Source organism: Neltuma alba, unplaced genomic scaffold (assembly GCF_004799145.2).
Source record: "Neltuma alba isolate B1F8T4 unplaced genomic scaffold, ASM479914v2 tig00012754_pilon, whole genome shotgun sequence".
NCBI classification, from domain to species: Eukaryota; Viridiplantae; Streptophyta; class Magnoliopsida; order Fabales; family Fabaceae; genus Neltuma; species Neltuma alba.
In genome coordinates this window covers 3,741-64,816 of record NW_021637168.1, presented here as the reverse complement: position 1 = coordinate 64,816, position 61,076 = coordinate 3,741, and the positions used below count along the sequence as shown (strand labels likewise).

General features: G+C 33.9%; 4 protein-coding genes and 1 pseudogene across 5 annotated transcripts in view; 2 read left to right on the top strand and 3 right to left on the bottom strand.

The window, feature by feature from the left end:
- The first annotated feature begins 520 nt into the window (after window positions 1-520).
- On the top strand, window positions 521-11,332 carry LOC114730666 (endoplasmic reticulum metallopeptidase 1). 2 transcript variants are annotated; one of them, XM_028917773.1, is made up of 14 exons: window positions 521-568; window positions 1,168-1,531; window positions 2,655-2,893; window positions 3,706-3,862; window positions 4,323-4,400; window positions 4,898-4,972; window positions 5,101-5,220; window positions 6,225-6,389; window positions 6,548-7,070; window positions 7,156-7,312; window positions 7,632-7,741; window positions 8,754-8,866; window positions 9,982-10,339; window positions 10,779-11,332. In XM_028917773.1, exons 2-14 carry the CDS (start codon window positions 1,196-1,198, stop codon window positions 11,111-11,113), a joined length of 2,766 nt encoding a protein of 921 aa, XP_028773606.1. In that variant the 5' UTR covers window positions 521-568; window positions 1,168-1,195; the 3' UTR covers window positions 11,114-11,332. The 2 variants fall into 2 exon arrangements, with proteins under 2 accessions (XP_028773606.1, XP_028773607.1); XM_028917774.1 differs by lacking the exon at window positions 521-568 and adding an exon at window positions 843-929.
- Window positions 11,333-20,896: 9,564 nt separating this feature from the next.
- LOC114730662 (uncharacterized) lies at window positions 20,897-23,765 on the top strand. Its single transcript, XM_028917770.1, has 3 exons — window positions 20,897-21,232; window positions 21,784-22,180; window positions 23,059-23,765. The coding sequence occupies exons 1-3, from the start codon at window positions 21,067-21,069 to the stop codon at window positions 23,345-23,347; spliced, it is 852 nt and encodes a 283-aa protein (XP_028773603.1). The 5' UTR covers window positions 20,897-21,066; the 3' UTR covers window positions 23,348-23,765.
- A 4,700-nt stretch (window positions 23,766-28,465) lies between these two features.
- On the bottom strand, window positions 28,466-32,164 carry LOC114730664 (auxin response factor 18-like; annotated as a pseudogene).
- A 9,069-nt stretch (window positions 32,165-41,233) lies between these two features.
- On the bottom strand, window positions 41,234-43,455 carry LOC114730663 (GATA transcription factor 8). Its single transcript, XM_028917771.1, has 3 exons — window positions 43,292-43,455; window positions 42,634-42,907; window positions 41,234-42,472 (listed from the first exon to the last, which is right to left on the bottom strand). Exons 2-3 carry the CDS (start codon window positions 42,865-42,867, stop codon window positions 41,702-41,704), a joined length of 1,005 nt encoding a protein of 334 aa, XP_028773604.1. The 5' UTR covers window positions 42,868-42,907; window positions 43,292-43,455; the 3' UTR covers window positions 41,234-41,701.
- Window positions 43,456-59,606: 16,151 nt separating this feature from the next.
- The window catches only part of LOC114730665 (dolichyl-diphosphooligosaccharide--protein glycosyltransferase subunit 1B), a gene marked incomplete at its 5' end in the record, with an annotated part of 3,970 nt that continues 2,500 nt past the window's right edge, over window positions 59,607-61,076 (bottom strand). The window contains 3 exons of the mRNA XM_028917772.1: window positions 59,607-59,863; window positions 59,973-60,105; window positions 60,683-60,772. Of these exons, the coding sequence (XP_028773605.1) occupies window positions 59,983-60,105; window positions 60,683-60,772 (213 nt within the window). The remainder of the gene's footprint in view (window positions 59,864-59,972; window positions 60,106-60,682; window positions 60,773-61,076) is intronic.

Below are 61,076 nucleotides of genomic sequence, written 5' to 3'. Positions count from 1 at the left end.
ATGACACGTTTTTCCTAAAATACCATAACCATCTTTCTTAATACCCCCCTCTCCCTCTTCTACTTGATTATGGTTGATGGAGTATCCATAGAGGTAATTTAGAGAAAATTGATCAATATAAGAAATATATCTATATTTTTAGGATCAAAACTAACTCAACAATTGGGTCATATATTAAGGACCGGAGAGTATTAAGTAGTATTACTGGGGCGTGGGATATGATAATAACAAACTTTGGTGCATCTCTAAGTTCTCATTGTTTTTAAAAAGGGGTTAGAATCTAGTTAAAAAATAAACTGTATACCATTAAAAAAGTTATATCGGTTCAACGTAAATTTTTTTTAATCTTTAAACAAATTTCACGTATTTTTACAATTAATTTTTTAATCAGAAAATTTAAAAACAGCTATCTGGCGTTAGAGACTGGTAGAAGTCAAACTATCCTAGATGCGGGAGAAACAGTTCCGCCTCTGGGAAGCTTAGCAATTTACAGCAAACAGATCCGAACATAGTGACTCCCCGTTCTTTCTACTCCATATCATTCAATTTCGTTCCCTCCAATTTACTGGTGAGATGTAGAAACTTGTGTTCTGTATGTATCCTTTCAAGTTATGTAATCTTTTGTTCTTTTGCTGTATCACGCATCTTTTGACGTTTAACTTGTTCAGTAATCTGACCAAAAAAAAAAAAAACACTTGTTCAGTAATAAAAAACTCTCAATTTGCGAAGGAATGTTTCATATTTTTGTTCATGATTGTTTCTTTGTCCATGGTTCATTACTCTAAGCTTGGAATTAACCCAATTGAGTAAAGTCTCCGTTTTTGCCGTACGTTTTGCATAGAGCATACTGGGTTCTCCAAAGCTTACTTTTCATTCTGCAATTTTCATTACTTGTAAACCACATTTGAAAATTGTCATTCCATTAATTGGTGAGTTAATATTCTACATCATAGTCTTCTTTGGTTGTGGCTTTATTGATAATTCATAATTGTAGGATTCAATTCCCCCCCCCCTCTTTTTAAGCTGCTTGTTTAATCGATTTTGGATGCCTGATTAACGAAAGCTTACTACTCCTGCTGCGTTTTGGCTTAATTTTTTTTATCTCCATCAGAAAATATTTTGCTGTGGTCGATGAACTAATATTTTCTGTCGTTGATTTCTCTATAGGCTGCTTGCTCAGTTGAATTTGCATAAAATGCAAAGGAGGCATAAAACTCCTTCAACAGCTTTTCAAACAGCGACTAGTAATGAAGGAAGTAGCACGTCTACTGATGATGAAGATTCCCAAATCAATTTTCATCTTGGAAACCCAAGGAGGTCTTCTTATATGTGGCTAACATTGTTCGTGGTGATCACGTATTGCTGTTCAGCAATATATAGATACCAATTTGAAAACATGCCTGTGCCTCTCACTGCAGAACAGGCAGGCAAGAGGGGTTTCTCAGAGATTGAAGCCTTGAAGCATGTCAAGGCCTTGACTGAGTTGGGCCCACATCCCGTTGCTTCTGAGGCTCTGGATTCTGCCCTGCAGGTTGGATTCTCAACCCAGATAATTTTGCCATATATTGATACCTTCTTTCTCAGTTCATCTCACTATTCAGTGGAGCTTGGACGAGTTAAATGCACAGTTTTGTTATTGATATCTTCTTTTTCATTTCATCTTTCTATTTCGCCATGTGCAGATTCTTGCTATTAAATATTTTAACATGTTGATTAAAATGTAGTGTAGTACATGCCTACATGGAATTAGAAAATAACTCATAGATTTCATGATTGTTATCTTTCTTATTTTAGAAACATATGGGTTGAAAATCTTCTCAAACTTGGTAACGGAGATTTCTTTTCCCCCCCGGATGGTGACAAACCATTTAGTATTTGATAACACTGATTAATCTGGATTTGAACCGGGTTGGACCCCAAATAAGGAGGAGGGTTTACTTTTTTTTTTTTGTTTTTGGTTTCCAAAACTTGTACTCAAAACTTCGCTTAAGGGGTGTTGAGTATCTTCCTTCTGCTGCCTTCTTTCATTGTACAGGCCAAGTGCTTCTTGTAAGACGGATTGAGAATTGAAAAGTTATCAGATAGCATGCCTTTCAGCATCTTTTTGATGATTATGAAGTCACTAATGTTAGTTTCTCAATGTTTCAAATCAAGCTGGGCCTGAAACTTAAATTCAAGCACCAAAGCCTTAAATGATAGAGTTAGAACTTGCCTGCTGGTTTGTATTACCCCTCAGCTATCAAAAGCTATCTTATAGTTAGTTTGAAGTAAATCGACTTATAAGGTGTAAAGCATTGCAGCCTAGAACCTACTATGAAACGAAAGCGCAAATTAGTTACTATTTTATTGTTATTTGGGTTGACCATATGAGATCTCAAAATTTAAGAACTGACTTTTATTTTTTAAAATTTAATTTAAATATATTATTTCTCACTGAAACTGGCTCACTCTGAATGCATAGACTTATGCTTGCTCTTTTCTTATCTGTCCTTCATTTCCATGTCTCCTTCTTTTGCGTATGATAAATTTGATTGCTCCCTTCATTCCACATTGTGGACTGAGGTATCAGCATCAAACTATTAAACAAATTGCAGTAATTTATTTGTCCATGCTTTGTTAACTTTACATTTTTATTAACATTCTTCCAACTTCAGTATGTTTTGGCAGTATGCCAAACCATTAAGAAAACGGCTCACTGGGAAGTGGATGTTGAAGTGGACTTTTTCCATGCAAAGTCTGGTGCAAATCGTTTGGACAGTGGTTTATTTATGGGGAGAACACTTGTTTATTCAGACCTGAAACATGTTGTAGTGAGGATCTCGCCAAAATATGTATCTGAAGCAAGAGAGCAATCTATTCTAGTTTCTTCTCATATTGATACTGTTTTCTCAACGTATGTTTTCTTTGTCCATTTGATCTTATATTTATGCTGTTAAATGCGATATTATAATTTTAAAATTTCCTATTATTGAAACATGTTAGAGATTATGATAGAATTTATTCATGGGACTTCATTTAATTGCTTTAAGCTTGAGCTGGAATGGTCCTTGACAAATTTTCAAACCTTGTCAGGAATTTGATCCTTGTGGCCACCCATTCTCTTAATTAATGTTTCAGAACCATGTATGGTCGGTGTTGCATTGTCTATAATTAAAGGTTCAAGCGCAGAAGGCATTTGCCTGAGGGGATGTCTTCAAGATTATAATAAAATTATCACTGGGTTGCTGCCCAACAACTTCGGCTTTTGAGTTGAAATGATCTTTAACAAAATAAATTTTGTGATCCCACATAATGGTATGAATACATTATGCATCTCAGCAAGTATAGATTTGTATGTATGCCTATCTAAAAAAGCACTTATGTAGCCCAACTAAGTAATTTTTAACTTTTTCTTTCCCGCACAAGAGATGGGAGATGGAATCATGCTTAGGGATGCTGTTAAAATTCTGTATTTCAAGGAGAAAGATAGAAGATCATATTACCTCATTTAAAGTATGAAGGTTTTGAGGTTTTTGACTTTAAGAACGAGTGCCTCTGGGACAAATAAGGGCCCTATATAAAAATTGTCACTATTTGCGTGACGCTTCATAAGTTTGTGGATAAAGTAAAATGAATTATTCTTAAGGCTTTTGCATCTACATTTAGGCTTTAGCAAGATAATGATATGTTAAGACACTGTATTAAGGTTTGGCATGGTTGTAACAGAGAAGGCGCTGGAGATTGCAGTTCCTGCATAGCTGTTATGATGGAACTTGCACGTGGGATTTCTCAATGGGCTCATGGATTGAAGAAAGCTATAATATTTTTATTTAATACCGGGGAGGAGGAGGGTCTGAGTGGTGCTCACAGCTTTATAACCCAGGTTTGGAATTATTTGTTGTTGCAACCTTAACTTTTGTTTCTGTATCTGCTTCTCCGTTGGTTTGGACTTTTGACAGTCTTCTACATAAAATTGTGACGGTGGCAATAATAATAATAATAATAATAATAATAAACCATATAGATCTATTGAACGTACAAAATCAAGGAATAAAATGGGAAGCTAAGTTGACTTAGTCCCATGGAATCAGGCCATAAGGACAAATCCCTGAGGATAACGGGCCTAACAGCTACAATGACTAATACTACTCCTCAAAACGGGGAGCAGATGTTCATTATCCCCAACTGAATTTCAACTTCTTCATTTTCCTTTTCTGTTTCGATCTTAGGAGTTGCTCTTCCATTATTTTTAGTATATTGGTTTTCTGGTATTTTAATTTTGAATCACATCTTTTTGAGGAGTAATCATTATCTTGCCAGTAAGAATAAATTTATGAATGCAGCATCCTTGGAGTAAAACTGTTCATATGGCTATTGATCTGGAGGCCATGGGCATTGGAGGGAAATCTGGTATATTTCAGGTCTGTTGATTAGTAATTACTGGTCACAATTTACTGGTAGCATTCATATTGCACTATCGTACTGTTTGGCTATGTATGGTTGATTCCAACTGATGAAATATCAACAGAACAAGAAATATCTTTTCTACTTTAATTGCTTTGTCTGGGTTAATCATCTTCCTCAGTGGATTTGAATTGTGTCTATAGTTGTACTTCTTCAATGGATTTTACTAGTAAAATAATGTGAGGGACACGTTTTTTGGTTGCATCAACAATTTATTTATTTATTTGTGATTCAGAATTATGAAATACTTGTATTTTAAATCACCTAACCAGTCCAAAATAAAGTATTTTACAGAAATAAATTTTGCTTCTTCTTTATTCATAGAATCTGAAAATTTAAGTTTTTCAATACTTTGACATCAATATCTCATTCTTTCTGCTACTTGTTTTTTTCTTCTGAGTCCAATAATAATTTCAAGTTCATTATTTATCACTATTGACTTTGCATTTAGTAGGCTGGTCCTCATCCATGGGCTATTGAGAGGTTTGCTTCAGTAGCAAAATACCCATCTGGGCAGACTATAGCGCAGGTTTTTATGTTTATTTCCTAATTCCTATTAATTTGTATTATGTTACTCTTTTTTTTATCATTGATTGATTTACTTCTTCTACATGCTTTCAGAATTCTTTTTGATTATCTTCAACATTAATACTGCAGGACCTTTTTTCCTCAGGAGCCATAAAATCTGCAACAGACTTCCAGGTGTACAAAGAAGTTGCTGGCCTTTCTGGCCTTGATTTTGCATATGTAGATAACACTGCAGTTTATCATACGAAGGTTTCTTTCTATCCTTCCTTTTTAACAAGATTCCTGGACGAGTGTCTGTTTTGTATTTTATTACCTAGCACCTTCATGGAAAATCGTAATGTGCCAGCTGAAAAATTACTAAAGCAACTGTTGGATATTGGTGTTAATTTATTGAGTTATTTATGGGAACTTTGTTTTTTTTAATTAAGGCCTATTTTTTTAGTTATTTTTTTTATAATGTTTCAATACTTTTAGGATTATATTGTGTTCTATCTAATTAGGATAAGATTATTGTATTGTTTGCGAGCTACATCTTTTAGTTAGAGAGGAAGTCTTTTCTTCCTTTCATTGTCTCTAAATGTAATGTTACTTCATTTAATAAATCAGGTGTCTATTCTAGTGCTAGATTGCAAAACATATTCGTATTTCGGCCCATTGGAAGGTGGAAGCAGAAGAGAAGTCCTTTCATTTGCAACTAGGCAGATGCAATTTGAATAATTGTGACAGCAAGGCAATATGCATGTTTATTTTTATATGCAGCTTTCTGTTCTAAATAATCCTGCAATAGTGCATATCTGTCTTTCTCTGGTAAAATATGCATGGAATATGGATGATGGTTACTGTAGATGGTGCTATCTGTTACATTTCTTTTGTGATCTTAATTAATGATTACTTCTATGTGATCAATCACCTAATCGGAAGAAAACTGAGCCGGTGCTAAAGCAAGTCACCAGCAAAACATCCCAACATTTAATTTGTTACGAGATAGGAGAGAAGTAAAAGGAAAAACTTTTAAATGAGTAAAGATGTATAGTTTCCTGCTGTTGAAACTTCCGAATAATTTATTAAAAATAGAGTTTGATTAATTTCTTGTCAAAGCTGGCCCATTTTAAACTTCACATTTAAATAATTGCTTAAAATATATTGATTTTGGTTTATGATATTGAAACAAAGCAGGTGGGGTTGGAGAGATGTCTAGGAGGCATTAATATGGGGTTCTAATGCTTAGAGTATAATTTGTTTTCCTTTTGCAGAATGACAAACTGGCGCTCTTAAAGAAAGGATCTCTTCAACATTTAGGGGAAAATATGCTTGCTTTCCTGCTTCATATTGCTGCATCTCCTCAGTTTCCCAGAAGCAATACAACAGAAGCAGAAGAAGAAATAAGTCAAAACAATGCCATATATTTTGACATCCTGGTACTTCATTGCTGCGAAGGCTTTGTCGATCTTCTTCATTATTCCAATTACATCTCCACTATTGGCTTTATTATTTATAAATCGTTTCTTCTGAGGTAGCTGTAGTAGCGTGCTGCTTCTCTTGATATCATAACTCAGTAATTGTATGATTCTTTCAGGGAACATACATGGTCGTTTACCATCAAAAATTTGCAAATATCCTTCATAATTCAGTAATAATGCAATCACTGCTAATTTGGACTACATCATTGCTTATGGGCGGTTTTCCGGCTGTTGCTTCATTGGCCTTGTCATGTTTGAGTGTTCTCCTGATGTGGGTGTTTGGCCTAGGTTTCAGTTTCCTGGCAGCCTTTTTTCTATCCTTGATATCGTGGTCACCAGTGCCATATGTTTCAACCCCATGGTTGGTGGTTGGATTATTTGCTGCACCAGCTTTTCTTGGATCATTGACAGGTCAACATTTGGGTTATCTTCTAGTTCAAAAATATCTCTTGGGCGCACAATCAAGGAGAAAACAACTGTCCCGGGCTATTCAAGTTGAAATTGTCAAGGTAGAGGCTGAAAGGTGGCTCTACAAAGCCGGGTCTTTTCAGTGGCTTATTCTTCTCATTTTGGGGAGCTATTATAAAATAGGGTCGTCTTACTTGGCTCTTGTTTGGTTAATCTCACCAGCATTTGCATGTAACCATCTCTGCTTCCTTGTTGTCCTTGTTTGAGTTGAAACATAATTTTTGTTCCTTTTACTCAATCTTGGTTTAAATTCCAGATGGCTTTTTTGAAGCAACTCTAACCCCAGCAAGGTTGCCAAAGCCACTCAAATTGGCAACCTTGCTTCTAGGGTTAGCTGCTCCAGTTTTAATTTCTGCTGGCACATTTATCCGGCTGGCTGGTATCGTCATAGGCAGTATGGTCCGTCTTGATAGGTAAACCTCAATCTCTTTCCTGATCAATGTAGAAATTTGATCTGCGTGAAAGATTTGTCTATTGCTTAGAACTGCTGCTGGCACTTCATTTTGTTTTTAGATTAGTTTTTAATAGTCTGCCTGTCACAGCTAATTTGTGGTAAATATTAGAACATCAGAGCCACATTTTTAATGGAAATTTCATGCGCATCACGTTTTGATTTTGGAGTAGCCTTATGGCTACCACAACCATCAATTTGCTGTGGACCCTGCTGCATGTTCCCATTTCATTAATAATCACCAATTATATTTTCACCATCCATTATGTAACTTGATGCAGGAATCCTGGTGGTACACCTGAATGGCTGGGGAATTTTGTGATTGCCGGATTTATTGCTGCTCTCTTGTCCTTGACCCTAGTGTATCTCCTAGCCTATGTTCATATTTCAGGTTTTATTTACTGCATAAATATTTTGCAATCAGCGTTCATGTCTTACTTTCCATGATAATGAGTTAGATAATTTATTGGTTGAACCGAATGTTATAATTTTGAAGGATTGCTTGTAAGGCATACTGTTTGAGCTTATAGATCTCTTGAAGTGCCCCCCGGGGGGGGGGAGTGAAGAAAGAGGAGGAGTTGATGTTTACAACATGTGAAATGATTAAATTGAGATGATCTTACGATGAAGATTACTTTGATTTGGACTCTTGACATGTAAAATATCTGTTAAAAACTTAGTGCCCACGAAGATACATTTCCTTTCAATAGCTTTATGTGGCCTTCTAGAATTTTCAAGTGATCCAAACTAATGAATGGATACCTAGTTTGTAAAACAACCATGCTGTAAAATTACCTGTAATCCAGGGGGGAAATTCCATTACCCTTAGGCTCTGAAATGCTTGGTCAAAAGTTGTCAAAAAAGGCATCGATAAATGGCACATTAGAATCTGCATTCATTGCTATTAGATTAACCACGTTTGAGTCTATTATTTAGATGTGCTAAGAAGCGAAGACTTTAATAAGCAATATTCAGGGATCCTGAGGTTCTCAACTTTGAAATATCATTATTTTAATGTTCCAAAACCTTCTGCCCCTTATTTTGTAAAGGAAGAGTTGTAGAATAAAATGCCTTTCCTTGAAAAGGAAGATGTTGATATGACAAGGTTGGGGGAGAAAAAGGATATGACAAGAATAGGTCGTTAATCACTGTTCGCAGGAGGAGTCTATAAATACTAAGAGTATGACTATTATAATTCAGTTTTGACTGTTAATGACAGATTAGCACTATTCAATCTCTCTCTCACATCCATCGCTCTGTTTCTCTTGTACATCTCTTTCCTCTCTCTCTTTCTCACTTTCTTCCTCTTACCTACTACATTCATGTACCAGTAGATATTTAAAAGAAAAATCTTTGTTTAGCGATGCTTGTTATTACATACCTTACTATCTATTCGCATGCAGGTGCTAAAAGGCCAATCATCCTAGGAAGTATGATGCTGTTCAGCGTATCTTTAGCACTTGTATTATCTGGTGCTGTCCCGCCATTTACTGAAGACACTGCAAGAGCTGTAAATGTAAATGCCCATTCTCACCTGTATTCTTCAATGTTTTTTGGTACTAAATTTACAAGTAGTTACCTGAATTCTGTTTTTTGCGGAACTGTCCTGGCTTGCATTATTCATGATGCCTATATACTATCACTAATTTTGAATGACATGTATAACGCTGGATCTGTCTACAGTTGGTCTTCTTCCGTGTGTATGAGTATGTGCTGCTTGATTTCGTTCATTAACTTTCCATATCTTGTACTGAAAATATGACAAACGTATTAACCTTTTTTTTTAATCTGTTTCAACTACTGCTAAAAGACATAGTAAAAGATAAAATTGGAAAACATTTTTTCTGCATTTACCGAATTTCATGACACTAAACAAACATTTGCATGTGAAAATCTGTAGTTTCTCAATACCTGTCACATGGTTATCAAACTATTTCATCACTCTCTTTTTGGACCATCAGTTAAAAGATATTGCTGCACTAATTTTGGAAGCTTGTTGACTACTGTTACTATTTCTCAAAGGTCCAAGCTTTTACTGGTTCCCTAGTTATCACTATGCTGAAAACATTAGCAGGAGTAATTAGATCCTAAATTGTTTCTGTTCTAAGGGCGTTGAAGAATCTTAATTTACTTCTCAAGTCTCAACTGTGTAATTCCATCCCTAATTGATGATTAAGTATGTAGTTTACCCGTCTATGGTGTGAGCTTCAATCACTTTGTACCTGAACAGTTTAAAGTGTCTTATTCAACTCTCGTTGTTTGTTCAGTTACCATTAACCTTCATGATCTATGGTTGTTTGTTGGTCCTATTGTCAAAAAAATACAATTATGTGAAAACTAAAATGATGAGCAATTTTATGTCGTCTATATTTAGATATACTTTCTTTTCTAGGTCTATTATTGGAATTAAGCTGACATTTTGAAATTGAAATTATCAACTTAATCCTAACATTAGCCTTGGAATGTTATGAAAGTATTCAAGATATTAGTGAAGCAGACATTTAACGCACGCTATTCATCGTTTTAACAATCAGTTGATTGCTTTAGTTAATATTTGAATGTAAAACACAACATATTCTCTCATATGTTATGCTTGTCACATTGTACATTTGTTTTGGGGATATATTTCAGGTTGTACATGTTGTAGATGCAACAGGAAACTTTGCTGAAGGGAAACAGAATATATCATATGTGTCATTATTTTCTACTACTCCTGGAAAGTTGATGAAGGAGGTAGAACAGATTCAAGAAGGTTTTGTGTGTGGGAGAGACAAACAAGTTGATTTTGTGACTTTCTCTGTCAAATATGGTTGCTGGACGTACAACGACACTGAAGGTGGCTGGAGTGAGTCAGAAATTCCTAAACTCCATGTCGATAGTGATGCTAAAGGCGATCAAAGGGCTACCCGAGTTTCAATCGATACCAAGGGTTCCGTCCGCTGGGTTCTTGCAATTAATACAGAAGAAATAGAAGATTTCAAGTTTACAGGTGCGTTGCCTTTTTGTTTTACAAGCCTACTGTTTTCTTAATCTGTCTATATTACCCTCACATTCATGCTTTTATGAGAAGTTGAGCCTTTCTACCCTTGAAGTTTTATCTTTATCTAGAGATTTTCAGTCGTTAGATAAAATCAGTATCCATCTTAGGTGAAAAGAAATGGATTTTGAATCTCTACTGCAACTTTCTCTACATCGTCTCAAACGCTGCACTTTACCAAATAAAGAAAAAAAAAAAAGAAAATCATTATGGAAATTCCATCATTAGAGTGTATAAGGATGCAGGGAAAGTGCCAAGGTTTGAAAAGCTCAGCTCTCAATGAGTCAAAGATACATGTTTGTAGCCTTAAGTCCTTTTAGTTTTTTTTCATATTCCTGGATTGGTGTCTTTATTTAATGTCAATCTCTGTGTCCCCCACTTCTATACTCAGATACTGAGAACTCGGAAGAATTAATCCGAGCGGGCAAAAAGGGCGGCGTGGATGGTTGGCATATCATCCAGTTTTCAGGAGGAAAGAATTCACCAACATTGTTTGATCTGGATCTGCACTGGAGAAGAACATGTTCAACTCAGACATCTAAGGATGTTTTTGATGGGGTTAGGAAAGAACAAAGGCCTCTTCTGAAACTAAGGACAGATGTGGACAAAACGACAGACATAACCGAAAGAATATTGATGAAGCTTCCTCGTTGGTGTTCCTTGTTTGGGAAATCTACTTCTCCCCGTACCTTTGCCTTCTTCAGAGACCTTCCTGTTAACTTTTAGCTTACTCGAGATTGAAGAGAGAACTTTATTTGGTTGACATACTATAGTCATGGTCGTGAAATAAACACTAATAAAATCTTCATTTTAGTGGTCATGGGAATTTAATCTATAGTGTCAACTTTTCTTCTGGGTTGTGTAAAAAGCAATTAAGTTTTAATGTTGAAACAACTGATGTACTTAAAGCTCACGTTTTAACCAATTCAACTGTTAAAAATAGAACCTGTTGGTGCTCAACTTACAGAGTCTCTCCTAAATAAAAATCGTAAGGATTTTCATCATGTGCTAGAAAATTACTTGACAGTGGTGACGAGGTTTAGCACCATTCGGCTAAAGAGTCGAAAATCAGAGGAGCATGTACTGCCATGAACCATAGGCATGTGCTCTCAAGAGTCAGGTTGCAGGGCATAGATTTTCTTCTGTACAAATATTCTAATTGCTCTGGAGGTCTTTTTATATAAATTCCACTCACCCATTTTACGTCACTTAACAAAGATAGCTAAAATTAGCTGATTTTCGTAAAATATTTGTGAGAGAAATTTGCTTAATTAATTTAGGAAGTATGGAAAAAACACTACTAGAAAAAAGGTCATTTTCGTCTGTTCTACAGGTCTTTTCTTGTCTGTTTTGAGGGGGACGTAAATGAAGGAGACGTAGATAGAAACTGAATATTCGTCTGTTTACCAATAGACGAATATAATGTAATATATTCGTCTATTCAACTTAACAGACGAAAATAGTGTACCATATTCGTCTGTTCAAGATGAACAGACGAATATAGTGTACTATTTTGGGATAATTAATCTGCAAGTCCTTATAGTTTCAACCAATTTTGAATCAGGTCCCTATAATTTTTTTTTCTTTTTATCAGGTCCTTATACTTTCACCTGTTTTTAATTAGGTCCTTGCATTTATTTTTCTTCTTATCAAGTCCTTATAAGATCACCTTATTTTTAAGTAAGTCCCTGAATTTTTTATTCTTTATTTTATAAATTCTAATAGTACTATTCTATAAACATAAAATAGTATATATTATGTAATATTAGTTTATAAACAATAATATTCTAAACATAATGAATTATTATAATAATTTTATTTTTTTAGCAAAAAAAATTAATTGTTTAAAATTTTTTTCCTTAATTAATTAATTATATTACTTATCTTTTATTATATAATTATTAATATTTTATATTTCAGTATTAATTTATTTAATTAAGTTTATATTTAATTCATAAATAAAAATTAAAACTAGATGGACCTGATTAAAATTTTAGTGAAATTATAAGGACTTAATAAAAAGAAAAATAAATGCGAGGACCTAATTAAAAATAAATAAAAGTATAAGGACCTGATAAAAAGAAAAAAAACTATAAGGACCTAATTCAAAATTGGTTGAAACTATAAGGACTTGCGGATTAATTAACCCTACTATTTTTGTTTGTTCAAGATGAATAGACGAAAATTTTGCATAAAAAAAAGGTACAAATGTGAAATTTCCCGAATTTTTTTTACAGAAAATCCTGAAAATTTTTCAAAACATAAAGTACAGCCAAATTCTACACATTAAGATCTATTCCATAATCCACAATCCTAATAACATCATTACATAATAATTCAAGAGATTCAGATCCATTCCAAGAACATATACACAATCCTAGTAACATTCTAACATGTTTTAAAAATCATAATAATCCAAGAAACTTCAATACCATCTAAGCCGGTAACCTCATGTATCATTTTGAGTGTAAAACTCTTGAAGAAATTGCCCCGCCAAACGATCTCGGATAGCATCAATCTCTTCATTATTATAACAGTTTTTATCATCAAAGATCTGTAAGTTATATAAATAAGAAGATTGAATTCATCAAAATAAGAGAATTAAAAGAAAAATAATTCAATAGAAAAAAGCAAATAATCATAATCAAATGAATTATTACCATCTCAAAATTTTGAATACATTCAGACTCAATAATTTCATATATGAAACATATAATATAATATCCGCACTCTGCACTTCCTGACTGTCGATGACACTGTAAAATCAAAGTGAATATGAATATGTATATATATAGTTGATGATATTAAAGAATTGAAAATATGCTTACTTTTGGTTTGTGCCAAACAGTCTTGTCATTTTTCCCCTCGCGTTTCCCTCCCCGTATATAATACGTTTTAAAAGCCCTATGACAAAATAGAAATGACTAGGGATTAGAACAACTTAATGAAGTAGGAAAACAATATATTTGACCACAAAACTTACGTGTCGAAGATATGTTTCATTTCCTTGCTTGGGGGATGACCAATGAATCAAACCAGTAAATGACGTTATCTCTGGGACAAGGAATGCACAACGACCAATGTCCACTGAAATATAAAAAGAAGGAAAACCAATAAAGATTCTTTGAAAATTAAATAGATATAAATATGCAAATATAGATATAAGCTACTTACTTTTCGATAATTGGAGCAAAATAACAAGGTAAGAGAGTGTCTACAATGGTATTATCCACGTATCTCACCAGGCTATCAATATTATTCTTCAAAGGTTGCAAAGCGGCTGGACACATGAATCCATACAAATGTTCCTTTCCCGTAGAAGCGCAGAAGTTGTGAAAGTAGCTATCATAAATTTGATACAAAACAAAAATTAATTCATACATATAAGTAAAAATGAGCAATTAGAAAATATAAATCATAAAATAAAATCACATTATTGCCAGTTGAATCCATGCAATGTCTAGCTGATCCAGGGATAGAAAGTCCTTGAGATCTCTCTGGTCCAATCCAAAATGATATGTGATTTGCTCTCCCACAATCCTACTAGGCATTTGTATATTGACTTTGTTAACTGATTCATAAATATAATACAGTTGTGCCAAACAGGAAAATTTAGTAGCATCTTCAACGTCCTAATAGAAAAATACAATAAAAATAAGTGACATAAAAAGTATGTGAAAGAGAAATCAGAAAATGCTTGTGTTTTGTACCATTGGAGATATGACGTCAATGAGTCTTTTAGGCCATAAAATAAAATGCCCTTTTGCTTCACCTAGCTTGCCAACCTCGTCACTGGGAAACGGCAAATCTACATCTACCTCCTCCTCTCGAACAGCCGTAACCGTCATTTTGACCGAGTCCGCTGGGATTTTTTGATTATGAATTTTAGACCCCTTATATATCTAATGGCATTGGCAACAACATGCATATTTGGGTTATCTAAATAGAGAACACAAGGTTCTCCATTATTTAGTGGGGACTAGGGTCAAACGGAACTGATGGCACTTGTGGATTGAAACTCCCTTTTGTGCTGCCATAGGCTGGAGAATTCTGAGACCATGATACAAATGAAAGAATGGAATTAAATGGAAACAATGTTGACAAAATTCAAAACAAAATAATTATGTTGTGATTAATTATATACCTGAGGTGTACGTTCTTGTGGTTGAAATTGCCCAATTTGCATGCTTGAGACCAAAGACCTCATCTCCTCCTGAATGTCGAACATAAACTCATTTTTGAAGAATTGACAAACCTCATCACTTGTCATAATCTCTTCACGAACTTGTGCTCGAATTTTGTCCATCAGGTCAGCACTTGGGACACTTCTGTCTGTAGAGCTTTGTGAACCGGAACCAAAATATTGGGTTAAACCAACTGTCTTTGATAACCCTCTCACTTGATCAGGATGGTCTAACTTCCTAGTTGCAGCTGCCAGCAAAGTCTTAATTGCGCTTCCACTCCAGATAGATATCCTTTAATGTCTATGGCCTCTTCAGCTACATATCTTTCAACAATTGATGCCTCAGGTCGATAAGGATTCTTAAAATAACCCTTTAAGACTTTCATGAATATCTCAAATAGATACATCCATCTTAGATATACAAGACCACAGATCCTTACCTCTCTTACTAAATGCACTATCAAATGTACCATGATATCAAAAAATGCTGGAGGAAAATACATTTCTAGTTGACACAGAATAACATACCCCTCTTTTTCCAATTCATCTAACTTTTCAGTGTCAATAACTTTGCTGCAGATAGCATTGAAAAAAATACACAGTTTAGTTATTGTGTTTCTCACATCATCTTTCATAATACCTCGAATAGTCACTAGTAATAGTTGCTGCATCAATACATGATAATCATGAGATTTCATCCCAACTAACTTTAAATCGTCCATCGAGACAAGCTTTTTCATATTAGAAGAATAACCTTGTGGCACCTTAATGTTATGCAAACATCGATACAAGCTAGTTTTCTCTGCTTTCAACAATTTGTGTGCTGCTGGCTCCAAATAAACCCTCTTACCACCCTCTTTTAGTTGCGGATGTAACCGTTCTCTTATTCCCTTTTCAGCCAAGTCTAGTCTAGCATTGATTCCATTCTTAGTTTTTTCTGGTATGTGCAAAAGAGTACCAATAAGGCTATCACAAATGTTTTTCTTCATATGCATCATATCAAAACTGTGTCTAACATCAAGATTACACTAATATGGAAGATCAAAAATATGGACTTTTTTTTCCAAATGTTCTTCTCTCCTATAATCTTTTTATTCTTACCAAACACGACATCAATCCTTTCCACTTTACAATAAACTTCCTCTCCAGTTAATGGCTTTGGAGCCAATCCATGTTCTGGTGTACCATTAAAAACCTTTTTCAATCTACGTATGGGTGGAATCGATCGAGAAACCTCCTATGACCAAGATAAACTGTTTTCCTTCCATGCTTAAGTTGGTGGTAGTGTGTGTCCGCTTCATATATAGGACATGCTTTATGTCCATTTACACTGTATCCTGACAAGTTTCCATAGGCAGGAAAATCATTTATCATTGTGAAGATAATTGCATGCAGCTTAAAGGACTCTTGTTTATGTGCATCGAACACATCTACACCTTCCTCCGACAATTTCTTCAAGTCTTTAATCAAAGGTGCGAAGTAGACGTCGATATTGTTCCCCGGCTGTTTTGGTCCTGATATCATCATAGACAACATCATGTACTTGCACTTCATGCATAACCAGGGAGGTAAGTTGTAAATCACAAGCAAAACTGGCCGTGTACTATGTGTGCTATTGAGAGTACCGTAAGGATTAATTCCATCTGTACAAAGCCCAAGACGAAGATTTCTTGGCTCACTACCAAATTCTGGATACATTTCATCTATTTTCTTCTATTAGGGAGAATCAGCAGGGTGCCTAAGATATTTTCCATATGATATTTTCTCATCAACGTGTCATGTCATCTTTTTTGCCTCTGTTGCATTAGTAAACAACCCTTTGAATCGTGGTATTATTGGAAGATACCATAGTACCTTCAAAGGTTGCCCTTTAGTTGTCTCATTAGCATCGCCATCATCACTATCTTTGTGCTTTTTCACTTTATATCGTGAAGATCCGCATTTTGGACACTCACTAAGATCAACATACTCTTCCTTGTATAATATGCAATCATTAGGACAAGCGTGTATCTTTTCATAGCCCATTCCCATCTGAGACAAGATTTTCTTTGCCTCATAGACACTATTTGGAATAACATTATCAGCGAGAAGCATATCATCCAACAATTGAAGTAATTCCGTAAAACTTTTATTTGTCCATCCATTAGTTGCCTTTAAATTGAATAACTTCAATACAGCTGTCAACCGTGTATACGTAGAACACCCAGGGTATAAAGCTATTTCTGCATCACTTTGCAAGCTATCATTTATATGCGATTGTGCGGAGAACCCCTGGCCAACATCATGAATCATATCATGCATTCTATCATTGAATCCACCCACCACTTCCTCTTCTTCAACTAATGGCATTGTTCCTCTTTCGCCATGCCATATCCATCTTATATATCAAAAATTTATCCCCTCACAAAATAAGTGATCCCTTAAACCATCAATAGTCAAACGTCTCTCATTTAAACAATTAACACAGGGGCAAAAATACTTTCCACTTTTGTCATAAGCATTCTTTTTAGTAATTAATAAATTCTTCTACCCCGTCCTCATATTCCTTAGATGTTCTCAAAGCACTCATCCAATTACGATCCATTCTGTTAATATATAAGAAAATATTAGCTAAAATTTAACATAAGAAAATTTTATTAATTGGCACAAATAAAATACATCATCCAAAAATATTTTTTTCAATAAATAAAAGATATATTTTTCTATTTAAATGCACCAATTTATTTAATCTAATATCATTATTAATTGTTTCCTACACAAGTTCATATAATTCATACAGATAGCCATTTCATCAAACACCATAACTACTACAACAAAATATTTAAAACAACTCATTCTTTATAACTCATAGATATCATGAAAACAAAGATCTAAATAACAGAAAATCAAAAACTCATCAATTTCATTCTATTGATTATACATGCATCTGTCTTACCCACAGGTTACTTAAAAATCTAAATTACAATGCAATCACAAGCTAGACTCCTAATCCCAACAACAGTTCATCAAACAACAATAAGCAACATATATGATCAATTAATCTTTAAAAAGATATCATACTTACTTATGAAGTGAAGAATGCAAAATGAAGAGAGCTGCAGACCACCCACAAGTGAGCTAGAAACACACAAAAAATGTGAGTGAAAAAAAAACGTTGGGTGGGGTTACGGGAGTTGGGGGTGGGATTACGGGGAGTTGGACGGGGTCGGGTTGGGGTGGGGTTATGGCGAGTGGGGGTGGGGTCGAGTGGGTTTGGTTGGGGGGGCGGGCGTAGGGTCGAGGGGGCAAGGGTGTTCAGGGGTGGAGACAGGGGAGTGGAGACACGGGGGGAGGGCCTAGGGGGACCATGCCAGAGTTGGGGACAGGTGGGGCCACTTGACGGGAGATGGGGGGACAGGGGGGCTAGGGATGCAGATGGCAAGTTGAGGGGAGAGTGTGGGGTTTTGGAGACAGTGAGGGTGTCGACTTGTGGGAGAGCTGAGGGACGAACTGATGAAAGACGAGGGTGAAAATGAAGGGGAGTAAGGGGCGGGGGGACAAAAAGGGGAGCCCATATTCGTCTGGTTGGTCGGACTAGATGAATATGGGCTCAGATATTCGTCTGGTCCATATACCAGACGAATATGGGCCTCCTATATTCGTCTGGTCCGTATAGGAGGCCCATATTCGTCTGGTCTGACCGACTAGATGAATATGGGCTACCTTTTTCGTCTGGTCCGTATACCAGACGAATGTGGGAGCCAATATTCGTCTGTTTTGTCCCAACTGATGAGTATGGGCTCCCATATGCGTCTGTTTTCAATTTCAGATGAAAATGAACTTTTTTGTAGTAGTGAAACAATGCTTTTAGACAATTTTATCTAATAAAATATGCAAGAGATTTTTATAATAAAAACAGGAATGTGTAATTTGCAACATTTTTAGACTTATCTTTTTGCCCCCCAAATTTTTGCAAAAACACGTGTGCAAGTAATTTTTGGAGAAATTTAATCTAGCAGTCCTTATAATTTTATCAAATTTTGAATGAGTCCTTATAGTTTTTTTTTTTATGGAATGGTTAATGTTTACACTATTAATAGACAATACTTATATCAAGTTACTTGTATTCATTATGTCAAGTTCTTTAATTAGACATGATCATGTACCCTATTTTTAAAATGTTAACATTTAATAGTATTTAGGCATATATTGGCTTTGATGAGCTCCCGAGACTTAACTCATCTAAACTTTTTTCAACAAAAAAGACATTTAATATTATTTAATTACCAATCCATATGAAACAAAAAAGGACATATGACCTGACTATGTGTGATTAGAGAACTTGACATGATGAATATAAATAATTTGATATAAGTTTTTGGAAGAATTACAATTAAGTCCCACATAACATAAGAGAAATAATTACTAAAAGATCTCAATAACAACCTAAACAATCTGAAATGACAAGTCCTACAGTAGAGAATGACAACTTTTGGAACTTATTTTGTAATTTTTTTCTTTTATGAGACTTGATTGTAATTCTCCCTAAGTGCTTTCCCACTAACAATGCCAATACTTTTTTTTGGAACTAATAATGCCAGTACTTCCCATTAACGAAGCTGTTAGTTCAATTAACAATGGATGAACCAATAGGGGTTGGGTCTAGTGAAAGAGGTTAGTCCCTCATAACGTGGTGAACCAAGGTTCGAATCCCCACTGAGAGATGTGTCCATATTTAGTGCCCGACAGTGCCTCAATAAGATTGTTTCTAATAGAAGATACCTATGCTTTAGCAAAAAAAAAAAACAATGGATGATACGGCATAGAAGCCCATCATCCCCAAGACTCATTTGATGTTCAAAACATCCATCGGCATTTGCTAGAAAATAATTAGTGAGGATTTTTCAAAAAAAATATTGGAATCTGAGAAGTAATTAAATAAACCATATATGCATGTATTTTTAAATTTTAATATGAATTATTAATTTTAAAAATTACATTTTATCTCTGAACAATTAACTGATTACAAAATTATAGAGAAACTTTAAAATATAATAAAATATTTTTCTAACCCTTGAACTAACTAGTTTTTTTTTGTCTAAAATACATTGTTAAATGCTCATCTCAAGCAACTTAACTAATTTAGATAGTTAAAAAAAGGCAAATAAATAAATAAATTAGTTATAACAAATATTACATGATCTCTTTAAAATATTTTTTTTATAACATTAGATTATAAATTAGTTTATAAGTTAAATAAATTAATTCTAAAAAAAATAATAGATACAAAGAATATGGTAGATTAAGATATTATACTTAGAAACAAATCCAATCCTACAGTTAGCTGCTGTATTATATTACCTCCTCTAGTCTTTAATATAAAAACTCACTTGACTTTTATTTTGGTCCTAACTATAAGACTTTAATTTATTTTGTCTTCATATTTATCCATTTTTTTCAAGGTAGTCTTTATAATAATGTTAGTTTTAGCCAATACACTTGATTAGCAAGGATATTTTTAAAAAAATAACATCCATTTATTACTAATAACTAACTTAACTAATTTTTTAATCTACTTAAATTAATCAATTAATTTTTATATTAAATTATTAACAACCGCAAGTAGTGTGTGTGTGTATGTTTATATTTACGAAGAGAGTAGCATATTCCTTTCCTAGCAATTTATTAGCACCTCTAGTTCTTAATATAAAAACTAGTTGACTAATTTAAGTATGTTAAAAAATTAGTTATTTGTAATAAATAAATATTGTCTTTCTTAAAATATTTTTGCTAATCAAGTACTCCTCCGGTCCTTAATATAGGACTCAATTGTTGAGTTGGTTTTGGTCCTAAATATAAAACCCATTTCTCATATTTATCAGTTTTCTCTAAATTATTCCTATGGATACTTCCTTAACCATAATCAAGTATGAGAGGAAGAGAGAGTATTAAGAAAGATGATTATGGTGTTTTAGGAAAAACGTGTCACATTTTCTATAATTAACTAACTTACCTAATTTCCTTAATCTAATCAAATTAATTAAATGGGTTTTATATTAAGGACCGAAAGAGTATATTGGTTAGAACTACTATTATTATAGAGACTATCTTAAAAATATATATAAGAAACAAAATAAATTAGAGTCTTGTATTTAAAATTAAAATAAAAATTAAACAAATCCGGAGGTAGTGGCCAATCCCCTGTTTCTTAAAAAAAAGTTTGTGTATGGCCATGTTAGAGACCTAACACGAAGAAACAAAACAAGGCAACGTTAGCCCAGTTGTGGCAACAAACGGAACCTCTCGTATCCACTTGCCACGGCCTACTAGCCACAAGGTAGTCCAATTTGGAAGCTTAGCGACTCGGATTCATCGGCCTCCTTCTCTTTCTCTCTCTGGGTCCTGCACTCCTGCCTCATGATTCGCACCCTCTGCTGTGTGGAGAATCCAGAGAAGAGAATCCTGGGATTCTTCTGACTGAGGGAGGTCCACCACTATCAGATACACCCTTCGAGAAATGCGGACTATTCCCTTGGGAATCTCAGCATCCCCAACTCCTGGAAACAATTCCAAATCTTCGTCCTCCCTCAATTTCGCTAATTTCAGAAAACCAGGGTCTTCCCCGTCAAGGGTTTCTCTTTCCTCTGCTAATGGATTTTCTTTCCTTTCACTCTGCCAATCAGGTGCTTCTTAGCTTCTCATTTACATTGCCCTGGCGGGTTTTCCGTTTTCAAGTTTTCTTGTTAAAAAATGCTGTTGATTGCTAGTCGAATCTGTTGTTTTTGGCATGCCTATGATCAACCCTGTAATTCTGGGATGGGGCATGGGTCTGAGAAATTTCAAAGGCTTTTCGTCAACTTGTGATATTGGCATGATTAGGAAGGGGAATAGCAAAACTGAACGAAGAAGATATAAAAAAATTTGGCAAATGGTAAATGTTTTTTTTGCCTGAGGGCAAATGGTAAATCAGTTTAAGGGAAGACATGATTAGATAAATGAACTATAAAATATACAATCCAGTTAATGACTTTTGAGTAATATGAAATAACATTGTTTTTTATGAGCAGCATCCTGTGTAACTCTACATGTCCCATAAAAATGAATTACAATTAGCTCTATATTAAAGACTTAATTAGAAGGATGAACTCTCTACATGGGGTGAGGGGGAGTTTGCTAGTTATCATATAGAGATATTAACTTTCAGGGTAGTTAAATTTCTGGTGTTGGGATGTAGGACTTTGCAGAGCTAGTCAAGTTGTTGATCTATTCCCAACTATGTCTCCGGAAATCATAGTTCGAGAGGCCAGGTTAGAAGACTGTTGGGAAGTAGCCGAGACTCACTGCAGTTCCTTCTTCCCTGAATATTCATTCCCATTGGATTTTGTTCTGAGGATGGACAGAATGGTGGCAATGTTAGCAGGATTCTCTTTACCAAATGGTTGCAAAAAAACCTGTTTGGTTGCGGTTATTGGCAGCTCACTTAATGAAACTCTCTTCATTGGGAATGAAGATTTCAAGATTGGAGGTCTTGATGGGAGAGTTAGCCTCAACAAGGGATATGTGGCTGGTATATTAACGGTAGATACTGTTGCAGACTTTCTACCGCGAAAAGGACCGCTGAGACAGAGAAGGTGAGTGCAGAAATTACCACCGGATTTTGGATTACTTCGGTTTATCAGTCTTTAGGACTGGTGATGCTCAAGATCAGGCCAGTAAAATGATGTCAAGTTTTGATTTGTGAATTCACCATTTTCCTGGAGGACGTTGTATGTTGGCAAATAAAAATGCTAACTTTACCTGCAAAATCCTAATTTGGGAATGGAAATTAATGAACTAACCTGTGGTTCATGACTGACTAAAAATGGAATTCATTTGGATCAGCCTAAATTTTAGTATATGCAGTTATTGTCTTGCACCAAATTTATGATTTTTTTTTGTTTTTGGAGTGAAATGCATCCAATTTATGTTGACTTGTGTATATGTGGTTAAAGCGTCTTGCTTAAACTTTATATATATAATTATTGCCCCTTCATTTGGTCATCTATATATAGTACTTCGCAAAATATTGCAGTCAAAGAGACTATGAGTATCACTTTTCAGATCTCTTAAACTTGATCAGTAATTATAAAAAGGGGATTGAATTTAAGCAAGATATGCACAAGTTGCATTTTTCCTAATTCATTTTGACCCTGCATTCGTTATCTTAGTTCCATGGAGGCTTCTAAAACCTCCATTGTCCCTCAAAGTTCTTCGATATTTTACTTATTTTATAATGACAGTATCCTGGCGGTCTGGCTTTACATTTTATTTCGTTGAAATTTAGTATAAAAACTTATTGTAAGGCTTGCATTCACATGCTCAATTCTTCAAAAATAAACTGTAAGACGATGTCAAAAGATGACTGGAAGACTGCCAAAAGATAGCAAACTCTATGGATTTGACATGTTATGAACAGATTTTACCTGTAAATCTTTTCTGATAACTTGAGAAAAAACTATTTATGTTGTAGGACTGGAGTTGCGTACATATCCAATGTGGCAGTTCGGGAAAAATTCAGACGCAAGGGTATCGCTAAAAAACTAGTGGAAAAAGCAGAATCTCAGGCCAGAACCTGGGGATGTCGTGCAATTGCATTACACTGTGATTTGAACAATACTGTAGCCACAAAGCTATACCAAGGCCAAGGCTTCAAAAGTATTAAGGTGCCCGAAGGAGCAAACTGGCCCCAGCCAAAGACCTCACCAGATGTTAAGTTCAATTTCATGATGAAGCTTCTCAGTGTTTCAACTGCTTCTTAGATGCTAGTTTGGCTTGCAGGTTATATTTATGCTGTCAAACAGGTTTTGTTGAAAAGAAATTTTACGAAGGTTCTGTCTGTTACTAGAATCAATGTTGTGAATATATATATTTTAATTGTGCATGGAAAAACCTATGAAGCACTAGTACTCTGAAAAAACAGAGCCATAACTTGTTTTATGTGTCTGATACTCACACTTTATGACACTTCAAATTGTACTAGGGCACTGCATATTTCGTTGTGTCGTGGTATTCCTGCTTCTTAGGTATAAAACAAAGGAATAGATTCAAAGAATCTTGTAGGATCTTTGGCTGAACCGGTTGTAAACATTTGTATAGTTGTTGCCATCCTTCTGTGCGAGAGTAGACATGATCATCTACTGCATTATTGAGGTTTGGCTCTGTTTCATCTTTCAAAAACTCTGTTGCTGAGCCTTAGCTACCTTCAAGTTTGTTTGGAAAATCGATTCATCTGTGGAGATAATTAGATGACCATATATTTTTTGCATGTCTGCTTGTCCTAATGATCAAGATACTTAACTCATACTCTGCCTAAGATGGTTTGTTGTTGAATTATAATAGGACTTTTGTAGCTGCTGTTTTAGAAGGAATAACAGAATGTGGCCGGAGTGCCACAGATTGAAAGTGATCCAGTATTCTTCTATAGGCCTTGTTCTAACGTGTTTGGGGTGGCGAACCCAAAAGCACTTTTTTTTTTTTTGTACAAACCCAAAAGCACTTTTGTAACATGTTTTACCTTGCAAAATAATGCAAAGCATGGTGTAACCCCAAACAGTAGCACAACCTAGGTGGTAGAAACAAGTGAATGGTGCCTGATTATGAACAGAAATTTGCTTGCCAAATAAAACAATGTTCTAGTTTTTAACTTGGTTTATTTCTTGAAGTCGAACTAAAGTTTTATTTATCGTTGTAATTTTTATCACTTGGAGTTGGGGGATGAAGCTTGGCCACGAGTAATGGGTTTGCATATATATTTTTCTTGTTTTTCTTTAATTAAATCACTGGATTTTACATACACTTTTTCTTTTTGTATGAATGTATTACAAATTAAACAAGCAATAACAACAAAAATAAGTAGACAACTTTTTAACAACAAACCAATATACAAGACACAGATTAAAACTAGCTTCCTAATATCATTAATAAAGATCATGAAATGGAGATTGCAAACACTTAATAGGACATTACCGATCTCTAGCTTTGGACGATATAATCTTTCATCAAGGCTTTTCCACATGTCCAATCATTCAATATAAAGTTACAAAGAATATTTGTGTTAGTATATACCAAAGAGAAAATATTTGTGTTATATTTTTTTTGCACAAATTTGTGTTATATTTTGTTCTGTCGTTTTTTGGAGAGGGGGGGGTAAAATTTTGTTCTGTCCATTTGATCAATGATATGCCAGAAACTGCCTCTGGTGTGTAACTATAAAGAATCCAGCCCATGAAGTGGCCAACTTATGGCCCATTGAATCTGTAAATTTTAGTTAATTATATAATTATCACATTTTAATAGGCAATGCCCCATGCATTAGCAGACATAATAATTTTTCCGGGAAAAAAGAAAAGCAAACATAATAATTTAAAGAACCAAACGTGGACCCACGAAAAAGCTCCTTTTTTTTATACCCATTTGGTGAGCATAATAATTAGGGTGATAAATTAACTTGTTTAACCCTATGTGGCGATTTACAGACGGAGTTGACTTTTTTATACAAAATTTACATATAAGGCCCCTTCATGTTTAGTAAATAATACTTTTGGCCACATAAATTACAGCTCAGGATGTCGAATTATGATTTAAATTGGGAGTGAACAAATCTCGAACTTGATCTGTGTTATTTAAGGATTCCCAATGTCCAATACAGAAACAGGTCATAAGATCCAATGTCTAACCCAGAAGCCTAAAAGCCATAATCTCTGTGTTTGGAAATTGTTGCTCTGGCTTGGTTTTTGAGGCACAAATCTTTGACTTAAAACCTAACCTCACACGACAGAAACTTCAAACCAACGTTCAATCTCTCTTCTCTCCCAATCCATCAGATACCTTTTCATTAAAAAATGCCCAAAGTTGCAGACCCAAATACCTAACCAGTTGAACCCTGATGACATTCGACAATCCCCATGTGGCAAATCTGGTGTCTCAGTCGGGTTGACTTCAGTATGAACATAAAATAATCCTCAGCTAAAACCCCATTATTTTTTTCTAATTAATTACAGTTATGCATCATTTGGGAAATGAATTGGGTCTGTCTAGATCTGAGAAGGATAGGTTTCTCTTTGCAAAGTGGATGATCTACTATAATACTCCCTTCAATTATAAATAATTAACTAGCTCTTATATTTAAAACCCAAACAAATCCCTCAACTAGTTCTTACATACAAGACTAGAGAGTAAAAATTAAGGAAACTATACTATTTAATCATTTATATTAAAAGATACCCGTTGACGTAAAACCCTTTAATATATACAATCAAACAGGAATAATTTAGCAGATGTTGTAAATTTAAAGGGCAAAATGAATAAAGGTTTTATCTTTATGATCAAAACAAACTCTTCAACTAGCTCATATGTTGAAATGGGAGGAAATATATTGAATTCCATGATTAAAATTTGATATGAACATGACAAGTGGAATAGAGAAGAGAGACATGATGGAAAGGAAGAGAGTGGGAAGAAACCAGAGTGATGACAGCAGGGTTGGAGACTCACATGAAGCAACAAGGGCATGCATATTTGGTTACTGCAACTTAGGATTAAACAAATGAAGAAAGATTAAATCTTTGACCAACACAAACACACGGCTTGTGGCGATGTTTGGGGCACGGGATTGTTGAACTGAGCTGTATTCCTTGACTTTTGCGTATCTTCGTGTCAATACCATACACACCTTCAACTTGTTATTTTATTAATTAAAAGCAAATGGGTCCATTAATATCTTTGATGCTTGAGTAAGTCAGAATCTGAAGCTAATTAATCACCCAAAATATTGAAACAATTTCTGAAGTTATTGATTAATTAATGAATTAAACTGAGATCCCAATGCGTTTCATTTACTGTCTTCCTGTAACTGCGCCATTCTTGGGGACTGGACTGTGGATTACAAAGTTATCCTTTTGCCCTTTTAATTAATTAATTTATTGCAGCATTTATACATTTGGAAACGTTAACGTCACAATTGCATAGCTGTGTCATATAATAATTACAATTAGAATGTCTAAGGCATTATTAAATTTATCATGTTATTGCCGAGACAGCCCACTGTTTAAGTAGAAAAATTATTGCATACAATAAGTGCATGTATATGTATGCAACAGATCTTATCTTTTAATTGATGCAACAGATATTATCTTTTAATTTTTAATATACTCTTATGGGTTAGTGTTGATCCAGTAGCATGAAATATTTTTCTACATGTTGGACACTTTTAAATATTTTGTGATTCATATGACATCTTAAAGTATTTTTTTAAATACGTATAGTATCTAAAATATTTTGTCACTTATCTAGTATTTTGAATTACTTTCTTTATGTCCAACCCCTTAATAAGTATTTTAAGGGAAAAATTATACGACAAAATATTTTAGAGTGCTAAACACAAAATATTTCATAATGTTAGATGAATGTGGACACATTTATTGGGGAAAAAAAAAAGGGCATTAACACTATAACTATATGATATCATGTATTCTTAGGTTTCATATTTAAACTCTGTCAAGTTTAATTAGAGATAACTTTTCTCATGTAATTTCTTCCATCCAAAAAATTTGAAGCCCCAATTTTACTTAAAAAGAATCTCTTCCACTTGAATCAATCGTCATTGAGTGTACATATGCTCATTACATACCAAAAAAAGAAATCTCTTTATAAATCTGATTCAGCAAATAAAGATCTAGGGGTTATTTAGTTATAAAGCTACATTTAACCTCTATTATCTGTTAGTTGAAACTTGAGAAAATGAAGCGAAACAATTACTCTATGTGTTAATTAGATATGATGTATCATATTGATGCACTCATTCAATGTGAAAGCTGTGGTTTAACATTTTTGAGGATCCAAACCTAATCAGATATCCAGGGATTCAAGTTTCCTATATTTACTATAAGGATTAAGAAATAGTTAGTTAGTTTAGTGAGTGAGAACAAAAATTAGAATTGATTTCCTCACTTATTTCTTAAAAAATTATTTAATGATTGAGGTAAATTTTAGATCTCTGAAAGATATTCACCACAATAAATATATAATTCTCCCTTTAAATATCCAACATTCTCAGTCTCACGTATATATTTTGACCCTGAATATCAACAACACCAAAATTCATAAAAACTTCCTAACTTGGTCAAAAATTAAAATTCTACGATTAAATACCATGTTTAAGCAACATCTAATAATCAAGTTAAAATGATGGCATACCAAACAATACGTCTCATGTATTTCACCAAACGCGTAAAACCGGCTTCTCTCCTTTGCAGCTTTCTTCTTCATATCTGTTGTGAAATTGTATTATTCAAATTACATCTACACAGTTCAAATTTAGTATTCTCTTCTCTTAATCATGTAGGATGTCATTATCACCTTTTCAACCACTTAATAAAACAACAGATTGTGAACAAGGGATTGCCAGTATTTGGGGACAAAGGTTCACTGGTCAAGGCTATGTAGCATCTTGCCAAGACTAGATGCTCTTAAATCAAAGCCACACGCTTCAATCTCTTTATACTGTCCAAAAGTAGAGTTATATATATATAAATAACACAAAATAAAATAAAGAACAACGGAGTCTACAACCAGGTGTTGCCTGCGTATAGCCTCTCTTGTGATTATCAACTTGATATTATAATTATTAACCCTAACCCTAACCCTAACTCAATCTATGTTCACGCTGTTTTTTTAATAATGATAGGTGTGAGATGATCCGTTCTCCTATAAGTCCTCTATGCAAGCTACAGAAGAAAAGACCAGAAATTGAGTAACTTCTTTGTTTTATTTGGGATTTTTAACTATAATCCAACAGTTTTTTTTTTTCCACAATACCTTGAATTTATCTTGTTTTTTAGCGGGGATTCTCAACTGTATATGGTAAAGTAGACGGCAAAGAAGGAACAATACTTTACTTTGAGGGTCAAGAGGGTGATCACAGAATGAAATAGAAATACAGCATTCTTCGACAATACTGATGAGTTACAACATTCCCTGATTGGAATAAATGGGATTTTCCCCTCATCTTCCAAAACAAAATTACAAAATAGAACCTCTGTTGATTGCAAGTTAACGAAAATATTACCACTATAGTTCATCAAAGTGGGGATATTCAGCTGCAGCAATAGCTGGTGGTTATGAACCAAATGAGAAATATTTTCGTTAACTTGCAACTTATGGCCTGAGTAGATTTATGACAATCAAAATCAAAATCCACACTATACAACAAAGGAAAACTTATGCTATGAGAGACAGCTGGAATTTGCAAGAATTTTTGCCTCCTTGCTGTCTTCAAGAACTCACTGGCACCGCAACAATAACTGAAACAATTTTAACGAATTATAAAGCCAAGCACAAGAGGTTAACATTTTCGGTTCCAATATCAGAATTGTGCTGATCTTTGTACCAGGGAGACCCTCCTTCAGAAGAATTCTCTGTTGGACTGTTTCGGTGCAAAGCAGAACCCGAGCCGTCGGAAACAACATGGGATGCCTTCTGGGAAGTCCCTTCGGATGAACTATTCCCAGTTGTACTAGCAGAGCTACTGTTTGAACTCTGCTGTTCAGTGTGAATGCGTTGACCAAACAACAGTATATGGGGTGTTTTGGCATCAACTGGTTCCTTCAAGCTCGGGCTGGGATTTCCCATGGTCAACAAGCATGATATTTCAGCATTGTTCTTCAGGCTGCTGCTATTGTAGGCACTACGAGGAGGTCTAGGAGGCTGGACAGCATGGTCGAGCCTCGGAAGTTTGCCCAGGAGCATATCTGATTGCAGCTTGTTGAAAGGGAAATCACATGGAGAGAGACCATATTGAGTATGCCTGGCTCCCTGTATGCCCGCAGGACTATAACTGTCATGAACGTTACAAGGGGAGTTAGTTTGATTGAGGAGGTTTCCGGAGAATGGTGGCATAGGAAGCTGATTGAGGAGAGGAAATTCCGGATGCTGTAGAAACCGTGACTTCTTTCTTGGTGGTGAGAATGGAGACAGATGGAACGTTGGCATATTTGAGACTAGTTCAACCAACCACGGGTTTACACTCTTAACATTCTGAAGCAAATCTGGTTCATCCCATGCTACCTGCAACATGACAACATTAAAAAAAAAAAAAAATCATATTAAGCATTTTTAAAGCCAAATATGTAAAATGAATGAACTGGGTATTTTTTAGCATTGATTTGGCACACAGGTAATGCTCAATAATAAGTCACTAGTGCTTAATTTGCAATCTAAGTACTTGATGGTTGTATAACAGTTAATACAATTAGTTAGTGTTACTGATCTGGAATAAAAACTCGTAAATTCTACATAAATCCAGGAAAAAAAAATCCCGCTCATTTTCAGGTATTACTCAACTGTTGATACAGAAAAAAAGAAAAATCGGCTCAAGCTGATAAGCTTTTGACTCATTCCATCTTTTTTCCAGCATTCATTATAGGTCTGTTACAGTTTATGGCAAACCATTCAAGATGGAAGCCAACATTGGAAGCAACTTAGCCGCTAGGAAGTGGGATCTAAATACTCCTAGAGAATCCAATTCAGTTCCGAGATTCAAGCTAGTGAACATTGGAGACAAGAAACAAAATTCTAAATGGTGTGTACCTGTAGAAGACGCCATGGAGAATCAGGCCAACGAAGGGGATCAGCAACCCGAACAGAAGATATCGTCCCCATGAACCAGCTGATCCTGGAGGAATCCTCAGTTTCAAAAGGCATTTTGAATCTCATCCCAGAACACCACTGTATTTGCATTGCAGCCCTTACCGATGAGGCCTTAACGCAGAACTCCGGCGTGCTAGCTCGTGGATAGTAGACCACCTCAAAGGGCCTGCCATTAACAGCAGAAGTTACCGCTTCAATAACAGATTCAGCGGTCACTCTTCCCTTGATCTCCTCATGAGATTTTCTCCTCAACAATGAGTTTTCATCTTCACGCATGAAACCTGAATTCCCACCGAATAGAGGGACTGCTTGATTCCAGCCAGTTGGATACTCAATTCCACCACCAATCTCCTTTTTAGCCCTCCTTATCCCAACGCAAAGATCTCCATTTTCAGCCCTCAAGAACACAATAGAATCCCCAGCAACGAGCCTCTTCTGGTTCACAAAATTGCTCCATCCAGTGTGGGATCTAAATACTCCTAGAGAATCCAATTCGTTCCGACATTCAAGCTAGTGAAACATTGGAGACAAGAAACACAAAATTCTAAATTGTGTACCTGTAGAAGACGCCATGGAGAATCAGGCCAACGAGGGGATCACTCAACCTGAACAGAAGATATCGTCCCCATGAACCAGCTGATCCTGGAGGAATCCTCAGTTTCAAAGGCAATTTGAATCTCATCCCAGAACACCACTGTATTTGCATTTGCAAGCCCTTACCGATGAGGCCTTAACGCAGAATTCCGGCGTGCTAGCTCGTGGATAGTAGACCACCTCAAAGGGCCTGCCATTACAGCAGAAGTTACCGCTTCATAACAGATTCAGCGGTCACTCTTCCCTTGATCTCCTCATGAGATTTTCTCCTCAACATGAGTTTTCATCTTCACGCATGAAACCTGAATTCCCACCGAATAGAGGACTGCTTGATTCCAACCTTTGGATACTCAATTCCACCACCAACGTCCTTTTTAGCCCTCCTTATCCCAACGCAAAGATCTCCATTTTCAGCCCTCAAGAACACAATGAAATCCCCAGCAACGAGCCTCTTCTGGTTCACAAAATTGCTCCATCCAGTTGTTAAAAGGTGCCGGCGAGGGGTCCCTCTATGATATGCCTAAACTTCCAGTTCTGTCCGTGCACATTTTGGCAATAATGGTCTGAACTGGAGGTTTCTGCAGAGTAATCCAACCTAGGAAAGATGGTCTCTGCGCAGTACCGAGGCACAGAGAAACCTCCACCGTTATTGGCGTCAGACTGAGTCAGTGTCTTCGCAAAAGAAGCTGGCTTTTCTTGACCATCAACTCCATGGTTCCCCAGAAAACTATCATCTTCAAAACCCATCTCACTATCTCTTAGAGGGATCAACCTCATTTTCACAAACACCTCGTCCGTGTCAGGGTCTGCCATGTATTTCATACCAGAAACCCTGCAAGGAATGAAAGAAGGAATTCGGGTCGAGCCGAAATCTACCTTCCCCTACCTTCCCTGAGCGTGCTCTGCGTGGCCCTGAGGAAAGTAGAAGACCTTCGAATTGATGGGTGGCATTTGAACCATCGCACCAGCACAGGCGTGCCATAATTGAGAATCTAAGCACTTTTCAGATGAAACCCTCTCATCCATAACCAGAAACATCTTAAAGGCAACAAAAAAGACAAAATCCTTTCTTCAAAGAGGTTTTGTATGGCAATTCAAAGCAGTTACAATAGGGAAAATTAACAATAACTGAAATTCGAAGATACCCAGAAAAGAATTTAAGTGCATAGCATATATAATCAAGAGATTTGACGGGTAAGGATACAAATTAAATACCCAGAAAGAGAATTAAGAGCAGGGGATGGTTCGAGAAGAAAGAAAGAGGATGATTGAGAGAGGAAGTAAAGAGGAAGATGGGGAAGGCAGATAAAAGGGAAGAGGAAGGAGAGCTAAGAGTGAGAGTTTGGGAGTCGAGAGAGCAGAAGGAAAGGCAGTACTCAGCGAGTCACGCGTCTAAGGTTCTTTAAGTTGCCGACCACAATGTGAAGCGGACGGGATTGACAGAGAAGGACAAATACGAAGTCCGAGCCCATCATTTTTTTTTTTTTTTTTTTTTCTTTTCTTTCATGAAAAAAAGACCGTCCTTTTCCCCCCTCATGCATATGTCGGTATATCATCCAAAAGCTCAGTTTCATCTTATTTACTTTTAAATTTAAAAAATATCCTGTCTACATGTAAATGGATGGAGCATTCGATATCATCAATGAATTAATTCAGAATAAGTATTATCAAATTTTAAATGGAAACAATTTTTTTAATTTGCAAAACTTAAACATAAAATTATTGAATTTTAAAAAAGGAAATTGGGTTGGCCTGCGGTTTAAAGTGAGAAGAGTAGGAGGCAAGACAGGAAGTAGGAAATAATAAAACATCACATGAATCCCAATAAAGTGAGGTTGGGACAATACCCTTTAGGAATAGGAAAAGAGGGGAGGGGACAAAGGTGAGTGGACGAAATTAAGAAAGGGGTTTTAATTAACTTTTCGGTTGCAAATTAATAGAGACAACACAGAAATCAATCAAAGATGAGGGGGTCGGAGTGCAAATATGGAGAGTTGGAAGGTGTGATTAGTTTTTATTATTATGATGAAGTGGTCAAATTGTGGGGGAAGCAAAGCAAGCCCACATGGAGGGCCAGGAAATAAAGAATTTGTAAGAGGGTTTCAGAGAACAGAACCATCCAAGAATTTCTGTACCCATTTATGCAAATATTATTGTGATTAGTGAGAGGAAATTGGGGAAATAAAAGGGGGCCTAGGGTTTGATGAAAGAGGGGGCGGGGGCTCTGAAATCAAGGAGGAGGCAAAAACTGATAACCCAATTGGGGTCAACGTTGATGGGGTTGCCCCTAACTCTTCGGCCGTAAATTAAAACTTGTTTGGAAATTGCATTTTGTGCCCAACCTTGTACCCTCACTTGCTCCATTTGAGTGGGACCTTGTCCCTCTTTTCATGTTTGCGTGTTATTAAAACTTGATTCGAGCATGAATAAATGAATGAATCAGTCTTTTTAACTAATCTGATTAAGAGTTTTAACAAGTTAATCGGATTGCATTTTACTTTTTTTTTTATTGAGTACTACCTCCGGTCGTCCTAATTATAAAAGCTAGTTGACTAATTTGAGGAGATTAAAAAAATAAGTTAAGCTAGTTATTTGTAATAAATATGTGTTATCTTTCCTAAATATCTCCTTGTTAATCAATGTGTTAGCTAGAACTACCATTATTAGAATGACTACTTTGAAAAAAAATGCATAAATATTAGAGACAAAATGGATTGGGGTTTTATATTCAAGATTAAAATAAAAGTCAAACGAGGTCTTATATTAAGGATCGGAGGTAGTATTATAGAACTTGACATAATAAATATGGTAAAAAAAAACTCTAATATGAATTCAAAACTCTAGGACTTAGAGTGAATTACTGTCTAATCAAATTGTACACACAACAATAATATTGAAGAGGTCTCAACTTTCATGATGTCAATACCATAACTTATGAGAATTTTATTATTTTATATTAAGAGTACATGTTTTTTGAAGTAATAACATAATCTTCTTGTCACGCATGGTTCTGGGTAAATGTAAGTATTGCAGCAAAGAAACAAAAAGAAGTAGAGATTATAAGGGTCATGATCAGCTAGGAGGTTGCAGGCATAGGCTATAAAAAAAAAAAAAAAAGGAGGAAGAAAGAGAAGAAGGGAAGAATTATAAATGCCGGGGAAAATGGGTACAAAAAAAGGACGGTAACTATATTTAAAAAATAAAAAAGTTTTGTATATATCAGTAAAGAACAAAAACTAAGTTACACCAATAAACATCTCACCAACAGCCAAATTATGCGGCCCTTTCCTCGCCTTGCTTCCCTACCTTTTGTTGTTATTTTCAATGATAATAATAACAACAACAATTGCTATATTATTGTTAAAAGCATACATTTTTTGTTTTTTATTTTATATAAGATTTTAGGTTTGTCCTTGAAGTTTCTTTTAACAAGGGAGAATTATAATAAGGTCCCAACAAAAAAAATAATTGAAAAACAAGTCTTAGAGGTTGTCATTCTTACAATAAGACTTGTCATTATAGGCTGTTGAGATGTTATTAGTACTTTTAGTAATTATCTCTCTTATGTGGAACTTAATTGTAATTCCCTCTTTTTTTAAATAATAATTGTCATTTTAAAAATTAAACTCAATATATTGTTATTTGATAATATTTTATTAATATTTAAAGTTTCAATACCAATATTTCTTGATAACGCCGTTAGGATTAAAGAACCTGAAGATATTTATAAAATTAATATACCACACTTTTGCCCTATATTATACTACCTTAATTAGTAAAATCAACATATATTATTATAAATAATCAATTTAATTAATTTTTTATATTTTAAATTAGTTATATAGCTTTAATATTAAATAGTAGTATGAGACATGGTATTATTTAATTTTTTCAAACTAGCCATCATGTTGATACTTGTGTGTTCACCCTACACCACCTGACCTTAAAAAAGAAAGATATATATATATATATATATATATACACATATATATACGTAGAACCGGAAATTAATTATATTGAAGAGAAAGGGAAACTTGTGGAAATGATTGGGACACGAACATCATGTCCTATTTTCACATTCATATATATATATATATATATATATATATAAACCATAAAATGGACAAGTGTGTGTCTGTGTGTGAATGCAATGACCCCATTTTTAATATCTTATTTAATTAATTAGTTAATCATTTAGGAGCCAGAACCTTACCATATTACATTTAGGGTAGGGTACCCCCCATGTTCCCCTTATTATTTTCCCCACTTCTTCGTTGTTAGCCCTCACCCACACGGGCCATACCATACACCTTCGCCTCCTTTATTTATGTTGCATCATTATATGTGTCCCTACTTGATGCCTCTAATAATCTTCTCTTTCTCTTCCTTTAATTAATTGTAAAATGGGATTTTTTTTTCTATAAATAAATGATGGAATAAAGATAATCTATTACCAAATAAAAAATAAAAATAATTATGTTTTTAATAAATTTTTTATATTCATATGGTAGGTTATTGTCACACGACCATGAATATTCAAACATGCGTTTTTTACATTCACAGGTTCAAAACCTCATGATTATTTATTATATCACACATCTTCCATTTGATATTTGATTTTATCACATATGACAAGAGTATAATTATTTTTCAATCCAGTTTTTATAAAATAGAAAACCTAACAACTTATTTATCAACAAAAATATGTTCCATGCATGCTGGCGGAAAAAAAAGTAAATGATAGAATTTATTTTATATATATTTTTAAAAAATGAATAATAAATGAAGACGGAGAATAGGTGGCAGCGTCAGAGGAGTGAGGTACCGTGGACGCAAGTGAATCTGAGCCGTACGTGCTGGTCCCTTAAACTGTGGAATATCGTCGGCAACGTCACTGGTGGAACCCACCAGGATGGGTCCCACAGGAATCTCTGTCGTGACTTCTGTCCCCAGTTCCAAATGTCAAATTCAACTCCGGCGCCCCATTTCTCTCTCTTTTCTTATCTCTCTATTCACACTGTTACTTTTTTAATTAAAACAAAATTATTTCTTAATTTATTCTCTCTTTATTTGAGAATAATAATTTTGAAATGCAAAAATAACAAAAGGAAGAAATAGATCTTCCTTTTTTTTTGTCATCAGTAAGAAATAGATCTTGAACTAAAGTAATTGTAATCATAATAACAACTAAAACCATGTAATTTGCTGCCAATAGTGTTGAGAGAACCCTAGAGGTTAATCTCATTTATAAATTAAAACGTTACTCTCCTCCTCTCCTTAATATAGGACTTAATTATTGAATTAATTTGGTCATAAATATAAGATTTGTTTCTCATAATTATTAATTTTTTTTAAATTACCTTTATAGATAGGGAGAATCCCAATTAAATCCAGTCGAAATACCTAAATTCAGATTTAGGCTTGCACTTTTAGCAAATTTCTAATTAAGCCATGAAACCTAATTAGGGATTTCTAAATGTTGTTAAATAACCAGAATGCCTTTCTTCAACTAAAAAGAAAATTTGATTAATATACCTCTCTCAAGTAATTCCTCATCTCTTATGATTTTTTTAGACCAAAAAACATATAAGTAATTTTACAATGTTTGAAATTTGTATATATAACTTACACTATTAAAAATATTTTAATAAAACATGTTAAATTACAAATATAAGTAAAATTATAAATATAAGTAAAGTTTAAATAAATTTTTTTATTTTCAGTTTTTATAATTTACGTTAGTTTTATTTATTTAAACATGTCGGATCTAACTGAAAACGTAAATGATTACGATTAATATTAAATTTTTATTATAATTAAAATATTTTAAAATTTTTCCTCTCCTTAATATAGGACTTAATTATTGAATTAATTTTGGTCATAAATATAAGATTTGTTTCTCATAATTATTAATTTTTTTAAATTACCTTTATAGATAGGGAGAATCCCAATTAAATCCAGTCGAAATACCTAAATTCAGATTTAGGCTTGCACTTTTAGCAAATTTCTAATTAAGCCATGAAACCTAATTAGGGATTTCTAAATGTTGTTAAATAACCAGAATGCCTTTCTTCAACTAAAAAGAAAATTTGATTAATATACCTCTCTCAAGTAAGTTCCTCCTCATCTCTTATGATTTTTTTAGACCAAAAAACATATAAGTAATTTTACAATGTTTGAAATTTGTATATATAACTCACACTATTAAAAATATTTTAATAAAACATGTTAAATTACAATATAAGTAAAATTATAAATATAAGTAAAGTTTAAATAAATTTTTTTTATTTTCAGTTTTTATAATTTACGTTAGTTTTATTTATTTAAACAATGTCAGATCTAACTGAAAACGTAAATGATTACAATTTAATATTAAATTTTTATTATAATTAAAATATTTTAAAATTTTAAAATAAAAATTTATTTAAAGATTACTTATACTATAATTTGAAATGTTTTATGAAAATATTTTGAAGATTTTAGTTATATTACAAAATTTCAAACACTAAAAAATTATTTATATTTTTTTGTCTAAATATTAATAATAAGAGATGATGAACCACTTTAGAGGGATAATAATCAATTTTCATTTTTAACTAAAGAGGGGCATTATAGTTATTTAACAATATTCAGCAATTCCTAATTAGGTTTTATGTCCTGATTAAGAATTTGTTAAAAGTGTAGGCCTCAATTTAAATTTAAGTATTTCAGCAAGATTTAATTAGGATTTTTCCTTATAGATATTCCCTCAATCATAATCAAGTAGAAAAGGGAGTGAAAATATTAAGAAAAATGATTATTGTATTTTGAGAAAAATATTTCATATTTCTTATAGTTAAGTTACATACCTAACTTTCTTAATCTAATCAAATTAGTTAAATAGGTTTTATATTAAAGACCAGAGAAATATATTGTATCAACACTAAATATTTTTTTGGTAGCATTTAGTATTTTAAGACTTAAATTGATATTTTGTATATTCAGCATTCTAAAAGATTTTTCTACCAGTAAAGTAATTTTTTATGTAATTTTATTCTTAAATTATTTTTCTTAGTGGCAATGAGTATCCTCAATATCTAAGACATGGAACACTAATAAAAAAAATATTTTTCAAGTGATAGATACACCAAAAATTATTTTATCCGGCATTACCTAAAAAATATTTTAGGGTGCCAAACACACATGCTAGAAAAATATTTAGGATGAGTAATGATATTTAATCTTAAATTAAATTCAAAGTAGTACTCAGTACTTTAATTACATAGTTAAACTCCTTGCTTTTAATGTTGGAAAACTTATTATGATGACACAGTCAACATTAAATGTAAATGTAAAATGATCTGAATCTCATCTAAAACAAACTGGCAGTACGTATCCACCTTTGGTGCTGATCTTTTATTGTTTAATCCAGAATCAGCGCTTGTTTCACAAACTACTTTAGAATTCTCCCCCAAAAAAGAAAAGATTAAAGAAGCTTTTTGCAACAAGGTCTGATAATATTTTTTTTATTGCCCACCTAGTTCACTGGAGTTTTGCTCCGACTACATCTAGATTTGACCTGAGTCGCGCACTTGGCTGTAGTGAGTGAGTCTCCCAACGGGGATTTCTACATACGTTGATGTTCGAATTCGAGACCTCGCTTAAGCAGTACCAAGCCGTTTACCACTTGGACTAACTCCTGTTGGTAGGTCTGATAATATTTAAATCTAATGCGAAATTATTGAAAATTAAACAATTATATTTATTTAAAAAGAAAAAGAAGAGAGTGAGAGAGAAGGAATTAAAGGGATGATAAATGCAGAACGTGGGGAATACGTCGCCGGAGGCAGCTCTAGTGGCGGTCCCAGGGCCGTGCCCTTCGCTCTCGCTTCTCTCACTCTCCTTTTTTAATTTTTCCTTCCATCGCTTCTTTAATTAATTTATCTCTTTTCTTATTTTAAAAAAACCATGCTCCTGTTTAAAAATTTTATTAGCCAAACAAATTTTAATTCAACCACTCGCATTTTCGACGTATGAAATATTACCGGTACTTTGTGTATAAAAACAAATTAAATCTTTTTGTCTAATAAAATTTTCAAACGGAGTGTTTTCACTGATTTTTTTTCATAGGTTTAATATAAAATTTATTTAATTAATTTATAGTAAAGATTAAAAAATCAGATAAATTAGTTATTTAAAAAAAATATCACTCAATCTTTCTAAAATATTCTTACATAACATTTCATAAAAAAAATTATAATTACAAAAAAAAAAAGTAAATTAAGATTTTGTATTTAACATTAATTTTTTTTCTATGCACAGGAATCTTTCTATTTAAGATTACTGTCCCGGGAACTCGATGCAAACTTTTATTTCACATCTCCCAACCGTGTATCTGCGTGCTGCTATCCCAAACCCAACAAAACAAACCAAATTTTAACGTAAACTCTTGTCCCAAATTATATTAATCATGTCCTCAAAACTATGTCCACATTGGAAAATTGTCCAAACCAAACGGCCCTCATTTATTAAAGTATTGGGCCCTCACGTGTCAATTGGGCTTGATTCCAAACAAGTTTTGAACCTCTCTCAAACCTTATGAAGGCTGAGTCTTTCTTTAAAAATAGTCCATAGAAAACTACTATCTTCGATTTTTAATATGAGACCTCATTTAATTTTTATTTTGATTTTAAATATAAGACCTCAATCTTTTGTCTCTCATATTTATCTATTTTTTTCTAAAAGAGTTTTTCTAATAATAATAATAATTCTAGCCAGTACACTTAATTAATAAAGATATTTTACGAAAAACAACAAATATTTATTATAAATAACTAACTTAATTTGTTTTCCTAATCTATTCAAATTAATCAACTAACTGTTGTATTAAAGACCGGAGGTAATACTAGAATTAGCAGCTTCATAGAGAGCCCAACTGCGACCACTGGGAAAAACCGAATAAAATGAAGCTTAGAGTGGAAAAGATTCTAGAAAAGCATTGAAGAGCATGTTGCTAAAATTTTGAGAAACACCCATTATATATATGTGTGTGTGTGTTTCTTTCATTCATGATAACATACAGAAAAGATATGAGGGTACCACAAAGGGTGTGAGAAAAGCAATACATGACTCAAATAATATCAGAAAAAGGTAGGCTGTTGGGGAAGACTTGATTAGAGTGCAATTAATTTTTGCATTAAGAGTTGGAATAAGTTGCTCTCTCAACAGTTGTAAGAACCTACCCTAGTTTGAAAGAAACCCCGCAAAAGGCTTATCTATTAGCAGAAAGAAGAAAATGTTAGTTAGACCTACGAAGTTGGTGATGAAACTGACCCCATTCCTGCACGTACAGTACAGCAAGCAACAGTTACACATGGCCCTGTTTTGAGTAAGCTCACTGAAGGAAGTAGGAGGGGGGGGGGGAAGCTTTCTTGTGTCCTTTTGATGTCTTTATCATATCAGTTAATGATCAAAACCATTACTTAAAACATGGATTATGTCTTCGTCTTTTTGTCTATTTCCCTGAGACGGACAATGTTCGTGTCTCTGTTTTCCATAAAAGAATGAACGGTACACTGTAAGTATCATTTGTGTCTCTGTTTCTTGTTACTCATGACAGAGTGGTAATGAAGGGTTTTAATTTTTTCCCCCCTTCATAAGTTAGTAAGCAGAAATCACTGAACCAATCCATTGGGTTCATGTTTAACAGCAAAATCATGATTTGTTTTCTTAAAAATTAAAAAATGTGTTGTTTGGTTATAAAGGTGAGTGGCAGATCATGACATGTCGCCAAATTCTTCTTGAAACAGCCCACAAGTCATGATTAGATCTGCATATATAAGCATTGCTCTGACCTTTCAAGGCATGAAGATGAGTTTTACCAGCAATAATCATTGTTTTTCTCCCTCTTCTCTCTCTTCCCTTCTTCCACCTTGTCAAGTTTTGTTTTTTGGTGCACATGTCAAACCATTTCTTTGTTTCTAAACCAATTTATTATTCCTCTTCACAAAGCAAGGATTGGATCATTTGATATAAAAATGCTATCTTTTCTTTAATAAGAATATCTTAACCTCAGTTTTCGTTCAATCAGTCAATATACCCAGAACCCCCCCCCCCCGGGGGAGGGATCAATGTGAGAAATTCATCAGAAGTGTTAAATGTTACTTGACTCTGTCACAAAATAACACTCAACCAGATGAGTGTTCATTGACTTTTTGAATAGCCAATCACCACATTGCGTACAACACTCTTTCTCATTTGATTGCGCAGGAAAAGGAATTTTTGCAGAGACTGTAATTCTTGGTTAGTTGCGAGTCATCAAGAACTCATCATGTTTCTGATTGACTTCATCATGAGATGATACTGAACAATGTGTTCAAGCAAAAAAGGACGTAAGCAGAAAACAAAATGGAACTGATGGAAAAATGAGGCATAACAAATTATAAAGCTTCTTACTCAACTCAGAAGTTTTGCTACAAATGAACTGCAAAAAGAATTCCCACAGAGGATTTTTTTAGAAGGAAAAAAAATGAAAAGAATGCAGGGGAAAGAAGAAGAAAGAAAAAAAGAGACAAGATGACTCCAACTCCTACTGAACTCAACACCTAAAATTACTCAGACCTAAAACTCTACCCTTTTGACCTGCATATCTGATATCTGTCTACCCCTTTTTTATCAGCTCTCATTACAATCCTCCTCTAATAGCTAAATATGATCATCATCATCATCAACATCATCATCATCATCTTCATCTATGGGTTCCTATTCCCACCGCCCATTCCGTCCCTGTACAAAAAACCAATGAACAAAGAAATGAAATTTCATAAGTAAACAGATTCATATAACTCTCTCTAGATACGATTTTGGATCATTCCTTCCTCCTTTCTTTCTTCACTTCACATGTATTCCAGGGAAAGGCTGCTGTCAGTGTTTGGAATGAGCTCTGGTGAAGCATCAGTATGTGGTGGTTTGCTTCTCATTTCAAGCACCTTCTTATGGGAATTCGAGTGCAAGGATGGGCAAAATGTCGGACTAGCTGCCGGTCTGTATTCTGGGAATAGCCGGCCGGACTTGTATCGAACCCCACAAGCATTGCAGAGTGTTTTTGGCCCCATTGGACCTGCCCTCCATTGTGGGGTCTTTGTTATCTCACAATGCATACATTTCCTCACTGCTTGTGATGAACCATTCTGCTGATTCACATCAGCAGGACCTAATGGACAAGTAAATTTGATCTTCTTCTTCTTCTTGTGCTCCCCTGAAGATTGCTTAGGTATCTTGATCACCGGATGAGACTCCACGAAATTCTCACAATCTGAATTTCGCTGTGTGTTTTCGCCGACGGAGGATGCAGGGGAAATGAGCTGCATCGCGGGACGGGGCTTGAATGTGGCGGGGCGTGGACGCTTGCTGCGAGCACGCCCGCCACAAGGCACGGGGACGACCATTTCCGGCGGGCTTCGAGGTGGCGCCGCCACCGGCTTCTCCCCTGAACAGGAGCTGCTGCTCTCGAGGACAGAGACGGGGCTTGAAGTCTGGAATTGGTGGTGTCCTGAGTCGTTATTGGTGGTGCAAGATTGCTCCACTTGCTTCATGGTGAGGCTTCCACCAGTGAACGAGTCCTCCACAAAGTTCGAAAGCCATTCCAACTGGACAATGTCTTCATACTGCAATTGCAAAATTTCACTCAGTTAAAATTCTGCTCAGTCTCTAAACAGGAATTTTCATTCTCACCGACAAGTGAGCAAAACCACTCGAAGTGGAGCGAATATATTATAGTTTTGAACCTGAAACTGTAATTTAATGGGAGTGGTGACGAAGAACTCACCGGAACGGAGAGCTCGGCGGAGAGGTCGGAGGTGTTGTTGCCGGAGAAAACAGAGTCGGAGCCAGGCAGGGAGTCGGACTCGCCGGTCCAGATGCTGGGGAAGGCGCTGCAATTCCCGGCGCCAGTGGGTAAAGCGGAGGCGTCGACGTCTTCGGCGGGGAAATCGAGGAGGTCATCAATGTGGTCGAAGAAGCTGCCGCAGTCTAGCTCATCCATGAAATTGGGTCCGATCATCGTCGCTGTTGGTTGTGCGTATGTGAGAATTACTATTAGCCTGAGAGAAAATTACGGAAAAGAGAAACTATGAGAGAGGAAAACGGAAAAAAGATAAAAGCGAGAAGTGTTCCTGTAATTGTGCTTTCTTTTTTTAAAATCGTTTTATCATCACAAGGCGCCCATATCGGAGCGCCATGTCCGAAATGATGAAGCCAGCACATGGAACCGCGTGGCTCACCTTAGCCTCCGCCACAAAAGTAATTTTCAAAAATTCATTTTTTATCAAAATAAAAGAAACCCAATTATGAAGATTTTTTTTTTCCCTCCTTTTTAGCTTAAGAACACAGAAAAAGATAAACCCAGAGGCCAGAGCCAGAATTTCACAGTACTCATTGAAGACCCCAAATGAAAAGGCAGTATGAAGTGAAGGAGACGAGCGAACCTTGTGGTGGAAACCACCGTTGAGCAGAGGGATTTGTGTGTATAAGTTAAAGAAGGTAGAAGGAATGAGAGTCTGGAGAAGTAGGAAGCGAAAGGCAGAAATGAATGTGGATGGAGACAGAGAAGGGAACAGTGAAATGGAGTTGAGTTGCAGAGGTGGGGGGGAGAGGGAGGGAGGAGGAGGGAGGGGGGTTTTGAAAGGAGAGAGGGGAGTGAGAGAGGAATTTAAAAGAGGAGAAGAGGAGAGAGAAATGGTAGGTGAAGGCTCCTTGTTCAATGCTAGCTGTCTTTTACCATGCCATCCCTGTCGTGATGTTGAAGTGTTGTCTCTCTCCTCTCTCTGTCCTCATTACCCACGGGGTCCCTTCCCTGCTTTCACGCATTTTCAGTATATCACCGCGCCACCCTCCCATTTAATCCTCCCCTTCCTTTATCCCCTTCCTCTTGTTTATGCACTACATTACTAAAGTGTCTACCATAAGTACAGTACGTACTATGTATTTATATTTTCGTATCAAATTTGTGATCCCATGTTGCTTAATTGTTATGAAATTGAATTGCTAATGTTTCATTGTGACATTGTGAAGAGTCGAATTTGTAACCTCGTACTTAAATTTAAAAAGTGTTTAGATGGGAATAAAATTATGATTTTAAAAGTGATTTTACGGTACACGAAGTAAATATGTAGAGAAATTTATTTCGAATTATAAAAAAATGCTTTTCAAAAACATTTTTATAACTTTCCAAGTACTCGTTGAGACAATGGCTTGGATTGATTGTACTTGTTCTGTGAAAATTTCCATTCCTAATCTTCTCATTTTGCAGGTATACTAATCCATATTTACTTGGTTAATCCTAACATAATTATCTCGTTCATTTAATTTAATAGTATTTGTTTGTGGGGTTAATTTAGGAGGTTGGAGGCATTTATGGCCGCGAAGGAAGGGGGAAAGGGAGCAGGAGGAGGCGCGTGAGGCACACGGGATTGGAAGGCATGGGATGAGTGGTATTGTGGGGCTTGGGAGGTAACTTGGATGCGGTGGCTACGCGCCTACCTTTTTGCACTGTTGCGTGCCTTTTATGAAGCTTTGTCAAACAAAACAGCTCATTCTTAACATTACATTACAACACGCCCTCCTCTCACTTCCCTCCCTCCGCGCATTGGAATCCTATTTTTCCAAATTTTATTTTATTTAGAGTACCTTTTTCTTTCGTTTTGTGACGAAATCCCAAAATAATATTGGAATTTTCCTCCTCCTTGTTCATACGCCACCGTTTCTTACTATTTTTATCCCTCCCCCTGCTCCCTTGCCACGTCGACGTACCCCTCTACACGTGGCACTTCTCCTGCCCCCTTATTCGGCTCCTATTCACATCCTCAGACACCTCTAACCACTTTGTCAAAAAAAAATTTAAAAAAAAATGATTAAACCATTCATTTTGTCTAAAAGTAAAAAAAAAAATCAAATTCACTTGTATTTAATAAGATACCAAATAGGGATAATTTTAAAAAATACAATTAATATTTTTTTAATTTGATCCAAGAGTTTTCTTTTCAAAATTTATAGAGCAAAGAGTTTTCGTCTCTTCCAACAAATTAGCTTCTAAGCATTCAAAATTATATTATCCTCCTCCCAACATCTCAATCAACAACTTGTTGGTTAATTAATACTTTATTTAATGACTTGTAATAAAAATCATCGGGCTTTTTTTTTTTTTGAAAATACAAGTGGATGTGATTAACAGGAACAATGTATGTATGTGTCTATATATAGAAATAGGACGTAAGTAGCAAAATGCGTGACTTTATTGGAATCATGCACATTGTTCACATAAAAGGGGGGTTGGGGCATGGTGGATTCCCAAGTTGAGAAATGGTGGGTGATTCAAGCTGCAAATATGTAAAGTTATCTTAAAAACGAATAAAATCAGAATCATATATCATTGCCACAATTTGGAATAATGCAACCTAATCCCGTGTTCAAATTTGAAAGTTTTTCCCAATATTATAAATATAACCAACCCCCCCCCCCCAAAAAAAGAAAACAACCCCTCCGTACGATTCTCCTTAATTCACTCTTCTAAACTCTAAAATTGGCCTATATACACCCCCACACATATCATTATAATTATTAATTACTCCTCCGGTCCTTAATATAAGATCTAATTATTAAGTTAGTTCTGGTCCTAAATATAAGATCTATTTCTCATATTTATTAATTTTTTCTAAATTACTCCTATGGATACTCCATCGACCATAATTAAGTAGAAGAAGAAGAGGGAGTATTAAAAAAGATGAGTATGGTATTTTAGAAAAAACGCGTCATATTTCGTATAATTAACTAACTTACCTAACTTTCTTAATCTAATCAAATTAGTTAAATAGGTCTTATATTAAAGATCGGAGGAGTATTAATTATCAAATTTGACGTTTGTATGAAAAAATTATGAATATAACAAGATCAAGACACTTTTTAAAAATTTCTGTTACTCTATTTATTTAATATTTAGGGAGGCGTTCTTCAGTGGTTATTTATCATATAATTAATTTTAATAAATACAGAATTAAATATATGATGTTTCGACCTTATTTATTCATGGATAGTGTGGATGGAAGCAAGTAAAATGTGCTGAATTATGATTCTTTCACGGAATTTATTGTATTGCAAGTTTGATATGTATGCATGAATGATAATTATATAATCTGACAATATATGGCTATAAATAATAAATGTTTGAAATATATATATTTGCATCCGCAGATTAATTATATGAATAATGAATGCAAAAAATATCATATAAGTCTTGACGGGTAGCTAAATTTGGTATCAAGTTTGAAGATAAGGATGGGAAATGAAATGGTCAAGGAGCATTATTATGCATGAAATTTTATTATATTTTGTATAGTTAAATTCCAATTCAAGCTATACTCCAAACTTCAATTCCCTATTAATTGAGCCACCTTCAATTAAGGAGGAAAAAAAAAGAAAAGATGAAAAATTGAGACACATTGAGCACATAAAATAAAAACCCGAAAGCAGAAAAAAAATTACTAATTGTTAATTCTCATTACAACACATTTCAAGTTTTTTTTTTGTCCGGTGTTAAAAGTATAAGTTAGATAATTAATTTATAAATATTATAAAAATTAGTCACTTCTAAAAAAAAATGTGTTTGTTTTCTTAAAATGCTCTTTTTAATCGTTACATTAAAAATTACTCTATTGATTAAAAAACAAAAACTCATTACATATATGTGTAATTCAATATGAAGATTTTTAAAAAAATTATAGATTTAAAATACAAAATAAATTGAGATCTCGTATTTAAAAAAAACAAATCCTGTTATTAATTATTTTTCTTTTGATTTTGCAGGCTTATTGTATTTTATGAATAGAGAAGGAAAACGGGTGAGATAAAATAAAAAGGAAAGGTTAGCACAAAAGTGACGGCACAACTGAAGCGTGTTTGGTATTGGGCCTAACAAAAATGATGGTCCTCGCTCACAATATCTTTCCCTTTTTACTCCTTTTTATTTTTTGAATCATAATAATAATTAAAAAAGTAACAAAAAATTAAATTGACTTGAGTTGTACTCTTTGAATCAATCCCTTCAGAAACACTCTCCCTATCTCTCTCCCACTATAAAAATTTAAAAAAAAAATCTATCTAAAAAGGAGAGGGAGTAGTGTGAGGGAGTGTGTGTGTGGGTGTGCACTATGGCAATCTTTTTTATTATTATTATTATTATTTTTCCTTTAACTAACTTGAGATGCACTCTTTGAATCCCTTTCTTGTAAAAGACTTCTTGTTGTTCTGCTTCAACCAAATTATCATAATAAATAAATAAATATGAGTAACAATAATAATTAGTTCAAAAACCATCTCATTTTTGCAAAGAGTCCAAGTGTTAGGCTTTACTCATTTTAATTGTAACACACAAGCATCCATTTGTCCCCCCTCTTGTTTAATTTGTTGACTAAAAAGTAACATCATGACTTTATTCATTCAATAATCCTACCCCATTTCAATCCATTTTCAAGGCAATCTTTTTTTTTTATATAAAAAAAAGTGACATTTAGAAGGCCTCAGATAGAAATGAAAGGTCATGTACTTAAACCTGCTTGTAATTGTAGACTGTTAGTATCTGTCCCTTTGATTTTTTTTAAAACACCAATACAAAGTGGATACATAGGGAGTTTCTATTATTTTCATCACTTTTTTTCCTCCATCCCCATTGAGCAGGATTACATTTTGAATTAATTGTATAAAGTAAGAAAGGGTTGACATGATTTTGAGAATAGAGGGTAAAATAAGACTGATAAGAAAATAATGCGGGCGATAAATTGAATACTACCTCCAATTTTTAATATAAGAGCTTGTTTGATTTTTATTCTGGTCCTAAATATAAAATCCCAATCCATTTTATTTCTTATATTTATCTTTTTTTTAAAGATAATTCTTATAATAATAGTAGTACTAGTTAATATATTTGATTAATACAGATATTTTAAAAAAAATAATACTTAGTAAACTAATTTTTATATTGAGAAAGAATGGAAGGAGGTAATATTTGAAATAGAATCGAGAACGAAGAAAAACGAGTACGATTGAAGCCATCATCAACGGCAACGAATGATGATGGCCTATCACAGTCTTGGCAGTGCATTTTTCCCCAAACGTGTCTGGGATTTGACGTTTTGACGTTTTGACGTTTCATCCTCTCACGTTGCCCTCTTTTGGCTGCTTTCCAATTCATTCATTTATTTATTTCGGTAATAACAATAAGTGGATGGAAGCCGCGATATAAGGCAGAGCAACACTACAAAGTCTTCTTTTGTTTTCATTAGTATTTTTCAACACGCTTCTACGCACACAATACAGTCGTTTTGTACCTGTTTTGTTTTGACTTCACATGCCATGTTCGGTGTTCAATTCCCAGCAAACCTTCTCAGTTTGTTTTTTTTTTATTATTATTATCTTAAAGATGTTTTTATTTGATTAAGAAAATTAAATTTAAATCAGATGAAAATAACAGTTAAAAAAAAAACAACAATGGTTTTGTTATTCAAATTCCCCATATTTTCACCTCATATGACCATGGAATGGCTAGGACTTAGGACTTTACTTTGACAGGTCAATATATCCCATTCCGAATTCTAGCATTCTAAGTTTTTGAAGCGAAGTTGACTATTCTATGTTTTTTTTTGTAAATAAGATTTTATTTCTGTGGTATATTTCAAATGAAGACGTGATACATGTACTGTGAAAAATTATTCCCTCTAATTCCAAATTAGTTTTCATAATAAGTGTGTGGATTCTCTGAAATATCCTATATTTAATTATCACTGCATTACCTCTTTGTCTTTTTAAAATTCAATATGTATTTTTCTGTTATTTTTTTAAATTATTCAGGGGAAAAAATCAAATAATATCTCATTGGCATTCAAAATTGTCTTACATAACAAGGGGAAAATAAATCTAAAAAAAAAAAAAATTAGTGGACACCGACGCTCTTATTTCAGTCACTAATTCGTACTTAAATAACAAATGAAACAAATGCCCGTGAGGTTTAGTTTGTCAAGGACAGGAATTTAGTCAATTCTCCATCTAATGTGAAAGTTATGTGATAGAATTAATATTAATACTATTAATAATAAAACGACAAGTGGTTGCGCCTAGTGTGATGTCGTTTTCAACTGTGAGGCGCATTTGTTTTTTTTTCCTTAAACAATTACTCAATCAATTTCAAATTTAAATTTTCATTTCACTGGCCTTTTTTTTTTTGCCCTAAAAAATTAAACTTCAAATCAATTTTGTGTTTTACTCATTGAAGCTAATTTGTGTTAGCAACCAATATTTTTCATTCATGAAAGTGTCGGTTGAAGGAAACAGATTTGTACATATGTTGGGAAAATGGCACATGGGGTTGTGCCCTAATTTGGGTAAGCATAAATGATAATTTATATAATTGAGGGGCCAAAATATTTTTAGAAAAATAAAAATTGCGTGCTTATCAAAATTATGATGTAGTACAAATCACTATTGCAAAATTAATGACAGGTCTTTGTAGCTTTTATTAGTGGCAAATCCCCTTGGATAAGGACTTTTTAATGTATATACTTACTTATTGTCTGTTTCAATACCCAACAACAAAAATCATTTGAGTTTAATTATTTTTTGAAAATTATGTGCTCTTTTTGTGTCGCCAAATTATACTTAATAATTTTATTCATTAACTTCTCTTATAAGAGATTCATGGGTGCCATCAAAATTATTTTGTTTGAGAATAATCTTAGTTGTAATAAACTAATAATAGGAGCTCCACACAACAAAAATTAAATTAAACAACAGGAGCATCTTTTCTCTCACATCACTGAATATTCTGAAAATAAATTATTTAAAGATTGAATATACAGAGCACATAAACATAGCACATAAACATAGCACAATTTGATCTGAACCTTGTTAAAACTGTAATTTTTTTGGCACAATAAAAAAATTGTGCAAAAAAATCTTTTTTATTTTCAAAGACTAAACAATTTTTAAAAGCATGTTCAAATTATTGAAACAAAATACAAATAAATAAGGGCAATTCATTTTTTTTAAAGGATTCAAAAAACTGAAAAAAAAAATTAAGTACATGTGGGGGGTAAACTAAAGATAAACTAAACTTTCCGTGGTTTATTGACTTTGCCAATTGCACACACATTATTATAATTTAATCAAGCTCACTGGGCTTATGTAATTGATTGATGATGGAAAAAAATTAATTGTTAATTATATTTAAAAAAATCTTATATTTAAAACCGTAAGAGTATTATTTAAATAACTGAATATTAAACGAATAATCATGTTTAAATATGCTTCTGGTCTCATGGTAGTATTGTAATCCCCAAGTCGAACTTAATCTGGGTAGAAATTTTGGTCAGATGACTTCACAATGCGCCAATGGAAATTTTGAAATAATTAATTTTTTTTTTGAATTTGAAAAAAATAAAAAATGTAAAACTGGTGAGGTGGCATGAGACGGCGAGATGAGCGGAGGCGGAGGAGAAGGAAGGAAGGGGTGGGGGGACGTGCGGGCGTGGGAGCAAGTAAGAAGAAGGAAGCTCGAGCCATGTTCCCTGTGGGTCCCACTTTCCATGTTGTGAGCGTCGGTTCACACGTTCGTCAACGTGCCCCGTTTTAAACCCCCCCTCCTAACTGTCCCACGGGTCCCACTCTTAACCCCCCTCACGTGACTCTGCCCTCCACCTCCAGCCTATCATCTCCCTCCACGTCACCCATCTTCCATCTCCCTCAAGTACCTCTACAGTTTAAAGATGTTTTGCCGCATCATGTGCCCGCCTGGGCCCACCCCCAAACTGCGCCCTGCCGTACCTAAGCATCGTCCCCACCCAAACCAGTCCTTAATTGTCGACCATAATTCATGATTCATTGCTCCCAACTAAATTTCCCCTCCTCCATTTTTCCCCCCTTCAAATTAGGTATGGAAACGGAGATTTCTAGTTTTTTTGTTTCACATGAATCTATTTTTTATTGATTGCTCAGTTGAAACTAATTTTGTTCAAAATCTTTTCAACACTAAATATGAACACTTGATTTATCGTTTTTCTAAACCCAATTCTTATTAGCCGTGGAATGCCCTTGGGTTAGTTAATGTAATGAAAGCATCACACAAGCAATCATTGGAGTGGTGATATTAATAAATAATTTATGAATATATTTTGAGTGATATTAGTAAAACCCACTACCTTTGATCTTTAATATAAAAGTTTGTCTAATTTTTATTTTAGCTCTAAATATAAAACCTCAATTTAATTTATTCTAATATTTATCCATTTCTTTGAAACTAGTTCTTGTAATAATAGTAATTTTAGTCAGTACACTTGATTGGTAAGAATATTTAAATAAAAATAACATCTATATAATACAAATAACTAATTTAACTAATTTTTTAATCTACTCAAATTAACTAATTATTTTTTATATTAAACACAAGAGATAGTATTATAGCAAAAGGAGGGATTATGCATGGGGGAGCGGAGAGAGGGAACGCGGAGGGGGGAGAAGGAGGAATGGCTGAGAAAGGTTGGGGTTGGGAGGTGTAATATTTAATGATAAATGATTGGCTGAGTTTAGAGGGTTAGCGGCCGGGGTGGTGCTTGAGATTCAGAACCTGCGACGATGCTTCGCCCCAACTTGGCCACAAAGCACTAAAATTGACAAACCCACCGCGTCCTGCTTCTTGGTGAACACCCAAATTACATCTGTATTCGGATTTTGCATGTAGTGCTCAATCATTAATCCTCACCTCACTGCTGCCTCATCATTTACTTTCTCTTATATACTATTTTCTGTCTTAATTATAAGATTTTATTTATAAATTATAATTTTATAATTAGATTGAAGATATTATTATTATTATTAATTATTCACAAAAATCAAAAATAAAAAGGAGACCTCACTACCTCCTCCTCCTGAGCTCACTATCCCAACGAATATGCGTCCCAATGAAAGGGACTCCCCCAATGTCCTGCATTTAAAGACACCACCCTTTATACCAGCCATCACTTCCATGTATCCCTTCATTTCAAGCCCCACAAATAATTTCTTTTTCTTTTAGATTAAAAAAATAGGATAAAACATTCATGTCAAGTTGCTTATACCCATCTGGCAAATTCTCCAATCATATTTATAACTAAATATTAATATTTTATTATACGTAATTAGAGAACTTGACATAATAAATACTCTTATGGTCCTATTTATAAGACACTTTCAGCATATTTCACACAGATCAAAGAAAACCTTAAAATGCGTTGGCTATCGATTAAAATATAACAATTTTTTTAATTTTACTCATATTTAATATATACACTTTTCAGAAGAGATAACTACCTACATTATAATAAATGAAGGACAAAATAGTACATTCACCCTAAAAATTTAATAAAGTGATTTATAAATAGGATCAAAATAAATTTTCTCTCTCTACCTTATAAATAGGACCAGACGAGTATAAGTAACTTGATCTAGATATTATCCTCAAAAAATAGATACTCACGATCGGATATTATAATAAAAATCAAATTACAACCTCTTAAAAAACATTCATATTGCCAGACTATAAGGTGATTGAACACCCCAAGCAATTCAAAATATTAAATTATTATATTCTCGTAATGCTCTTACAAAAAGTCGCTGTCTTAGGCCAGTGCACCAATAGCTAATAGCTGTAAAAACATAAAATATGAATATTGTGTGCGCTCCTCGCATTATATATATTACTAGTTCGGTGGTCAAACATTGTGAATCTGTGGGGTAAACTAGATGTTCAAATATTTACTAAAAAGTATTAAAAAAAAAAGTAAGAAAAATGGGAATTACTACTATTATTACTTATTAGTGGTTTAATATTTTTCCTTGGCAGCTTTTACGGGGGGAAGGGGGAGACGGAGGTAAGGCGTACGGTAGCGGAGAGCACGGGTAATGGGAAGACCAAGAAGGATGAGATGCCACGTCACGGGGAGGAGTGTTGAAAAAAAAGGAATGACCGGGAATGAATATGGCGTGTCGGTGCCGACAGGAATGGGATGGGAACAGGATTACCGGCTACGGAAGGTTACTGGACCTGAATCCCATGCACCCCTTTATCACACCGTCGGTGCCTCCCCACCCGCGGTTTTCCTACTTTTCTCCTTTCCCCACTCTCTCTCCCTATCTCACCTCATCCGTATATTTTAATTCATCAATAATTTAATTTCCTACAAAACAGATATATTCTCTATTCTTAATATCTAGCATGAGGTTAGTATTCACTGCATTTGAAAAGCTTTCTTATGGTTGGTAGATTTGGTGTTATGTAACCTCAAGCCGTTAACATCTTGAGTTCTGCCTTTCTAATTCCCAAAAAAAAAAAAAAAGAGATAGTGTACTTCTTATTCCTAAAAAGAATCATGCATGATAATATGACTCATAAGCTTATAAGATCATTTAAAAGTATTGGTTTGGTTGTGGATGAGTATTTGATAATTTGGTACTACCTCCTGTCCTTAGTATAAGACCTCGTTTGACTTTTATTTTTATCCTAAATATAAGACTCCAATCCATTTTATTTTCTATGTTTGTATATTTTTTTTCAAGTTAGTCGTTCTAATAATAATAGTTCTAACTAATATATTTGATTAGTAATGATATTTTAGAAAAGATAACATATGTTTATTACAAATAACTAACTTAACTTGTTTTCTTAATGTCTTTAAATTAATCGACTAACTCTTATATTTAGGACTGAAGGTAGTATAATGTCTTGATTGATGGGTTGTATAATTTTTTTCCCTTATTAAAATGAGAACTTAGGGGTCTTTTTTTTTATTTAAAAAAAGACAATTTTGGACCCGGGGCGGGGGGTAAAATATTGGCTAATATGTGGAAGGTTAAGCAGAGTTATATTATTTGGAGAAGATGGGCCAAACCATGTGACAGGCAGAAGAAAGCAAATCAAAGAAGGCCTATAATGCATTATTTAATTAATCAGCACACTCAGCAACGGTCAGATTTGTCATTCCTCACAAGTCACAGTACATATAATTATATTATATATAGATTTCATATAATTTTATTATTGTTTTAAAAAATGATAGAATCTCTTGTTAGGATACACTTGATTGACCATTGGGGAAGTGGGGTGATTTAGGAATATAAAAATGAGGAGACATATACTTTCGTTGCTGGATCCCAACGGGGAATAAATGTGGCACGTGATTGTGCCATGTGGATTTGTATCTTTATTTTCATTTTTATTTTTATATTATCACCCCCGGAGCGTCGTCAGTAATCAGTAATTATGATTAATTAAGCTTAATCATGTAGTATAATTAATCATGCTTATTCGTAATTTGTCCACGCTTACTTACGCTGAATAGTGAATATATTTGCAACTTCGTGCTCAAAGCAAAGTGAGCTTCCAACTAAGGTACGGAGCCAGTCAAGGCCAACAGTTGTGTAAAGAAAAAAGGGAGCCATCACAGGCATACATGAAGCTTCCAGGAGTAAGCTAGCCGGTTTTTAAAATACGAGATAAATATGTATAAATAAAAAATTTTATTTATGTAAAATGTGTTTATAAATATTTATGATTATGATTCTAAATAGGCCCCTATAGTAAAAACTTCTCTTTAAGTGAGAAATCATATATTTGATTCTATTTGTAATATCAAGTTGTTATGAGTGTCTTTTCCTCTATATATATTATTAAAAAAATACTTTATCCAGTTCTTGTTATAAGAATTTTTAACATGTTTTTTTAGTATATTATATATTGTCTGAAGCAATAATTTGTTTTATCTAATATCCCCAATCAATTATAAAATTTTGCAATTAAATATTTCTTTTTTCTTTTATCAGAAAAATTAAACAGACTTTTCTAATGAATCAATTTTTATAGAGAATAATTTAAAATTTTTATAAGAAATAACTAATTCTTATTAATTCTCTTAATTTATGTAAAATTGTTGATTGAATATAAGAATAGAAGGCATTAAAATGTGAATAGAAAGGTTTCCAACCAAAAAAAAAAAAAGTGAATAGAAAGGAAGTATCGTAATCAGCTAATTAAACGGCGAGATTGATGAAAATGAAATTGATGGACGGGTCCTTACATGTGAAGTTACAAGACTTTTTATAATTATCTCGTGAAACTTTTTTAAACTTTTTATCTTCGTTTGTAATTTCCTTTTCTTCTAAGGAAATTCCACACCAAAAAAAAAAAAGTTTTCTTGATGACCCCACACACACACAAAAAAAACACGGAATAGGGAAACTTGTTCTGCGACAAAAAAAAAAGTAGCTTCTAACATTAAAAATAATAAATAACATATCATTTTAAATATATATACTCGCATATACTGATTTTTTATTTGTCCTAAATGTAAGAGTTGACTGAAGAATTTGTTTTGATCCTAGATACACGTATTCAATCTACCTTATTTTCCAAATTGATAATTTTTCTTCTCAAATTCTCCTTATTAAATACACATATTAAGAAAGTGATTTTGATATAAATGATTAAAAGAGAAATTTTTTTAAGAAATAAATATACAATTTTTTAACTAACTAACATACATATTTTTTTAACATCTATAAATAAGCAGCATAATTCTCATACTTAGGATTGGAATATATATATATATATATATATTTGAAAAATCTCATGTTGTGGTATTAAACATTTGTTTTACTAGGTAGGGAGACAACCAAATCATGCTGGAGGGGGAGGGTAGCCCCAAGCCATGTGGGGAGCTACAAACAGTAATGACGTTATTGCCCTTATGCGCGACTTATTAAATGGGTGATAAACAAGGTTAGTTTTGGGATGAAAGAATTTATGAGAAATTGGTTCAATGGGGCATATAAGTACGTTGTTGAAAATTAATGTTTCGGGTGGTGGCAGGTCACATGCAAGGCAAATATCCTCTAACTCAAAAGCTGAGGTTCTTTTTTTTTTTTTTTTTTAAGTTTGTTCCTTTAGAAAGAGAAATAAAAAGGAAAATTGGATGGCAATGGTATTTGCAATTTTGTATTGGATGATACATAGATAAAATAAAACCGCAATTTCTTTCAATTTAAATGGCACAAGTGGTTATATATAGTTATTAAGATTTTACATAAATAATTTTTTCACCATAGAAAATTAAAGACTACTGCTTTCCCTTGCTTTAAATATGTTTTCTTCATGCTTCGTTTTAATTATAGTAAGTATAATTTTCAAAACAACGACATGGAAATTTTTTTAATTGTTTATTGCCTATTCCATAATTTTATTATGAAAGAAAATCTAATAAGAATGATATAAGTCACGGAGTTAAGTAGGATGATATTTCGATTTTGTCTAACAATTTTTTTTTTTGTTGAGAAGTTTGTTCGATTACTTTGAGACGAAGTAATTATATGAAGCTGCTTTCTGTTTTTTAATTTATTTCGGTGGGCCAGCCCAAGGTCCACTCTAATAGCTTTTTCTCAAAAGGTTAAAGCCCAAACTAAATGGACATATTTATAAGACAGGCAATTTCATAACATTTTTTAAGCACCTGAATTAATGACTTAATCTAGGAGTTATGAAGCAACATTAATATTAATATTTATATTTTTATTATAAAACATTGAATGAGGATTGATGGGGAAAAACTACGAACCAAACAAACATATAATAGCAGCGTGGGAATCGTTATCAATAATAAATAATAAATAAATAATCACATCAGGATGGGCTTTTCTGATGTAACCAAATACTGTGCATGCTTAAAATATGGTATGCTGTGATTGTTGTTGATGTTTTTGTCACACACACACACACATATTTTGGCATATTTTTTATATACTCATTTATATTTATTAACTCGTTTGGTCAAAAAAAATGTTTATTTGTTAAATTCAAATGAATTCACTTCCAAATGTTGAATAAAACTAGGTTAGCCGTGCGGCATTCCATGTGTATGAAAAATTTAAACAAAAAATACAGTGCACTCAAAACCACAAAAAACAAGATATATATATATATATAATTTTTTAATAATTTTTATACAATGGTATTTTTAATTTTCATTTGAAAATCCAAGATTAAAATTATCTGTAATACTTTTATCCATAAAAAAATGCTGCAAAGTCGTTTATCCATGGGCTTTGGACAATATGATGTGATGTAGGGATGGGGCCATACATTATCTATCTTTTTGTTAGCAAAAACAAAAAAGTTCCTCTCGCAACAACAAAGATTCAAATTTCTTTTAGAAAAGATGTCCATATTTAATGTTGGACAGCATCTCAAATAGAATTATTTCTGATAAGAATGTACATAATTTCATTCTTTCAGTATCGTAAAATGAGCAAAAAAATCTGTTTAATGTTTTAAACTCAATAGATCTTTGAGGATGTCTTCACATTTGAATATGCTTGGATATATGTTTAATGGTTTATGATCAACAAATATGCATATTCACTACATTATCATGGGCCATATTGCAATAAAAAAGTTACATAATGAAAATCAATTAAAAAAATTAGTATTTATAGTTTTTTCCAGTTTTAGTAAAAAACAAAAAAGGTAGAGAACTAAATCTTACTGTTAGCTGCACACGAGGATGAACATCACAATTAGGGAAATACAAGAAAAGGGAAATTAAAGCTTCATTTTAATACCACTAGACATTTTATATTTCATTTATATTTCTGCTTATATACTTTTTAGGTTATTTGGCCAAAATATTTATGATTTTGATGTAAAGCATAGGGGCTGCTTAGTAAAGAAAAAGTCTAAAAAGGAAAGGAAGAATTAAAAAGAAAAACACATGGTGCTTTTTAAATTGGAGGTGCTTTTTATTTCGGTCAAGTATATTGGGCCACTTATACATAATCTTTTGCCTTTTTCTTTTTTTCCTTTTTGAAAACATTCTTCTCCATCTTCTTATACCTGTTCTGCCAAAAGAATAATCACAGCGTGTTTGGCAAATAACTTTTTTGGTCAGAAATTGGCACAATAACTTATCAGCAAAGAAAAAAAATTTCGTGCTGTCGATGAACAAAATATGACTTGAATATTGTATTCTTCTGCTCTGCCGAACTGTGTAGAAGGAAAAAAAAAATTGAAAGACTACAATAAAAGTTGTGTAAGTCAAATGAAATGCATAACCGAAAAAAAGGAATAAAAATTATATATAAAAACTGCATTATTTTGATGAGAAAAACTGAATTATTAATAGCTTATAGATAGTAGTGCTTAAAAATTTATGGACAATGAAAGTCGCTATGGATTTTTTATTCATAAAATACACCATGCATGAAATCAAGCACTTAATTTATTCTATGTAGATGAGAAGAAAGTGAAGGCTATTTGAAGTTTGTCAACTTCAAAGAATACAAGCAAAATTAGGGATTCTCATGAACAAGAGATTTGTTAATAGTTTTCCGTTCATTGCTGTACGTCAATAAACTTGAAAGACTAAAATATCTTCCGCCTTCAAAACCACAAAATTATGAGGTTCAATTGCACCAGAAGTCTGAAAGTGGGGGTAATGAGAGTTTTAAGACCAAAAATGATTTGGATGCATAATTAGGATAATTGAGTTGACATGTCCAATTTCATGTGTTCCCGGCATCGATGTCACATGTAGTGTTTGCTAAAGTCCGTTTACACTTGCCCTTCTCTCTCTTTTGCCAACTCAGTTTACACAGTTTCAGGCACTGCCTCATTTTAAATATCCACATGTAGCCAGTTATGAATCAATAATGCTTTTTATGATTTGAAGATGCCATCATGTGCCTCCACCCATCTTAGCCACCCAAAATGCCACCAACTGTTAAGTCGATTCTCCATTTTCCCCCTTGCTTAGCTTCGTCGCCATGTCACCCTTTCCGTTTCATAATTATCAAATGTTTTGTTCTTAAAAAGAAATCCCCAACGAACAGATTGAAACAAACCGTTATCTTATCACCTCGTGATTGATCTAAAGCTGATCCATCCACACCGAAATTTACATCCAGCAAACCTTTTTTGGCAAGCAGCTGAGGGTCTCATTATGACTACCCCATCGTGCATGATTAACCTGTATTTCCATATAGAATGAGACAAGTTGTCCTATTTTTCACGATTACACACATTACAAAAGAAAAAAATAAAGGGCAGGGAGATGAACCGACAATTTGATTTTTAAGGAAAGACGTTGAGTAAGCTCAAAACCTCACAAGTGATATGATTTGCAAGTTTAAAAACTCTTCTTGACCAGTTTTTGGGATTATACTCCCTTTAAACTTGTGTTTATAGTATTGGTACTTTCATTGAGAGTTCAATACTCATTTTGAACTTGGGCTTTACTTTTGTGTCTGTGTTCATAACATAATACTCCTTCGGTCCTTAATATAAGACCCATTTAACTAATTTAATTAGATTAAGGAAGTTAGGTAAATTAGTTAATTATAAGAAAAGTGACACATTTTTCCTAAAACACCATAATCATATTTCTTAATACCTCATCTTCCTCTTTTACTTGATTATAGTTGAGGGAGTATTTATAGGGGTAATTTAGAGAAAATTGATAAATATGAGAAAGGAGTCTTATATTTAGAACCAAAACCAATTCAAGAATTAGGTCCTATATTAAGGACCGGAGGAGTACTTGTTATGATGGCTTCTCAAAATATATTTTTCAGAGCATCCCACTGAAAAGGGTTTCTCTCTCTGGTAATGTGTTCAGATGATATCCAGATTAATCTTGATGCATTTCGACTATGTCAACGGAATGGCTGAAATAGTTTCGTTATGGAAACTGCATAAAACGCCCTCACCAAAATTTGCTTCTCATCGGCTGCGAAGCTCACCACTCACCGGCTTTGACACAACCATTGTAAAATAAAAAGCAGACAATCCTGAATTCCTGATATTCTCTAACTTAAATATTATAAAAATTTAATGCTGCCGTATATTTAAGTATAATTTCTACAAAAAAGTTGTTTGACCTTATCATCTTACATCAAAGGATTCCCATTTCCCAGCAACTTCGGATCTTGCACAGTCGCTGCATGTTACGGAAGTGAGTGGGTCACAACAGGGAACAGTTACACACATCTATGTCAGAAATTCCAAAAGAAGGGATAAAAAGGAGGGGAGAGGGGGTGTTACCATACCTTTCTGACATCACTTGCGTATAGAAAAATCCAGGTGAAGGTATGACACAGCAGCCACGAAAAAGAAGAAAAATGCAGACACCAGCATTAATGGCTCAGCAAGCATGAAGATAGGGTTAAAATTGTAGTGGACCTACAAAAATAATGGGAAAACACGGTTAGACACAACCAAGGGGATGTGATATTACATGAAAGAGCTAAACAGAACTGTAAGTCTTTGGGTGCTCGAGCTTGATTATAGAAATTGACAGTCTAAGATGCACAAACAGTCTTTGAAAGTATCACTCAGCCCCGAAGAAAAGCAAAACATGCTTGTTAAAGAGACTCCTATCAAACATAAAATTCCATACGTCATCGTCAAAAAACAACATCAACAACTGCTACAGAACTTTCAAATAAGACTACGAAACACAGGGTCATCATTCCCAACTAGACTTAAGCCGCCAGTGGACTTCCATCTATCCGCATTCATCTTTGATAGTTTAGAGGTCTGGTTCAATACAAGTCATTGTTAAGAATCAGTCCATCTCTTGTACCAGCATAAAATTCAGGCCTACTGTTGCCACACAATTGATCTCTCATGAAATCAATATCTTCATTAACATTATATCGCACATTTGAAGGAAAATTTACTTGTTTTTGGACCTTATCTAGCATCCAAATTTTCAAAAAGTTTTATACAGTAATTTTTTTAAAGATCCCAGTAATACCTGGAAAGGAATGTTATGCTCAGGCACTACATTTCTTTTTTCTAAAACCACCACAGTCCTGCCAACAACGTCAAGGTATGAATGCTTGATCTGCAAATATTCAATCAGAAAATACAGTTAGCTACAGTTAATCAAATGCTTTACAACAGAAAGTCAAGATCTGCCACAACAGAATTGCTCACAATTTATCAAAGTTGCACACGCACATAAACACAATTGATAGCAAAACCTCTGCTGTTTTTCTTAAGGTGATAGCCCTGCAGAAGTTGCTTTATACCTGTTATGGTTTTCTTTCTAGATTTTTCTGGTATTCAATTTTTTTACGGAAATTTCCAAAGTGAACCTAATCATTTAGGTTGCTTGGTTGACCAAACACTCGAATCTCACACCGAGC

What these genes read in the sequence shown, in the direction of transcription:
- LOC114730666 (XM_028917773.1), top strand. Translation starts at nt 1,196, where the DNA reads ATGCAAAGGAGGCATAAAACTCCTTCAACAGCTTTTCAAACAGCGACT. An exon ending in CCATATATTTTGACATCCTG is followed by an intron (nt 6,390 to 6,547) that starts GTACTTCATTGC and finishes TGATTCTTTCAG; the next exon opens with GGAACATACATGGTCGTTTA. An exon ending in AGAAGATTTCAAGTTTACAG is followed by an intron (nt 10,340 to 10,778) that starts GTGCGTTGCCTT and finishes TTCTATACTCAG; the next exon opens with ATACTGAGAACTCGGAAGAA.
- LOC114730663 (XM_028917771.1), bottom strand. Translation starts at nt 42,867, where the DNA reads ATGATCGGACCCAATTTCATGGATGAGCTAGACTGCGGCAGCTTCTTC. An exon ending in CCGCCGAGCTCTCCGTTCCG is followed by an intron (nt 42,473 to 42,633) that starts GTGAGTTCTTCG and finishes TTGCAATTGCAG; the next exon opens with TATGAAGACATTGTCCAGTT.
- LOC114730662 (XM_028917770.1), top strand. Translation starts at nt 21,067, where the DNA reads ATGCGGACTATTCCCTTGGGAATCTCAGCATCCCCAACTCCTGGAAAC. An exon ending in CCTTTCACTCTGCCAATCAG is followed by an intron (nt 21,233 to 21,783) that starts GTGCTTCTTAGC and finishes GTTGGGATGTAG; the next exon opens with GACTTTGCAGAGCTAGTCAA. An exon ending in GGACCGCTGAGACAGAGAAG is followed by an intron (nt 22,181 to 23,058) that starts GTGAGTGCAGAA and finishes TTTATGTTGTAG; the next exon opens with GACTGGAGTTGCGTACATAT.